Source organism: Sus scrofa, chromosome 2 (assembly GCF_054392235.1).
Source record: "Sus scrofa isolate SSC_HxYL_T2T_F1_AM1 chromosome 2, Sscrofa_HxYL_maternal_Yorkshire_Landrace_v2.0, whole genome shotgun sequence".
Lineage (NCBI taxonomy): Eukaryota > Metazoa > Chordata > Mammalia > Artiodactyla > Suidae > Sus > Sus scrofa.
Window position 1 is genome coordinate 148,215,357 of NC_139384.1, and position 69,602 is coordinate 148,284,958.

At 54.9% G+C, this 69,602-nt stretch overlaps 2 protein-coding genes across 2 annotated transcripts; both read right to left on the bottom strand.

Moving 5' to 3' along the window:
* Positions 1–548: 548 nt before the first annotated feature.
* NEUROG1 (neurogenin 1) lies at positions 549–30,619 on the bottom strand. The gene is made up of 2 exons (XM_085014620.1): positions 26,623–30,619; positions 549–3,242 (listed from the first exon to the last, which is right to left on the bottom strand). Exon 2 carries the CDS (start codon positions 1,334–1,336, stop codon positions 596–598), a length of 741 nt encoding a protein of 246 aa, XP_084870746.1. The 5' UTR covers positions 1,337–3,242; positions 26,623–30,619; the 3' UTR covers positions 549–595.
* Positions 30,620–38,308: 7,689 nt separating this feature from the next.
* CXCL14 (C-X-C motif chemokine ligand 14) lies at positions 38,309–47,459 on the bottom strand. The gene is given in 4 exon segments (NM_001244128.1): positions 38,309–39,520; positions 42,558–42,671; positions 46,876–46,981; positions 47,158–47,459. Coding segments are annotated over 4 exon segments (300 nt in total). The 5' UTR covers positions 47,222–47,459; the 3' UTR covers positions 38,309–39,504.
* Positions 47,460–69,602: the final 22,143 nt, after the last annotated feature.

A 69,602-nucleotide genomic window follows, 5' to 3' on the forward strand; every position in this document is an offset into this window, starting at 1 on the left:
AAAATACATTTTCATATGAATGAAGCATCTTGAATAAATTAAAGTACTCTCCAGCCCGGTGCCTGAATAGCTACGCAAGAGTCTGGGGTTCTTCCTCCAGCAAGCCTGCAGTGGTGGGGGTCGGGATCCATAATGCATGAAGCCCACTCCTTGTCTCTCCTTTTTAAGCCTTTTCATGGTATTGTCAGCCGGCTCAAACCGAATTTTCATGCTCATTTTTCTTCATTAGAGTTCTACAAATTGTAAAATTGACTTTTCACCTCGACTTCAGGGGCTGATCTGTCCCTTTTCTAAATCACACTGAAGTGGTGGCTGGGGTCAGCTCTGAGCCCGCCACAAAGGAGGTTTTGTGGAGTTCCGAAAGTGCAAAAGGATAGGCCGTCTAGGGGCGGGCAGGAGGGGCCCCGGGCGGAGGGCTGGAGAAGCGGACCAAGGGGTAGCCCCTGCGAGGGTGCAGCGACCTGACAAGCGGCTCAGGTATCCCCTGTCCCCTTAAAGCTCCCGTTTCCTCCCTCCGCCTGGACAGGGACCCCGAGGCCACAGCTGGGCCCCCATCTATTGGGGAGCGGGAAAGTAACGGTATTCAAAAGCGGCCCTAGTGGTAATGGATGAAACAGGGCGTCGTGTGGAGCAAGTCTTTGGGCAGGCCTGGAAAGGAGAAAAGGGGGTCGCCGGGGCCATAGGTGAAGTCTTCGGACGCCGCGGGGCTACTGGGGTCAGAGAGTGGCGAGGCGGCAGCGGCGCAGGGGGAGGCGGCGGCGCCGGAGCCCCAGGACTCCGCGTCGCTGGAGGGGCTCGGGGGCCCCGGGAGACAGGGGGCGCACTGAGGCGGCAGGAGGCGCTCCCGGGCACCGCCCCCGCTCAGTCCCTGGTCGGCCAGGCGCAGAGTCTCGGCCAGAGCCCAGATGTAGTTGTAGGCGAAGCGCAGCGTCTCGATCTTGGTGAGCTTGGTGTCGTCTGGGAAGGAGGGGAGCACGCTGCGCAGCGCGTCCAGCGCCGCGTTCAGGTTGTGCATGCGGTTGCGCTCGCGGTCGTTGGCCTTGACGCGCCGGCTCCTGCGCAGCGAGTGCAGCAGCGCCTCTGAGCGCACCCGTGCGCGGCCCCTGCGCCGCCGCCTCTCCTGCTCATCGTCCTGGGCCCGAGGAGTGTCTGATGTGACCGGAATCCCGGGTGCGCCCCTGCGGGCCGGCACAGGCGGCCCCGAGGCGGACGCGGAGGGCTGGAGCCTGGCACCGTCCTCCTCGTCGGTGAGGAAGCCGGACAGGTCGCTGGTGCTGCTGCCGCCGCTGCTGGCACAGTCGAGGTCCGAGATGCAGGTCTCCAGAGGGGCTGGCATCGCGGCGTTGTGCAAGACCGACAGACAGATAAGAGGGCACTTAGGGGGCAGGAGCCAGGGCCGAGGGCAGGGCCGCCGGGGCGCACTTACGTTCCGAACGGCCTGGGCCTACTCTGTGCCCCTGCAGGCGCCGAGGCCTGGAAGGGCTCAGCGGCGCACCGGGAACTTGGCCTCAGCTTCTTTCCGTCAGGGGCCACGCTCCCGCCGGTCTCCCGAGTGATCTCGCCAGCGATCAGATCAGCTCGTGTGAGTACCGAGAGTGGCACACGACCGGCCTCAGGACCCCTTAAGTATTAGGCGCAACAATGGGCGCCCCCCTCCCTAGCCACCTCCGCCCCCGAGGCAGCCCCAGTGAATAGAGCCTGGCGGCAGGTCAGCCCCGTGCGGCGCCCGGGTATTTGCATAATTTATGCTCGCGGGGGGCCACCCCGCCCCTCCCCCCGCCCGGAGCGTGCCCGTAATTACCGCGGGCCAATCGGCGGCGTTGCGCAGCCCGGAGCGGTCTCCGGGCTAAACCTGCCAGGGCATCTCCAGGCTGTGAAACGGGGGCGGGGGCCGCGGGCGATTAGCGGCCCAGGCACGCTCCTCCGGGGCGGGCCGGGTGCCCCTCGCTGGGGTGGGATGCGGAGGCGGAGCACTGGCCGGAAAGTGTGAGCTGGACAGCGAGTCCTGGAAACCTGGAGCCTCCGGGAGCCTGGGTTCCCTCCCTGCTCCAGCTGCTGAGAGGCTGCGCGACTTTGGGCTAGTGGTTTGACTTCAGTTTTCTCATCTGTAGAATGGGGCACAAGTCTACCCTGTAGAGCGTAAGGTGAGATGATGTGCCTGAGACCCTTGACAAGGCACTTTGAGTAACCGAGGGCCTGATGAACCATCGGCAGCCAGATGCAGCGCCCTGGGAACCCAGGAAAAAACCCTCTTTACAAAGATCGGAGAGTAACCAGGTGAGGCCCAAAGGGCAGAGAGCAGAGCTAGGCGTCCCTGACCTGCCCAGATTGGTGAAGAAATGAGGGAATGGGTCTGCGGACCTTCACCTTGGGCCACGAGGGGGGCGTGCGTGGGGAAGCAGAAAGTAAAGGAATAGATTCCCAAGTTGGGTAGAGCTTTGGCCGAAGCCCCCTAACCCTCCGGCCCCCCTCTACCCTCCAGCACTGTCCCAAGACTGTTCAAGTAACAGGGGCAAATGAAATCCCCTCCCTCCCTGAGGCTTTGCCTTTGCTCCCGTTGTACCCCTGTTGGTGCTGCGCCTTTGCCAGCGATGCTTGTAGCCTCCGAGGTCCCCTCAGGTTCCAGAGTCTCCGAAGCTTTCTTGGCCCTGGAGAGAGGGTAGCAAACACGCCTCTGTTGACACTCTCCCCACCCCCTGCTTCCCCTTCGTGATGTAAAGCCCAGTCCCAGTGGAAGGTTCCCACCCACCTGTCAGAGAGGCTTCTTTGGGGTCCCCTAGGCTCACTCTGGAGCAGTAGAGACCCAGACACACCCCACTCTGTGCTCAGGGGAAAACAGCCACTACAGAACAGCACCAGATTATGGGGGTGTGAGGTTAAAAACAAAACCAACACCTTTCAGCATCTTTCAGCCTCCTTCCCATGATGCTTCAGTGGTGGCCTCAGGCCTGGTGCCTGACCTGCTGTCCTCAGAGCCGACTCTGCTTGGGACATTGTCCTCTTCTGCTTGGATGCTGTCTGGAGGCAGAGTCCTTCCTGGCTGGCTGACCAGTGCTTGTCTCCTGGCTCAGTAGATGGGGCTCAGTCCTCCCTTCCTCCTTCTGCTCCCCACATGTACTCCCAGCCCAGGGGGGGGAAGCCTGGATGTGGTCACATACCAGGGCTCCAACTAACAGGTCTGCCAGAAGTCTCGGAAGTGACTTTATTTATTTATTTATTTTTTTGTGGCATTTCTTGGGTTGCTCCCGCAGCATATGGAGGTTCCCAGGCTAGGGGTCGAATCGGAGCCATAGCCGCTGGCCTTCGCCAGAGCCACAGCAACGCAGGATCCAAGCCATGTCTGCAACCTACACCACAGCTCACGGCAATGCTGGATCCTTAACCCACTGAGCAAGGCCAGGGATCAAACCTGCAACCTTATGGTTCCTAGTCGGATTCGTTAACCACTGCGCCATGATGGGAACTCCTCGGAAGTGACTTTAATCAGCTTTGGCAAGACAGGGAAACTGGTAGGTAATACTGGGCATCTCAAGAAGCCCAAGGGCCACTGGCATTTGTTGTGCACCTGCCAGAGCCGGGACCTCACTCTGCTTCTTACCTTGTTTCTCTCTCCCTGCGTCCGCATCCCCATGGCCCCTGCATGTTCCACCAGCCTCCGCTCAATAACACCTCTGGATCCTGGTAGCATTTCCTCCCTCCCTCCATCCCTTTCTTATCCATTTTGGCTGCCCTGCAGCATATGGAGTTCCCTGGCCGGGATCAGATCTGAGCAGCGAGGCCAGATCCTTAACCCGCTGTCCTGGTCTGGGGATTGAACCCTCGTCCCAGCGTTCCCAAGACGCTACCAATCCCGTTGCGCCACAAGGAGAACTCCTGTATCATTTTCTTGAGACTGCTGTAATAAATTCCCGCAAACTAGGGGTCTTAAAAGCACAGATATTCTCTCACAGTTGAGGAGGCCAGAGGTCAGAAATGAAGGCATCAGCAGGGTTGACTCTGTGTGTGTGTGTGTGTGTGTGTGTGTGTTTGGCTCTGAGGGAAAGTCCATTCAATGCCTCTTGTATCTTCTGGGGGTTCTTGGCAACTGGCTGCACAACTTCATTCTCTGCATATTTCTGCTCTGTCTTCCTTTTTGCCTCTTGTAAGCTCACTTGTCATTGGATTGAGGGCTCACCTCTCTCCAGGATGATTTCATCTTGAAATCCTTTCCTTCATCCAGCTTCAAGGACCTTTATGCCAAATAAGTTCACGTTCTTGGGTTCCAGGTGGACATATCTTTTGGGGAGCCAGTCTTCCACATATGACAGCTTCTTTTCCACCTTTCTGGAAGAGAGATTGTTTGGTCAAGGGAACAGAGGCATCGGAGCGTCTACTTGTCATTTCTTGTCTGTCTTGCACCTGAAGAGCCTTCCTTCTGAGGACTTTGAATGTGTGAACAGCCCTCTCTCCCCATTCTTGGCATTTGGTATGTGGCCATGTGACTTAAGTGGTTAAATGCATGTCCACTTGGAACTTAGGCTCTGAGCTGGTGTCAGTTCCGAATACACTTGTGTTGTGGAAGCAACCTGGGAGGCAGTGGCTCCTGGTGGCACTGGTAGCCAGGAGCCAGGGGTATCCTGACCTAGCTCTTCCCTGGGCCTGCCTTCAGCTGTGGTCCTGTGCCATCCTACCCACCCCCTGCCCCCATGTTCTAAGCCTGGTTCTCCAACCTTCCCTTTGCTGGCACTGGCACCCCCCTAGTAGACCTTTTAAATAAGGCACCACATTGAACGCAACGGATGCCGAAGCATAGAGATGGAGGCAACCCATAAAATGTATTGCTTACTGATTCTAGGCCAAGCGCTGTGCTAGACCCTGGGGTAACATGGACGAAGACTTGGTTGGTGGGCACCGTGGGTGCTGAGCCTCGTCAGCCTAGGGTTCAAGGTTGTCAGAACCCTTGGAGTCTGTTCATCATTCCCTGCACCTCATCCGTGGGAAATGGGGGCAGCAGATGCGGAGGTCTTTTCTCCAGCTCTCCAGGACCAGACTCAGGAGTCTTTGCAGCCCCCATTCAGGATTTTGGATCACAATCAATCAGTAAATACACAGTGAGCACCTACTACATGCCACCTGGTGCCAGGTGCTCCGTGGAGAGTCAGGGAGCCCTACAGTCTTGGGGCAGGAAAGATGTGGCCACAGAAAGGTGACCTGCCACTGGTGGAAAGAAGTTCCCCCTAAGGGGACCGATCTGAAGAGCATCGTGTGCCCTCTAACGGGAAAGGGGGTGGTCAGGGAAGGCTTCCTGGCAGAGGGGGACCTGAGACGTCCTTGAGGGGTAGATGCGAAGTAAACGGACAATTTAGGCAGAAGGCAGGGGTAGGGGTGCCTGTGACAGCCAGTCTGGATGGGGCTTCTGTGGGGGCCTAACAGGAAGAGGGTAGCGGCAGTTGTAATGGGCCTTGAATGGCCATGGGGGCTTTTTCTTCTTTCTCTCTGTCTCCTCCTCCTGCTGCTCTTTCTGAGCAGGGTTGTCAAAATTGTTCCAGTGGTTGGCTTCACAAGGGCATCCAGGACAAGTGGGGGCTAAAATCTAGCCTCTCAGAGTTCCCCGGTGGCTCAGCAGGTTAAGAATCTGGCATCACTGCATAGCTCGGATCATTGCTGTGGTACTGGGTTTGAACCCTGGCCTGGGCAAGGCCAAAAAAACAAAAATAAAATCTAGCTCTCTACCACCTGCCAACCCATGCACCCTGATGTGCGACTGCATCTGCCTAAGACGTGTGCTTTGCACACATGTGCCCAGAGGTACCTTAGGAGCTAGCAGTGGCTCTGAGCTCTCTCCTGCCTTCAGCCCCTTCCTCTGCTGGAGCCTTACTGACTGGAGCAGGCAGGCATCTTAGCCTTGCCCTGCCTGCTCCTGGCTGGGGCAGTGCATGTGGCCGCTCCTCTCCGGACATGAGTGCCTGACCCCTGTGCTCTGAATGAAGGCATCTGAGACTCGGGGGCCCTTCCTACAACGGACCCTCTGAGTTGGAGCTGAGCCCTGGGAAAATGAAAATGAGATGGTGGCTTAGGCTCAGACCTGTCGTCTCTGAGGCTCAGAGCTTTTTCTCTTTGAGAGAAAACAGCCAGGCCTCTTCCAGGAGGGCACATATCGTTGTTGTAGGACATAAAAATTTCTCCCACTGCAGCTCCCCACCCCCCGCCGCCCCCGCCCCAATCCCTTGAAGCCTAGTGTAGGATGCATCTGTGGAAGCCCTCTTTCCCAGAACACAATAGGATGTGACGTGGGCATGTAATAGATCCAACCGCAGCAGATGCCGAGGTGGCAAGGGCTGAGCCAGGTGTGCTGGCTGAGTGATGTGTGGTCCATCCAGCTGCCGATGTGTGGGGGGGTAAGGGGCAGAGGTGGGGAGTACAGATGTTCCAAGGGTCTGGATTCAGCCAGAGTTACTGCCATTGTGGTCACCTGAAGTGGCAGTAATGATGCCCCCCCCCCCCCTGCCCGCCAGATGCCAAGAATCAGGATCTCTGGTAATCTGGACCACATCCTAAAGTAGTAGCTGACTGATACCTCGAGCCTCTGTTTGCCCCCCATACCGGAATCCATATCTTGCTTTCGGGTCACCCTCCTCTCCTGTGCTTGCCTAAGCCCTTCAGGCTGATTGCAAGTGCTCCCGTGTCAGCCAGAGGAGCTCCAAGTGCTGCCAAGCCCGGGGCTCCTCCTGTGGCTTTGCCTTCCTGCCTGACAACAGGGGACTGAGGGGAGGGGAGGACCCTGGAAAGGCGTGCAGGGGTACACCAGAAGGGGCACACCTGTTCAGGGAGCCTCTGGAGATCTAACTCAAGATCACTTGTGGAAGCAGCAGAGAGGTGATTTCAGTTACTTATTCAAGGACTTTTCGGAGTCAACATACAGATGAAGGAAAAGCTTTCTGCCGAGATGGGAGAGAGAGGCACTCAGGGTTGAGTGAGTCATCCGATGCTTCCAGAGTCTTTGAGATTCTTGGTATATGTATGTTTTTAGGTGGCGAAAGGCCAGGAGTTCCCGACGCAGATCAGTGGAAACGAATCTGACCAGTATGCATGAAGATGCAGGTTCGATCCCTGGCCCCACTCAATGTGTTAAGGATCCGGTGTGGCCATGAGCTGTGGTGTAGGCCACAGATGTGGCTCGGATCTGGAGTGGCTGTGGCTGTGGCATAGGCCAGAGGCTATAGCTCTGATTTGACCCCTTCCCTGGGAACCTCCATATGCCATGGGTACGGCCCTTAAAAAGACCGAAAGAAAAAAAAAAGAAAGGCCAAAAGAGGAGAAAATAGTGGCAAGTCATAAATGTTTACATGTAATAGATTAATGTGCTCAGTACATAAAAATACAAAGCAGTCCATGCTGTTCCCAAGACAATTTCTGGATTGTAAGTGAACATCAAATTATAGTGCCTCTAGGCGTGAAAATTCAGGCATGGATCAGATTTAAATTAGCCATTGCCCGTCTTCTTCCCCAGCTCATCCGTGCCTCAGTGGCCACATGTACACTTCGCTTGGAGTTAGTACCCACAGCTCTCAGGCCCTTTTGAGGACGTGAGTCGGAGCCACATGGCCCCCTTGCCATCCTCCCTTTGAGTTGTCATAAACACATAAGCCCAGGGGCGAGTAAACTCTCTGTTGCGATGCTGTAACAGGAATCAGGCTGAGGGCGAGTGTCCTGTAGTTACAAGTGCTGGGGTGGTAATCTGCCTTTGCTGGAGGCAGGAAGGACGCCATGACATTTCATGCCCCCCCCCCTTTTCTTTTTAGGGCCACACCCAAGGCATAGGGAGGTTCCCAGGCTAGGGGTCACATTGGAGCTGCAGCCAGCGGCCTACGCCACAGCCACAGCCACACCAGATCCGAGCTGTATCTGCAACCTATACCATAGTTCACGGCAACACCGGATCCTTAACCCGGAGACTGAACCTGTGTCCTCATGGATACTAGTCAGATAAGTCGGACTGGTTTCTGCTAAGCCACAATGGGAACTCCCCCCACCCCCCAACTGTTTTCTCTAAGACGGGTCATTCCCATCCACTGCACTTGGTTAGACAGCATGTTAAGAGCGCTGTGGCACCTACCTGCATCTGAATGTTGCGAGGTTACAGGCAAAGTTCTTTTGTCACAGGGCGCCTGAGCTGGCAGAGCCAGCTTACCACTCGAGAGGTGGATGCTGGCACCTCACTAAACCACCCATCTGTCTGAGTTTGGGCATGGGCCGTGCATGGCCGTGCGTTCCTTAGGCCCCGTGGCAGTGCCCATGTTCACAGGGGCAGCCTTGATGGGAATCTTTCACAAAGTAAAGCTGTGCAGAGGGCCCACCGTTTCTAAACAAAATGGCTCAATTTCCACCATTCTCTGCTTTCTGGAGCTACCTGGGGGGAGGGACGGCATTGGTTTCGTGGGTGGCATTTTGGAATGAAAACGTCCAAGTCTTTTTAGAAAAAAGGAAGAAAAGGTGCAGCTCCTTGAGAGAGGACGGGATGAGGGATGGCGTGGGCCCCAGAGTTGCGCAGTGCCCCTTCCAGGCGGTTAAATACACCCGCAGAGATGCGTTTCCATCTGAGAGAAGCAGGGTGGGGTGGGGGGAGTGGAAAGGAGAAACAATTCCCTATTTTCTTTGCTGATGACCCATGACAGTTGTGGAAGGGGGGGGCGGGAGGGGGGGGACAAGGCAGGAGGGGGGAAACAGAGGGGTCTTTCAGTGACAGAGCAAGGAAAATGGCAAATTATCCATGGTTTCCAGAAATCCGTGGAGGCCCCCTCGGCTCCTGCCCTGCTAAATACAGTGCCGGCTGTATGCGTCTCCCACCTCAGAGATGTCTGCTTGAATAGTCTTGGGCATTGTGCACTGATGTGTTTGGTTGCGTCCAATTTGCCTACATGTGGGGTGAGTCTTGGCCTCCAGGCAAAGTCCTGGTGCAAATCTACTTCATTCTAGTGCCCAGAAGAAATGCCCTCCAAAGATACACTGGGAAGAAACGCCTTCCAAAGATACACTGGCCAACTCTGTAGCCCCGTAAATTCTTTCCACAAGAAGCTTTCCAATTTCAATGGGGTGAGTCCTCCAGCCTGTGTGGGGGTGGGGTGGGGGCAGGGGGACAACACGGGCCTTGGGGTGGCCCCAGGTTTGAAGTGTGTTTTTAGTTAGGGCCAGTCTTGGGTGAAACAATGCCCTTTTTGTGCCCAACCTAGAGTGGGGAAGGCGGAGGGGGTGTGCACCCTTGTGCAGGGAGGGGCCGCAAGGGTTCGGGCCCTGAAATGAAGAGGGACAGGCAGAAGGTGCTCGCCCCCACCACCCCCCCTCAGCTCTGAGGCCTGCGGTCCTTTTCACATCATCTGCTTGGGGCTACCCATCAGCCCAGAACCTCCTTCAAAGCCTCTGGGTTTTGCTTTTGTAGATTTCTTGAAGTCAAATCTTCTGGGCTCAGATAAACAAACACACACACCCCATAGCCCCTGCTGTCCCCATCGCTTGATTTAGCTCCCCAAATCCAGGCTGCACCTGCCACAGGATATTACTAAAGCCAGAGTTAATTTTGCTGAGCAGTTTCATTTTTGTCCGCTTCATGATTTTGAAGAGTAGAGGTGAAAAGCACCCCCCACCCCGCCCCACCAAGACGCTTGGGAGTCAAGTGTGGGAAAACTGTGTGATGTGTTGAGTGTGTTTTCTTCCGAGTGTACAAAAGACATCGCAGTGAAATTCATTCTAATGGAATTTACCCCTCAGTTTTTCAAGAGAGAATTCAGAGATCAGCACAGAGAACGGAGAAGCACTTGGCGTGTTTGCCTTTTGCCTTTCTCTACCTTGACGCTCAGTGACATAAAGTCATGTTGGGTTCGAACACAAATGCATTTTGTTTGTAGTAATTAAAATGTTTTAATGAGACAACCATAAAATCCACCATTAATTATTTTATTTCAAACACTTCTGCCTTCTTTTGAACCAGGTCTATTTAGAAATAGTTTAGAGAGTAGCCTGCCGTTTTATTCTTTCCTCCGCATTATACACAGGAGTGGAGAAGTCATTTATAAATAATTACACAATGTTTTGGGTCTTTGGGCTTGTATAATATATCAAAGCGATTAGTACACTTATTGTTCCATTGTAAATGCTTTTTTTCTCCTTTCAGTTTCACTTGCCTTGTCTTCTAGCTAAACCTTTTTCTGGAAATCTTTTGTCTTCTTCATTCTTTTTGCTTGTTACAGTCCAGGAGCATTCTTCTTATTCAAACACTCGCAGCAGGGGCAAAGAAAGCGACTTCGGCCGCATCTTAAGTTTTACCATAACTTTCTGGCATTTTCTTTTCTTCCCGTTTTCCCAGACTACCTAGGGGCAGTGAAGAATTATAACATACATGAATTATTGGTACTCCCCTCGAGTTAAAGGGGGGAAGAAAGCGCCTCATTTTCAATGCCCCCAAGGGCCGGAGCAAGCGGGCGGCGGCGAACAATGTATCGATCGCTTTGCATCTCTTTGGGACGCCGGCCGCGCCCGCGCCCCCCACCCTCGCCGCCGCCGCCGCCGCCGCCGCCTTCGCGGCCGCCGCGGGTCGGCTGCAGCCCGGGACAGCCGGCCTTCCTCGACGTCTTTCATGGAGCCACAAATAAAGACCCCTTGGTTGGAAGAAGGGGGTCTTCTTCCCCGCGCCCCGCACCTGCAACCCTGGCGCCGCGGCGGCGCGCGGGACTTGGGAGCCGCGCGGGGCGGCGGGGGCGCGCGGGGCTGGCGGGGGCGCGCTCCTCGACGGACGACCTCCCGCTGCCTGCTCGGCCCTCTGAGCGCCGCCCGAGCCGCGTGAGCGGATTAGGGCCTCACGAGAGACAACTGCGCCGCGGCCGCGGGCCACGTGAGGAGAGACGTGGCTTCAAAGGTCCCCATCCAACTAATCCTTGTCATCCGGCAGGCTCGCCGCGCCGCGCCTGGCCCTGGGGCTGGCTCCCGGCCCCAAGGCGACCACCTGTCCCCTCCCTAGCCCGCCCCAGAGCCCCTGGCAAGGTCGGCGCCGCGCCCCCACCTTCCCCCGCCGCCACCACTGCGCCTGCGCAGCTGCGTGAGCCCCCAGATCCGGTGAGGACCCTTCAGACGGTCTCCTGGAGAATTAGGACGACGTCGGCGGAAAGAGATGCTGGCATTAAAATAGGGCCAACCAGAAGGCAGATCATAAAAGATGGGTCCAAGAAGAAAGAGGAGCGGAGAAAACCCGCGGGGGAGGGCCGGCCGTCCCCGCTGGGGCGTCTTCCAGGCGGGAGGGCGTTCTGTTCCTCGGTCCCCCCGCCCCCGGCCGGCCCCCGCCCCCGGCCCGGGGAACACGTCGCAATCTGTCAGGCCCTCGGCCGGGTTTCCATATGAAGGGCGCGCCGGCGCCTTGGGAGCGCTGAATGGCCGCTCGCGGTCGGGCGGGCGCGCACGCCCCCGGCCCGGGCTGGATTTGGCCGCATTTGCATAGCAGGTGCTGATGCTTGTCCATTCTGACTTAAAGAAGTTTTAATGTGGGATAAATTACCAGGAATTAGGAGCAGGCGTGGGCGGGAAGAAAGGGACCGTGTCGCCCGCCTTCTTCCCGCTGCCTGGCGCGAGGAAGGAGAGAAATATGGAGGGAGCGTCGGCTTGAAAAGTCGTCTCCTTAGCAAGCCACAACCCCCCGAAAAGGAGCCGAGAGAAAACAGGAGGGAACTCTCAGCAATTCGGTTTTAGAATCGGTTCTGCGGCGAGTAAAGCAGTAATCCCGGGGATAGTAATACGATTAGCGCGCAGAGATCTTTGAGGCAGAAAGTCTGGTGAGTTTAAAATGTTAATCCTGACCCTAATCCGCCCGCTTGGCGGAGTGGAAGTGCTGTGCCACGAGAGTTTGTTTTCTGCCCCTACTCTTAAAGAAACAGCGGGTGAGGCCCACCTCGGCCCATTCCCTGGCTCTGGACCGCCAGGCGGCAGCCAGGGCTTCCCCTGGGCAGGGGTACTGGCTCCCCCCGCCCTTCCTTGGGGAACCTAGTCCACGCGGCTGTGCTGGCGTCTGGGCTTCGTCCCACCTGTTTGCAATCTTGCAAAAGCTTGGAGTTAAAGTGGAGTTTCAAAGAGATGGGATTTTAAAGAGACAGTGATTGGCAGCGGCTCATCTACATGGCCTTGTCTCTCAGCCTCTTTCGGCCAGACCCAAAGGTCTCCTCTTCAGAGGGACAGCCTGGTTTTCGGGGGTCTCAGGGACTGGGGCAGGGGAATGGCTGGCTCAGACTCCAGCCTGCCAGGTTGAGGGTCTGCTTATCATCATCGAAGGAGAAGCACCAGGAATGTGGGGCCCTTGAGTCTCCACATAGTTGGGGGACTGAGAAGGGGCCTTATCGAAGATACTGCTGCCCCTACACGCTCCATAACAAGGTGCTGTCAGGCTTCACCTGAGATAACGCCGTCACACAGCATCGGGACAATGGGTTGCATGCTCTCTGAAGGGGCCCATGCTACGGCTGTCGACTGCCTTGCCCTCTGGTTAAGGAGCCCTACTTCTTCCTTCTCAGTCCCACACATGGCTCTTTGCAGCCCGCTCTGATCTCTGGTGGTTTTTCTCTCGTGGCCCAGGTTGACCTCGCTTTGGGGCAGCATCGCTCCTAGGATGGCGCAGGCAGGCCTCTGGCTTGCCCCAAGCGCTTCCCGTCGTGGCTGCTTTTCCTGGAAGGCAGTGCGAGATACCCAAATGGACCATATGGTTTGGAGCGAGAGCCTTGGAGCCCACAGACAATGGGGAAGTGAGAGGCCCCGGTCAGTGCGGAGCCCGCGCCCCTGCAAACCTCTCTTTCAGCCTAATGAAGCTGTTGTCTGGGGGTAATGATGCAAATGCCCGGGCCCTATTCTCGCCACGATAGTCTAGAACGTGATTTGTCATACAATCTGAATCTTTGGGAGGACTCGAGACAGAACCTCCCCCAAAGATGGAGATGAGCCATATGTGCACTTTGCATCTGAAGTGGGGGAGGGGGCGGTGGGAGGGAGGATGCCTCCTGCGCTGACGTTCCAGAAGGACAGTGTTCTGACAGCCTGGAGGGAGCCTCTCCAGGTCCCCATGAGCCCCGTGCTGCCCGACCCCGGGTGGCTCGTACGTGGGTGCAGCATGAGTATCTCATGCCAGTAGCCGTGTGTGTTGGGAAAAAGGCAGAGGATCTGGATATTCCGAGTGGAGCGGTCATTGTTTGCCTGATTCCTTTCCCTGTGCTGCATGACGAGGACAGAAGAGGGGCCTTACTGGATGGAATGCTCACTTAATAACAATGGCTTAGATTTTATTTCACTGCGCTGCAGCCGGGGCGGCGTGCTCCAGTGGATGCTAACTGGGGCCAGGATGAAACTTCAAAGAGTATGCCGGAAACAGAAATAGGAAAAGGGAAGCAGGGACCAGGCGTCAGGCATCCTGGGCCTGGGGCAGGTTGGGATAGGTACAAAGCAAAGTGAGAAAGACATGCAGGAAAAGTGTGAAAACCAGCTCCCGCTGTGCATGTGCTGCAGGAGGAAGCAGAGCGTGCTGCTCGCAGGAAGGGAGGTGCCTCCTCATTGCACCTCCAGCTCCGGCACCGTGGGTGCCCCTGGAGTCTGCACACAGAGCTGTGTCACTCGAGCTCGTCCTCAGTGAAGTAGAAGCTGTGGAAAGCGTTGCTCTAATTGCCCTGTTTTGTTGGATCCACTAGAGAAGCACCAGTGGCCCAACGTGACCCTAATAATAGCAGTGACAACGATGGGGGGGTTGGGGGAAGGGTCTTGGGATGGAGTCTGTCCTAGAATGAAGCAGAGCAGGGGAGCAAAGGTGACAGGCACACACACACAGCCCTTCCTCACCTCTAGGGTATGGGGAGTGGGGTTGCACACCCCTCTGGGCTTACTCCACCTTTCGTAACCTGAGCGTTGGTCCACAAGTTGGCACCGCAGCCCCAGGCTCTGCTGGGGGCTCAGCCCCTGCGCTGGCAGAGGGCTTGCTCGGTGGGTGCGTGCTCACTCATTCTGTGGCAGTGTAACCTTAGGAGATAACATGGAGCAGCCTGGGAAATGGAAGTGCCATAATCCGAGGCGGAGAGGTCCCTAATTACCCTGCCGGCTGTGGGGTCAGGACAGGTTGAAAGCCTTGTCACACCTTCGCCGCCTATCACTCTCACGACCGCAAGTGAAGTCACAGGCAAGCTCTGCCAAAGCCCTGGCCACATGATATTCTTTCTGCTCCTTCATCCCCCCCCCCCGCCCCCGCCTCCTCCCCCTCCCTGGACCCTGAGGAGGGGGGGTAGTTACCGCGGTGACAACACCAGCTCTCAAAGCTGCTTTCAAGCCACAAGCTGCTCGCCGCAACACCTGTTACCCCTGAGAGGTGTGTCCTGGAGTCTGGGGTGGGGTGGGGGTGGGGGCGCTGGGAACCCCGTGGGACTGGATTTTCTGCTTATATGAGGGCTATGCAGAAAACCTTGGGCAAATGGGAATCTTTCTAAAACATCCCAATCTCTTTGCTTGTTTTAAGGAACATGTTCCAGATGACATTTGCGTGCGTGCAGGAAACGGCCAAGGTCAAGATGCTCAGTCTCTCTTTACGTCCTAATCCGTCATCATCCATATGGATCTAGATATTTGTGAACGATTTCTGGGAGAGGGACACTGAGCTACACGCTCAGCATTCATGATCTTAGTAGTCACAAGCCTGGGGGATGTGTGTCTTTATCTGCCTTTTCAATATAAAGAGACCGAGGATTCATGGGAAAACGCACATCGTAGGTCATGGGGCCAGCAGGCAGTAGAGCCAGAGACGGAAGCCAGGGCTGCCTGGCTTCAGGGCCCAGGGCCGCTCATCCTCCTCCTTTTGTCCCTTTCTCCCTGGACATGAAAATCCTCTCTGTGGCAGCTCCAACCACAGCCCTCCTCTGCGGGTTGTCGCAGGTGTGGAGGTGTCTGCTGGTTGGTTGCTCTTGTGGGGAAGAGCGGTGACCATGGTGCACAGGGGACCCTTTTGGGTTTCAGGTTGGCCTCTGTTATTGTTTTCATGGCGAAAATTGAGAAGTCTGGGTTCCCTGTGGAACCTTGCGAAAATCCTTCTCCTTTCTGGCCTCACCCTCTGCATCTCAAAAAGGGGTGATAAGGTGGAAGTTGAGGGGTATCAGGTGTCCCCAGGGGCTCATAGACCAGCAAGAGAGCCCCAGCACTGCCCTCACCTGAGGCCTTGGGGAGTCACTTGGCTGTGTGACATCAAACCGTCTCCTCTCCTCGCTGGTCTCGCTGTCTGCACAGTAAAGAGAGCTTAGGAGGGGCCAGAGAGCTGAGCTGTGCTGTGGAGCTGAAGCCAGCAGCCTTTCTGAGAAGCAGAGGGAAATGCTTTGCCTCCTCTTTGGTGCAGAATGCATGGTCCTAGAGCTTATGGGCTGTCCTGGGCTTCTTTGTTTGTGTTTTGTGTGTGTGTGTGTGTGTGTCTGTCTGTCTTTTTTCCTTTTCTAGGGCCGCACCCACAGCATATGGAGGTTGCCAGGCTAGGGGTCTAATCGGAGCTGTAGCCGCTGGCCTGTGCCACAGCCACAGCAACGTGGGATCTGAGCCGCATCTGCGACCTACACCACAGCTCACGGCTACACTTCGGATCCTTAACCCACTGAGCAAGGCCAGGGATCCAACCTCATGGTTCCTAGTCGGATTCGTTAACCCCTGCGCCACGACGGGAACTCCTAACCTGGGCTGCTTTGTCCTCATGTCCTTTAAGAACTCAGTGCGACCCAGGCACCGAGACACCCTAGGTTGCTTGTGTTCCTTTGCTCAGTAGTTGTTCTTTCATTCAGTCATTGCCAGGATGTCAAGACAGCTTTTCCTGTCTACAAGATCCTACAACTTCCCTTCCTAAAACCCTTCAGAGGGTTCCCACTGCCCTTAAATAAACTACCTCTCTCTGTCTTTTCATTTTACCCCTGGTGGACAAGACGCTGCATCTTCTGCCCCCTGCCGGCCTGGAGGGGTTGCAGCCTCACTGCCAGCTCCTCTCCACCTTCTGTGTTCCAGCACCACTCTCTCTAGTGCCTCCAGGGCTTTGCACCCGCTGTTCCGTTGGCCTGGAGCCCTCGCCCCGTGCCAGCTCCTTCTCAGAGGAGGACCTCCTGATGGTCCTGGCCACAGCCAGCCTCCCTGGCCCAGTCGTCGCTCTTCATCTCAACACGCCGTGTCCACCGTCACATCACCCTCTGGCTGGCTGGCATATTTATGTGTTTGCTGTCCCTTGCCCATCTCTCTGACTAAGCTGAAAGTTCCGTGCAGTGCCTGTGCCTAGTGTCTAGCTTTTTAACTTCTGCCTCTCGAGAGCAGTGGGCACCACATAAGAGGTGCTCCATGTCTTTTGTGGTTGAATGTGGACATGGATTAGAATTTTTTTTTTTTTTTTTTTTGGTCTTTTGTTTAGGGCCGCACCTGGGGCATATGGAGGTTCCCAGGCTTGGGGTCAAATCGGAGCAATAAACACTGGCCTACACCACAGCCACGAGGGATGTGAGCCACGTCTGCAACCTACACCAACCACAGCTCACAGCAACGCCGGATGCTTAACCCACTGAGCAAGGCCAGGGATCGAACCTGCATCCTTGTGGATGTTCGTCAGATTCATTTCCGCTGCACCACAACAGGAACTCCAATTAGAATGTATTTTAAGTGGTGAAGTGTGTGTGCCCTGCCGTGGCGTATGTGTCCAGTGTCCCCACTCCAGGGAAGTCTGGGCCGAAGCGAGAACAAATTGGGTGTGAGTGGTTTAGCTTTATGTAGCGCTGAGGGTGTGTGCGTCCTGGGGGAGTGGCACTAAGATGGGTCTCTCCCTAGGCACGGGGACATCTTCTGACTTGGCTGGACAGAGCACATTTCTGACTTGGGCCTGACTCCCATAAGTTGGGTTTGTGTCACGCCCAAACCCGTGGGGCTCTCGGAATCATGCTTTTTGTGGCAGAGGCGACCTCGGCCCCTCCTGGAGTAGAGCTGTCTCTTCCCTTTCTGACTGAGAGCTGTGCAGACGTGCTTCTAGAAGCAGTTAGGACAGGACGCAGCCAGGCTTCCAGTCCTGGACAGAGAGCAGACATCCCCAGAACGCACGCGAGGGACGGGAAGAGGAGGGACTCCTCAGAGCAGAGCGGGGCTGAGGTTTCTGGGGACAAGGAGCCCCTGGTTAGTGACCGTCAGCAGGAGCAGACCTGGGGCTGCTTCCTGGCAAAGCCACTGAGAATAGCAGGGGTCTGAATTGCATCACCATTGGTCCCAGGAAATGACCCACAGCGGGGTGTTTAGGGTGGGAGTGGGAGGGGCCCTGCCCTCCTGTTACACCTTCCAGCCCTCTCAGCTGTCCCCACCCCCTCCTAAGTCCTGACTTTGCCCACTGAGCCCCGGCCTGGGGGCCAGCTGAGAAGACCCTGTTCTGCCCTCAAAGAAGTGGTGGTAGTTTGCCCGGGAATCAGAACAGAAGCATGCAAAGCAGACGGTACTCAGCATTTGCTTGCGACTCGGTCTCTATGCTCTCACCTGCTCAGCCAATCACCCGCCAGTCATTCAACGGAGCGCCTCCTAGGTGTGTGGGGGGTCACGTGTGTAGTGCTCGGAAACCCAGGAAACCCAATGGTGCTGCCCTTCTGTAATGCACTTTCCAATAGGAAAATGAACCACAGGCACAAAAATGCATAAACGTCTAAGATAACAGCAGGTGTAACGAATGCTCAGTAAGCAAGGTGCCACTGTGGGGATAAACAGAAGAAAGCTGCTCTAGCGGAGGTGGCGGAGATCTCGAGGAGGTGACGTGGGAGCTGAGACTTGCAGGATAAGAAGGAGCCAGCCGTGGGGAGAGCGTATTCCAGGCAGTGCCCCAGCCCGTGCTAACGCCAGAGCTGGAAGATGCATGTACTGTGTGAGGCGGCGAGGAGAGACCAGGGTGTGTTAAGAAAGCCTCCAGGAGGGAGGCGCAAACTCTGGGCAGACAACGCAGGTCGGTGTTACAGGAAGAAGAACAGGCCTCTGCCCATCGCTCGCCAGGCGCCTGGCTCTGTGCTCGGTCCACCTGATTTAATCCTCACCGCACGGGGCCCTGTCCCGCTCCTGTCCCGCAGAGGAGGCCTTGGGAGCCGAGACAGGCGAAGTCACCTGCCAGGCAGGGGTTGTGGCACATGTCAGCGGTGGAGTCGAGCTTTGAACCTAAGTCTCATTCGGAAGCCTGAGTTCCTACCCACTGGGTGATTGTGTCTCCCGCTGTGCAGGAACACCACACAAACCACACACACCTGCTATGTGGAAAAGGCCAGAGAAGGGAGAAAGCCGAGAAAATGTTAGTCGTGACCTTGGGCTCTTGGGAGAATCCAGGAGAGAGATGTGTGGATGTATGTGACTCAAAGGCCATGATTAAAGCTGAACCTCAGCCAAAGGAGTTTATTCTCCGAGGAGCAGGGCTTCCAGGAGAGCAGCTTGGGTGTCGAAAGGTGGAAAGCAGCGCCACCTGTTGGGGAAAAGGGGTGATGCTCGTACTGCAACTCGAGGACCCTTGGATCCAGCCCTGATGACATGTTTCTGAGTCACCCCCTGGGTAAGCAGGTGGGCACTGGGCTGGGGGGTAGGGATGTGGGGAGAGGACGGGGCTGGGGGGCTGGAGGGGATGCATGAGACCTCGGAGGCACAGCTCTGCCTTCAGAATAGAGAGGGCTGTGTTGAGAGGTTGGGCTTTCCACTCTGTTTTCCTCCTGGGCCCCAGAGGCTCTCAGAAAATATCGAAAGGGGGTGTGGAGAAAGTGGGAGATCCAGGGTGGCTTGAGAAGCCTGGAGAGGCTCCCCCAAGGAGGCCAACCCTGAGCAAGCATTTTTGCTTAACTGTGACATGATGTAAAACTATTTATTACAGTATCGTTTCAAATATAGACAGTGGAAACGATCCTTGTGTGTTAATAGAGGGTTGGTAAAGAAAGCACGTTGCATCCGGGTAGAAGGATGCGCTGCAGCTGTAAGAAAACAGTGAGCAAACTCTATGTACTGGCCTAGAAAAGTCCCCACCATGTATTAAGGGAACAAAAGAAAACACCAGCAAAGAAAAATGCAGAACAGTATGCATGGTTGGCGATGGTTTATGTGAAAAGAGAGGGGCTATAAAATAAATACTCACCTTGCTAGTCTGAGCCAAAGGAAACGCTGGAACTAGCACAGGAAACTGTGAGCACCGTGGTTGCCTTAGTGAGTGTGTGAGTGTGTGGGGGGCGGGGGCATAGAAATGGGAGGGAGATGGTTGATCTCACATCTTATTATTTTTAAGTATTTTAATTATTTTTTAAAAATTGTCAATGAGGGAGTTCCCATCGTGGCGCAGTGGTTAACGAATCCGACTAGGAACCATGAGGTTGCGGGTTCGGTCCCTGGCCTTGCTCAGTGGGTTCACGATCCGGCGTTGCCGTGAGCTGTGGTGTAGGTCACAGACGTGGCTTGGATCCCACGTTGCTGTGGTTCTGGCGTAGGCCGGTGGCTACAGCTCTGATTGGACCCCTGCCCTGGGAACCTCCATATGCCGTGGGATCGGCCCAAGAAATAGCAAAAAAAGACAAAAAAAAAAAAATTGTCAATGACATGTCTAAATCCCATATTCAAGTTCATGGTTTTAACAAGGAAAACTATAGACAAACAAAAATAAACTTGAACTCTGATCCCACTGCAGCCTGGCCTTGCTTCTCCTCCTCTGGGTCTTTGTTTCCGTGGGTCCAGAGCTGGTAACCTCTGGCCCAGAGTTGGAGAACCTGAGAGCTAGAAGAGGCCTCTTCTGGGGCCATGATCCACCGAACTGGAAACCTGTAAACCTCGGATGTGTGAGAGAGCACGTTCCTCAAAGGACTGGTGTTAGACTTTGTTCACCCTTGTTTTCTGATTCCCGCGAGATGCACAGCATTGCACGCGTGAGGTTTTTTGGGTGCTCAATTGTGGTTCCTCATGAGTCCAGGTGGCTGTTCATTTGGTTGGTCTCAAACATTGACTGAGCTTCTACTAGGTTTGGGTGCTGGCTGAGTCCTCGGGGTGTCTCAGAGGAGCCTTGGCCCCAGGTTCTGCCCTTGGGGGGGCTCACCAACTCATGAAGAGATGTGAGCGGTGCCCTGGTGGGGGAGACCAGGGGGCCAGTGGGTATCCCCCACTCGAGAGAATCCCTCAAGTCTTTGGAGGAGCGCTCAGTGGAGTCTGGGAGTCTGAGTGGTGAGCCAATCAGGAAGAAATGGCCGTGTTTTTCTTAATGTTCAGAATAAGTGTTCTATTTTTCAATTGCTCTATTTTCATTTTGAAAAGGAAAGATATGCTTTCTGTTTCTTTCTTGTAGTTTCCATTGAAATTAGTGTAAGAAACCCTTTTTCTGCACCCGAGCCCCAAGAAGGCAGCTGTCGCTTCCGGTTTTACGGTGGGGAGGGCGCCTCGCAGGCGGATCTACCTGTCTCTGCCCTGCCCTCCAGTGTCCTGGGCCCGGCTCTGTCCACACTGCATGTGGTGTCGAGGGGCCCCTGGGGCATCAGCTTCCTGTTGCTGAATAGGGTGCAGCGGGGCAGCCCCCTCCCTGCTGTCTCCCCACCCCCGCTGAGGCCTCATAACGAGGCTGTGTTCTGTTTGTGACCCCAGTTTGCCTGTCTGTGAAGTAGGAGGAGGGGACACAGGGACCTGCTGGAGGCCTTTCAGACGCAGCCTCTGCTGCCACAGTGCTGGACCCAAGGGGAGGCTCACGTCGTTTCCCAGGGAGCAGGGTCCACCATGGTGAGCGGGCATGGCCTTCTCTTCCTTTCAGTCCACAGTAAAGATGGTCTTTCCCCAAGCCTTCCCCAGAGACAGCGTGGCTCTGGGAAGGAACATTCGAGAAGGGAGCTGGGGACAGGTCTGGGTCTAGGCAGAGGGCCGTCCCCTTTCCGGCCTTCATCTCCTGTCTGGGTCACTAAGAGGCCAGTGGGTGAGGTGCTTCCCAGCTCCAGCTTTACCAGAAGCATCCCTGGTCCCTCAGTGGCAGGTGAGGAACCTGAGTTCCCTAGGCCAGCCTCCTGCACCTGCTTTCACCAACCTCTTGTGGGAGTGCATTGCACAGGTGTGCGTCCCTGTGTGTTGTGCAAGCCCTCTACTCAGTCCGTGCTCCATGGTGGGGGTGGGGAGCGGGGGGAGCTAAGGGACTGGCTGCAGGGCTGGTGCATGGGGGGGCATTTGGCTCCGTTCCCCTCTCGGGGAAGGGGGGACACCATTTAAAACTGAACATTGTCTGCAATGAGTTGATAATGAAAAACCCCAGGCTGGGAGTTCCATGGCAGCACAGTGGAAATGAATCCAACTAGGATCCATGAGGATGCGGGTTCGATCCCTGGCCTTGCTCAATGGGTTGAGGATCTGGCATTGCTGTGAGCTGGGGTGTAGGTTTCAGACGCAGCTTGGATCTGGGGTGGCTGTGGATGTTTTGTAGGCCGACAGCTGTCTTTCCAATTTGACCCCTAGCCTGGGAATTTCCATATGCCATGGCTGAGGCCTTAAATGCAAAAAAGAAACCCACAGGCTGAAGAGAACACAGGTAGCAAACAGCTTTGAATTTGCCTCCATTTCTTGATCATAGAGTACCACACTATGAATTACTGTTATTTATTTATTTGAATTGTTTAGGGCTGCACCTGTGGCATATGGAGATGGCCAGGCTAGGGGCTGAATTGGAGCTGTAGCCACCAGCCTACACCCCAGCCACAGCATGCCAGATCGGAGCCGTGTCTGTGACCTACACCATAGCTCAAGGCAATGCAGGATCCTTAAGCCACTGAGCGAGGCCAGAGATTGAACCTGTGTCCTCGTGGATACTAGTCAGATTCGTTTCTGCTGCGCCATGACAGGAATTCCTCAATTAACGGTTTTAAAAGTCTGCCAAATGAGTTCCCGTCGTGGCTCAGTGGATAACGAATCTGACTAGGAAACATGAGGTTGTGGGTTCGATCCCTGGCCTTGCTCAGTGGGTTAAGGATCTGGCGTTGCTGTGAGCTGCGGTGTAGGTTGCAGACGCAGCTCGGATCTCATGTTGCTGTGGCTCTGGCGGAGGCCGGCGGCTGCAGCTCCAATTGGACCCCTAGCCTGGGAACCTCCATGTGCTGCAGGAGCAGCCCAAGAAATGGCAAAAAGACAAAAAAACAAAACAAAAAAACAAAAAACAAAAAAAAGGCCTGCCAAAAATTTTATGGGTCCTGTGGCAGGATTTCATTAAGTATTTTGGCTGAGGTTCAAAGCATTCATTTATTAAAGGTAGAACAGAGATGCTAGAGTGTCCTGTGTTGGTATTTCTTCCTGCTGAGGCCGCAGCAGGTGGATGCGGCCTTGTCTGAGGGCCTCCCAGGGATCCTCTCCTGACCAGCAGAGGGACTTTGGGTGGGGCCTGGACTCATCTTGCAGGGGTGGCTCTTCCTCTTTAGGGACAAGGGTGAAAGAGGGTGAGGGCAGCAGAGGAGAAGGTGTCAAAGGTTTTGATTGAACTCGTGGGTCCAGTCTTTGCTCCCAGGGTTGCAAGCCCTGCAGCCTTCACTCGGGGATCCTTTGCCACCTCCCAGGAGCTGTGTGAGCGGCCACGAGGTGGAGCTCAGCGCCTGCTTTCCAGAGGCATCTGCTGGCTTAGGCTTGTCCACAGGGCAGGCTGGGAGGTGGGCGCAAAGGACTTGGACAGAAGAGGGCTCAGGGGCAGCTTCCCAGTCCCTTGACGGGGACTGCTGCCTCTGCCTTGAAGGACAGCTCCTCTCCTTGGCACCCAAACCTGCCCCCTTCTGCCCCAACAAGTTGGTGGTGGTTTCATTCCATCATAGTCTCGGGCCCTGCAGCTCAGAGGGATTGCCCGGTTCCCAGAGCCAATCTGGGGCAGAATCGCAATCCCCAGTCCGTGTTTTCCTTCGGTGCAGATCCTACCGCGCATCATGGGGACGGCAGCACTGTCCCCGGTGGGTGTTGCTGCAGTGCCTTATCCTGGGAGGGCCGCTCCCTGAACTCATGCCCCATGACAGCCACTTACCGTCCCACGAGATGGAGAACTCGGCACTTCCTAAGCACCCAGATGTGTAAAGAGAGAAAAGCATTGTTGTTGAAAAAAGAAACTCCCTTCTTTTTAAAAAGATGCTATGTGCGCAGGAATGCAAGTCAGACTTTATAAAAGGGAGCCTCGTGAAAAGGAAGTCTCTTCTTTTGACCCCCGTTGCTCAGCATCCTTCTCCGGAGGTAACCATTGTGACCAGTTCCCTGGGGGCTCTTCTGGAAAGGTACACATGTACTTGTGCATTGAATTTATTTATTTTTTTTCTTTTTAGGGCTGCATCTGCGGCAGATGGAAGTTCCCAGGCTAAAGGTTGAATTGGAGCTGCAGCTGCCAGCCTATGCCACAGCCACAGCAACGCCAGATCTGAGCCACATCTGCAACCTACAACACAGCTCAAGGCAATACCAGATGCTTAACCCACTTAGTGGGGCCGGGGATCGAACCCACGTCCTCATGGATACTAGTCGGGTTCATTGCCACTGAGCCACAGCGGGAACTCCTGAATATATTCTTGCCCTCGTCCTCTGCTTCCAGGTGGGCTCAGTCAGTGGCAGACACGAGCCAGAAGTGGTCCAGTGGGAATAGGGTGAAGTTGGGGTATTTCTTTCCATCTCTTGCACAGCTGGCTGGCCTCTCTCCCCAGCTCTGGGGATGGCCTCCCCCTCTTGGGACGCCGTTGCTCTCACTCCCCAGGGCTCAGTGGCCGACGGCTCCCCACTGTCGTTAAACCTGGGGGACTGCATTATCCCGTCTGACTTTCTTAAGCACGTCCTCTCAGAGGTGTGCTGGTAAATGCATAGGCAGCGCCTCTGGGAAAAACCAAACTGAACCCAAACACGCCCTGATTTGTAGCCTTTCTTGGTTTCTGTGGAGTAAATTCTGCATCATCAAATGACCAACAATTTAATAATCATCTCACAAACACTCTGAGCTGGTTGCAGCCCATCGGCTCTCCTGGGCTGGTAGAGCTGGTCCCAGCACACCCCTGACTTTCCTTTATTAAATGGGTCTTCAGTGGCCCCCTTGGAGTGTGTGCCACCCACCGAGGGAGTGCTGGTCAGATGCCAGAAATGGGCATTTGTGATGATGATAATATTCGGGTCACATGCCTCTCCCAAATGGTTGCGCCACTGCCACCTTTGGATCCTGGGGTCCTTGACAGGGGTGTTGTGTGCGGCGGGTTGGCTGATAGAGGAACAAGGAAGAGAGAGGCTGGCGGATCACGCCGTCTGGGGGAGAGGGGTCCCAGGACGTGTGATCGGGCACAGCCTGTTTGGGTGGCTCAGTGGAAAAGAAGCCCCTTGAAGAGAAGCAGCGCAATCGCCCATGTCAGCAGCACAGTCTGATCAGCAGGTTTGTAGACCTTCTCCTGCGCGGAGCCCAGGTTTGGAGACGGGCAGCGGTGCCAGAGGCGGGGGCCGGAGAACCCAGGCTGCGGTGTCACGGCCTTGGCGGGACTCTGGCTCCGACACTTGCTGACTGCGGGGTTCACGAGCGCCTCCAGGCACCAGGCCCCACACCTGCAGGGGAAGGCGAAGTGTCCCTCTTCCCGGGGGAGCTTGAGGCTTTGCTGGAAGCCTCAGGGGGAGCCCTGCGCCTTCGAGCGGCTCTAGATGGGATGGCCTTGGCAGTGAGGGGCCTGCAGAGGAATCTGGGGCCCCCAAAAGGCAAGAGGTCTTTGCCTTCGGAAGCTGTTTATTCTCTGTGGAGCTGAAAACAGCCCCTTTCGGACCTGGGGGAGCGTATGTGGAGAACCCGGGCACTTAAACTTGCTGGTGGCTTTTCTTTTGGATAAATACGCTATTTCAGGTCAGGCCCATTACACCGAAGCTTCCACGGAGAGGCTTCTTCAGAAGCCCTCCTGACGTCTGATTTTGGAGCCATGCAGTTAAAGCTTGTTTGTGAAACTACAACCTGTGTATTTCTTTGTATTTAGAAAGCTGAACTTGAGTAGGTACGTACATGATATATATGTTTATGTGAGACAGATAGATATTCCTCCCCCCCCCGCCCCGAGTATATTGAGCTTTTTCAGAAATGAAGTTTTCAGGGTTCTGAAACCCAAGCTGATGCTACCAGCATGGGGTAGAAAACGGGGACCGCCCAACTCACAAAAATCTTCCACCGACAGTTTCTAAACTTGCAGGAACAACCTTGCTATGTGGAGGAAAAAAAGGGATCCCACGTTTCTTCCGGGGATTAAAAGTGAGTCCAAAATTGCAAGGCCTCAGGAGAAAAAGGCTCTTGTTGAGTTTCCCTTTGAATGACCGAGCCGCTTTCTCTTTGAGCGCTAAGTGTTGAGAGGCAGCGTCCTGACTGCCTAGAAACCCAACAAAGGCTGTCTTGGTGGCTGCGCTGAGGTTTCTGTTCCATGTAGAATTTTAACCATGAAAAGACACAAAGATTGGTTTCTTCTGAGCCCTTAAGTGAACACCACAAAGGGGGACAATGAGTGGGGAGCTGGGCTCCTGTCTCCTCCCGCTAGCTGCGCTGCGGCCATTTGGAGCCTCGGACCCCCTGCTCCCAGCCATGTGGGGTGCCCCGTCCCCGCCCCCCATCTCCAGCGTTTGGAAATGGGCCACAGCTCTAGCCGTCCAGGTGTGGGGAGGGTTCGGCTCCAGAGAGGCCACGCGCTGTGGTGTGGAGAGAACGAGGGGTTGTTTAGTCGGGTAGCCTGGCTGTGCCGCTTCCTCGCTCTACGTCCTGATCTGTAAAATGGGACAACAACGCCTGGATGGAAGGCCTGCTGTCAGGATGCGGTGAGATAATCAGAGGCAGCGTTAGCGCAGAGAGAGGGCATGATCAGGGTGGCTATTGGCATAACAGGGCTCTTCTCTCCATGCCAGGCATTTTGGCACAGAGACCCTCTGACCCACTTTCAAAGCCCCCAGACCATTCCCAGCTCCGTGTCCTCTGCTTTGAATGAGCAGGTCTCTGTGATGTGCCCTGTTGCTCTCCCTGTTACCCGCATGGGTAAAGGAAGCAAACCTCTGAATCTCTCAGAACTCAGCTTCCCTAGAAATAAAGGACTGTAGCCTCTCCCCCTAGGGCTCACGGTAAGGGCCAGTGCAGGCCGTAGAGACAAAGCCCCCGGCACAGTGCCCGACCCCTGGTGGATGCCTGATAAAGACTGTCCTTCACCTCTGCCTGGAGCATGAGCTAGAAAGGACAGCTAACTGTACAGAGCGGCTCCCACGCAGACTCTGGTACCTGCTATTCAGGTGACCTGCCCAGCATCTCACCTGTGCATGGAGTGTAGCCTCTTCGGCGTGTGTGTGGATTTTGGCTTTGGACTCCGGGGTTTAAAATCCTCATCTGTCACCACTTTCATTACAAAAGTTCCACCTTTTCCAAGTCTTAGATTACTCTCCTTCAAAAAGGTTTGCCGGAGTTCCCGTTGTGGCGCAGCAGAAACGAATCTGACTAGGAACCACAAGGTTGTGGGTTCAATCCCTGGCCTCGCTCAGTGGGTTAAGGATCCAGCGTTGCCGTGAGCTGTGGTGTGGGTTACAGATGCAGCTCAGATCTGGCATTGCTGTGGCTGTGGCGTAGGCCGGTGGCTGTAGCTCCCATTCGACCCCTAGCCTGGGAACCTCCATATGCCGTGGGGGCGGCCCCAAAAAGACAAAAAACACACACACACAAAAGGGTTTGCCAAAAAATACCTAACCTTTAAATTATTTTAGGATGAAGTTTCATGAAGTCTGTATAGTGCATAGCCCGTATTAAGAACCAGATAAGTTATTGTGGGTTTTCCACAAATGTCTGGATAACTATTTCTATAGTTGGCATATGAATAGCTTGTCTAGCTACGTGTATTTAGTGAATCCGCTGTGCCATAACATACTCAGTTGTAACCTAACCTTTTTTGAGTTTCCTTTCATTATTTCTTTATTTTCACCTGTAGTAAATAAAGCTGCAGTGACTGTCTCCATGCAAATATTAATTTCCTTGCTTGGAATTCTTCTCTTAGGATTGAATCCCGAAATGGGGTTATTGGCTTAAAGGATTTATTCCCCAGTTCCAGAGGGTATTTCCATTTTGCCACACAGGCTACAAAGAGATATTTAACAGTACAAAATACTCAAAAGATGCATATTATACTCAACAGTTACGTCTTTTTGAGCTTTTGAAGAACATCTTTCTTCCATGTTAGTTTTTAATTTTAGCTAGGTTGAAAATCCATGGCTTTAGAATTTCGTATATCATTTTTTCAGGGTTTAATTCAGTAGAGCTGTTATTCGTAGTCTTTTTTTCTCTTTATAGCTGCACCGATGGCATATGGACGTTCCTGGGCTAGGGGCTTACACCACAGCTTGTGGCAATGTTGGATGCTTAACCCAGTGAGCAAGGCCAGAGATCGAACCCACCTCCTCATGGATGCTAATGTCAGGTTCTTAACCCACTGAACCCCAGCGGGAACTCCAGTCACTTGTTTTTAAAAGACTTAGCACTTATAAAGTTATCATAAGCATTATTTACTTTATGCAACTGGACCTTGCTTTCCTTCTACCCCGTTTTTGCCTTTATTACTATATTATGGCATTCCTGTTGTGGCTCAGAGGGTTAAGAACCCCACTTAGTGTTTGTGGGGATGTGGGTTTGACCCCTGGCCTTGCTCCACAAGGTGCAGCTAAGGTCACAAATGTGGCTCAGATCCCAAATGGCTATGGGGTAGGCGGTAGCTGCAGCTCCGATTAGACCCCTAGCCCAGGAACTTTAATAGGCTGCAGGTTTGGCCTTAAAAAACAAACAAAAAGAAAAAAAGGTGTATTATATGTCTTGTAGGAGTGACAGAGATTTAACTAGATTGAGTAAAAGCAGAGTAAGTTGGCTCCTGTAACTGGGAAGAGAGGGATGGTACAAGTTCCAGCAAAGCCGGATCCAGGGACTAAGCCGAGTGGTCATCAGCCTGTCCCTCTGTGTCTCTGCTTTTATTGCTTCTGCTTGTGGGCTGTGTTCACAGGCAGGTTTTCTTCAAAGAATCCCAGAGATGAATTCTAGTGCTGAGACCACATCCTTGTGACTTGTGATCAAAGAGAAGAGAAGCGTCCCTTTCAGCTTCAACCCAGTAAATCTTGTGACGTCCCTGATTGACTTTCTTAGGTCACATGTTCACATCTCAACCAATCAATGGGTGGGGTGGGGGTGGGATGCTGGGCTCTGATTGGTCATTCTGGGCCATTGCACCCATTCTCTATTTTGGGGGTCATGTGGGGTGAGTATCATGATTTGCAGCCGCTCAGGCTTTACAGGTTGGTGAAAGGGCTTCCTAAGGAAAGAGCAAGATGCTGGGATGCAGCTAGGGAGGAAGTGCCCAAGTTAAGCAGCCTGCAAGTTGCGAAGTGGCCACCAGATGGCGCTTTCGATCTTTCCCCGTCTCTTGGCTGCTGGGCCTCTCTTGGGTCTTTCAGTCTCTTAACCTGCAGAGATGTGTTTAGTGGAACTCCTGCTCGGCGGTTTTCAGAATTGAGGACTTGCAGCCTCTAAGGAAAGGAACAGGCCTACTAGGGGTTGTGTGCTGTGCGGGGAGATGTGCGTGGAAAAGCAGTGCCGTGTACATGGAACTGGTTCAACACCCCCTCGGTATTTTTACCCCAGTGTTTGGTTACTTTCTCTTAAGCTTCTTGTCTTTAGCCAGACTGCTCAGTATCAAAGTTCTATGAATTTGCTCCAGAATCTGTTTTATGAAAGCGAGGTGGTCAGGAATTTGGCTGTCTGCTCAAGCACGCTTGAGAAAGCTCAGGCCAGAGGCTCCCTGAACCGTCTCCCCTCCCAACACGCAGCGCCCCCTGCAGCCCCGGCCTTGAGGAGGCCAGCTGTGGGGTGGGAGAGTGGGGGGCCTGCTGGGAGGGCCCGCTGCGGGGCTCGGGCGTGGAGTGGGGCGCTGGGCCGTCTTCCCGGTCTGCTTTCTTTGACTTGGGGGGATGGATGGCCTGGCCTTGGGGCCAGCCTGGTCCTGGGGGCTGGGGCCCGCGGACGTCCTGGTCACGTGTGGATGACCGTATAGCCCCCGGTTCCCCAGTGTGGAATTAATGCTCTAAAGAAAGAACCGGAACTTCAGGGTTCCGCTCCACGAACCGTCCTCTCGCGCATGCGCCCACGGCCATCGCTGTGGCTTCCTCCCTCATTTTCCTCCCCTCCTCGTCCTAAAACACCTCCTCTGTGCCAGGCCCTTGCTGAGGGCCGGGGTTCAGAGACGAAACCCGTCCAGTGTTGTTAGAGATCCCTCAGCCCAGTTGGAGAGACCGACGCATCTGCGAGAAGGCCGTGCGGTGTGCACCTGCGGAGGGTGCAGCGGGCGGGCGGCTCAGGCAGGCCTGGGATGGACTCCGGGCTGGGCTCTTTGGTCCGGGGCTGGTGTTAGGCCCACGATGGAGTCTCCATCAGCTTCGTCTTGTTTCTGAAGCTGGGATGATCGCGCATAGATGCCAGAGAGTCCGTGAGAGGGAATGCCCCGAGCTTGGGACAGGGACATGCGCAGGTCTCCTGGATTTTCTCATCCTGTGTGGCCTGTGCACGTGTCTCCGAACTGAGGATGAAGGCACTGGGCCATAGACTGTGAGCCAAGCTCTCGGCTGAGGTGTGGGGTCCCAGGGAGGAAATCGGTGGGACTAGATAATTAACTGGGACAAATGTAAAGCCATGGGCTTGGGGTCAAAAGATCAGTGGCCCAAACCCAAGGATGGAAAGCGGTGTGTGTGTGTCTGTGTGTCTGTGTGGCTTGACCCTCTGCCCTGGGATGATGAGGCCTGGAGGGTCCGTTAAAGGCCTGCTTAGCGGCTGTGAGGAGGGGGCTGAGAACAGTGGCACTGGCTTAGGAGGGGTTAAGAAAAATAAAATGTCTTGCCAGAGGCGCTGAGTCACAGCCACGCAGGAGCTCGCTGGGGGAGGATGGGTGCCCTGGATGTCAGTGGGCCCAAAAGCCATCCCCTGGGTGGGAGAGGGCCAGACCTGTCACAGCGTGGGCCCTGCCTTCCCAAAACATCAAGTGTTGGCACCTGAAAAAGGGACTGTGTTCCCTCTGTGTTGCTCGAGAATGGACCTCGGGAAACCTCTTTTAGAGCCCTGATGGAAGCATGAATTTTAAAACGTTTTAGCATTTGGACTTTTCCAACCACAGAGTGAGTCGCTTTATGAGTTGTGAGGCTCCTGCTATGAGGAGCATTCAAGCAGCCTCTGAGGGCCTAACCAGGATGATCTAAGGCAGAATTACTCACACAAGGTCCCAGGAACCCTTAGGATAACCTCGGAAGGGGTACCAAAATCTCCTGAGATTGTTTGCAGAATAGTCTGTGAGGAAATAGAACATTCATCAGCTTTCCAAGGATACCCAGGGCCCAAAAGCAGTTACAAAATTCACAACTTCAGAGACGTTTAGGGAGTTCCCGTCATGGCTCAGTGGTTAACACATCTGACTAGCATCCATGAGGACGCAGGTTCGATCCCTGGCCTCGCTCAGTGGGTTAAGGATCCAGCGTTGCTGTGGCTGTGGTGTAGGCCGGCGGCTACAGCTCCGATTCAGCTGTTAGCCTGGGAACCTCCATATGCTGCGGGTGCAGCCCTAAAAAGCAAAAAAAAAAAAAAAAAGTTTGGATATAAGGTAAGACTAGATTCTAAGGTGTTTTCCCTCAGGGGTTTAAGAGTGTTTGGGTTGTTCAGAATGTTATTGTCTTTAGCTGTCATTTATGATGTGCTTGGGATGTGCCACACAACGTGTTACCTGTCCTGCTTGCATCATCTCGAGTGTTTTTAGAAAGTTCTTTGAGATGAAGCACTATCATTATTTCTGTTTTCCAAGTGATAACACTGAGGCGTGGCCATTCGCCCACGTTCATAGCAGGTTCCACCTTCCCTGGGTCCGTGTGTGCTCCACGTTGGGCCTTTTTTCCTGCCGAATAGCTGTGATATTAATCCAAGTGGGTCCCCATAGCGTGTACAAAACTGCCGTTTTCCTTTGGCCATTTGAAAGGCGGGATGATAATGGTGAGCGCCTACTGTGTATTTAATGCGTACTTTCTGGGTTGAGACATTGATCTCATTTAAGGCTCACAGCAGCCCCATAAAGTTGGGACTGGGGGAAATTAAAGGGCTGGGAGAAATGCAGTAACTCGTTCACGCTCCCTCAGCTTTTAAGGAGAGGAGCCAGGGTTTGAATGAACCCGCCTGGCTCACAGCCTGCGTTCTTGGCTCGGCAGACCCTGGGGGTGGGACCCTGGCCTCTTCTGTGAATCTGTCCCATGAGGAGCTCTTGGAATAGACGTGGGGAGAAGTGCAGAAAATCCCTGACTATCTGGGCTGGGTGAGCTCGCATAGAGTGGCAGCTGGACGTACCCTGAAAGCTCAGAGCAGGATGCCAGCCCAAGGGCTGCACATGGAGGGGACCACAGAGTCAGAGAGTGGAGAGGGCTCAGGTGCCTCCTGAGCTTCCTGGGGGCCCAGTGAGGCTGAGGCTCCAGCATGGCCTGCATCTTGGGACTCTGGCCTCTCTTCCACTCCAGCTCCTCCCAGGCTCAGGGAAGGGAGCAGCCTGTGGTGGAGACACGCTCCAGACCCGACCAAAGCTGGCACTGGAAGGAGTCATGTGCTTGGGGCTGACGCTGGTGGAGGGACTTGCTCCTTTGGGCTCCAGGCTTTCTTGGAGCTTCCTGGTCCTCCCAGGCTCCCAGCGAATAAGATGTCAGAGGCCCATATCCCCTTCCTTCTCCTCTGCAGTAGCTCATGCCCTGCTTCCAGCCCATGCTTACTGAGTTGTCCAGGAAAGGGGGTTTTTCAGTCCTCTGAGAAGCAGAGCTGCTCAGCTGACTTTTGTCCTGCAGAAGCCAGAATCCGATGCTTTAATTGTCTGTGGAATCTCATGTGGGCACCCAGAGAAGAGGGCGGGGCTTGGGTTTGGGTCTTCATTCAACAGATGGGACTCCAAGGTGTGAGCCCCCAGTCAACAGTCCATGGACGTCCACCCCTGTCTTTGTCTGGCTGGGGAGGGAGGCCCGGCTGGACCCACGAAACCGGAGGACAGCCCAGCCAGAGTCTCCATCCAAGGTGCTCTCTGGGGTCTCAGAGTCACCACTGCTTCCCAAAGACCCCCACTCAGGGGTCTGGGGGAGAAGATGACTATGTCTTAGACCCCACACAGCCCCGCACCCTATGTACTTTCCTACTAGGCCTGTAGGAAGAAGGTTCTGTAATTTATCCATCACACCGGAACTCTTTTAAGCGTGTGAAAAGGAAGCCTTTTCTCCATTGCACTGGGCCAACCACTCGAGACCACAATTGCTCTAGGACATATGGTCATCCTACCTAGGACTTTGCCAACCAAGAGTTCAGCCTACCCAAGGCCACTTGGCCACTCTGTGACTTCGGACACGTCACGCAGCTTCTCTAAGCCTGGGGTTCTTCATCTGGGGACGTATCATAGTTTGTTGAGAAGGTACTCAGTCAGTGTTGGTTCTGGAGTTCCCACTGTGGTGCAGTGGGTTAAGAACCTGACTGCAGCGGCTCAGGTTGCTGCGGAGGTGAGGGTTTGATCCCTGGCCCTGTTCAGTGGGTTAAAGGATCTGGCATGATGTGGGTCTCAGCTGTGGGGTGTATTCAGTGCCAGGCCTGGGAATGTATGTATGCTGCGGGTGTGGCCAAAAAAGAAAAAAAAGCTCCTGGTTCTTGTAGTTGTTTTTATTAAACTTTCTTACCCCTTGAAGTAGGGGCAGTCAGCAGGGTTGGTATTTTAGCGGCTGTACAGGAATCAAAAGATGTCGGGAGTTCCCGTTGTGGCGCAATGGTTAACGAATCCGACTAGGAACCATGAGGTTGCGGGTTCGATCCCTGCCCTTGCTCAGTGGGTTAACGATCCGGCGTTGCCGTGAGCTGTGGTGTAGGTTGCAGACGCGGCTCGGATCCCGCGTTGCTGTGGCTCTGGCGTAGGCCGGTGGCTACAGCTCTGATTCAACCCCTAGCCTGGGAACCTCCATATGCCGCGGGAGCGGCCCAAGAAATAGCAACAATAACAACAACAACAACAAAAAAAAGACAAAAGACAGAAAAAAAAAAAAAAGATGTCTCTCTCATGATTTTCTTGGTTTATAATTGTTTTTGACTGTACGAATGCAAATGCTTAAATCCAATTTGTCTTTGCAGGCCATTATTTCAGGGGAACAAAAGCCTTTGTAATTTAGAAATGATTCCTGTGTGAGGGCTGCTTTCAATGAAACCGTGGGTGGAAAGAACAAGCCTGAGCCTTTATCTTCCCTTGTGCTCTGGGGGAGTGACCTTGAGTGATAGCTGAGCGTCTCACCTGCATCTCATTAGACATCCCACTACCCCTCCCAGAATATCAGCTCTCCTCTTTGTGAACCAGGGCCAATTATTTTAAGTTTGGCTTTGAATTAATATTTTGAGGTCGAGATCTTGATGGTTTCAGCTTGTTTCCAACTAAAAGGTTGAGTTGACGTTGATAGCATCGTCATTTTTCTTACTCAACTTATTTGGTGGTGCCAGGAAACATCGCTGGTTGCCTCTACTCAGGCTGAATATTTTCTTTCTTTCTTTTTTTTTTTTTTTTTTTTTTTTTTGCTTTTATAGGGCTGCACCCATGGCCTATGGAAGTTCCCAGGCTAGGGGTCCAATCGAAGCTACAGCTGCCCACCCACACCACAGCCATAGCACCTCGGGATCTGAGCCGTGTCTGCGACCTACACGCCAGCTCATGGCAATGCCGGATCCCTGATCCACTGAGCGAGGCCAGGGATTGAACCTACATCCTCATGGATACTACTTGGATTCATTTCCGTTACGCCACAACAGGAACTCTTTGTGTGTATGCACTCAGGCTCAATTTGTGTCCGTCAATAGTGGGGCAGAGCAGTGGGGGGGCTCGCTTCGTGGATGGGTGGGAGAGGCCCTAGGGGCCTCATGTGGCTGTAGGCCTCTGCTTCTGAAAGGAGAAACAGGGTACACCCCAAACACACCTGACCGTGCTGGTGGTCCATGTGGCTCAGGTTAACTGGCTGATTCATCTTCACTCAGTAAGCAGTAGGTGGGGCCCGGGCAGGGGCAAGTAGAGTTTCCTGGGGGCCGAGGCCGGCAGGCATTCCCACGTGTCCTTCAGGGAGCAAGAGCCCTGCTCTGGAGGCGGACATGGGGGTTTGAATCCTGTGTCTACCACCTGCCAGCTCTGTGAGTACCAGCAGTATATTCACCTTGTGGAGCCTTGGTATCCTCATCAGGGGAGTGGAGCTAAAGGACAGACTCTCTGCTGTGATTGTCACCAGGACTCCATGGGATAAGGCATGTAAGATTGTCAGCACAGGGCCTGGCTCACAGTCCACGAGGACTGTACCTGCCCCTCTGGTCACGGGTCTCACACTGCCCTTGGCTGGGGGCTGCTGGCTCTTTGCTGCCCTCTGGTGGCACAGATCAGAGTGGCCTGGCTTGGAGGAAGCAAGGGAGACGTTACCTTGAAGGTAAGAAAATCATGTCCTGAGCTGTGCTGTAGGTCGCAGACGTGGCTTGGATCTGTGTTGCTGCGGCTGTGCTGTAGTCTGGCAGCTACAGCTCTGATTTGACCCCTAGCCTGGGAACTTCTATATGCTGGGAGTGCGGCCCAAAGGAGACAGAAAAAAAAAAGAGTAGGAGTTCCCGTGTGGCTCAGTGGTTAACGAATCCGACTAGGAACCATGAGGTTGCAGGTTTGATCCCTGACCTCGCTCAGTGGGTTAAGGATCCGGCGTTGCCATGAGCTGTGGTGTAGGTTGCAGACATGGCTTGGATTTGTGTTGCTGTGGCTCTGGCGGAGGCCGGCGGCTACAGCTCTGATTAGATCCCTAGCCTGGGAACCTCCATGTGCTGTGGGAGTGCCCCAAGAAATGGCAAAACGACAAAAAAAAAAAAAAAAAAGAAAAAATCGCTTTAGGTTTTATTGCTTCCTTAATGACCTCCAAGTATATTTAACATTTCAAAAAGGGGGAGGACAGGAAAAAGCCCTAGGGATCTAGGGGAAGCCTGGTGCCCTCCTCACGTGGGATGGTGAGCAGAAAAGCTGTAGTGGGCTTCCTCTCCCAAGAGGTTGGGGGGCCCCAGCCATGGTTCCCTGGCCGGGCAGTAGGTGAGGAAGAGAGAGAAGAAGAGGGATGAGCCAGGTGCAGAGGTTGGAGCTGTGTCTCATTCCCCGGACGGACGTTCAGCTGGGGCATGACTGGGACTCCCTAGGCCCCTCTGAATTCCCACCTGCTCTCCACTTCCCGCCCTGGCGCTCTGTCTCTGCTGGCCCGCCTGGCGGCACGTGGGCATAGCAGCCACAGGCCACGTCAGGGACACGAGCGAATCAGGACTTCCTGTTGTGGCCTTAGAACAGCTTTCAGTTTGCCATGAGCTCTCTCCAGATGGATAGGTGTTAGTCAGGAGTTACCTGCTCCAGGACTGGGCAAGGCCCCTCTTTGGGGTGACCCCAGAGCCTGCGGGGTGGCCCTCAGGCTTCATGCATAGCTGGAGGCAGTTGCAGGCAGCGTCTTGGTCTCCTTTGTGGCCTGGGAGTTTTGTGGGGGGAATGCATCCCGGGCATCCAGTGGGGTGTGTGACACAGAGCACATGCTTCGTGATGGCACAGTGGCTGGGTCACGATTGAGAGTCTCTGCCCTTGAGGTGAAGGATGGCACCTCACCAAGCCTTCGTTCTCACGGGCTCAGCACAGGGCTCAGTGGTGAGTGTGGGAGGCACGCTCTCGGGGAGCTCCCCAAGCCTAAGATGAGTTCAAGGCAATCGAGTCTGTCCTAAGTGCCATCACGAGTCCTGGGAGGTTTTTGCACGGGAAGGTGTAAGCCATGGCTTCCCCACACATCTTATTCGATGTTCAAGTTAAAATAAAGGTATTAAATTGTAGCACGAGTCATGTAATAACTCAGGGCCCAAATGGGCCATCCGGATGGCAGAAGGGCTGGTGCCAGCGGCATGTGGCATGTGAGTTGCTCAGAGCCCTGTGCTGGGGTTTCATGCTCTGCTCCTGCCACCCTGAAATCCTTCACATTTGAACAGAGGCCTTGCATCTCTGTTTTTCCCCAGGGCTTGCGATTCTGTCACTAGTCCCGACCCCAGGTCCGAGGGGCCCAGGGAAAGCTCCGTGGAGGAGGGTTTGGTTGGTTGGAGGAGAAGAGCTGCAGAGCGGGGCCAGAGCTCTCAAGGAGGAGCGGCCGTCCTGGCGTCAAGCCTGGGGCAGCACCGCATCCCTGCTCAGAACCTGCTTTGGGAAGCGTGGGGGCTCAGGGCCTGTCTCTGAAGGTCAGGCCCACGGGGGCAGCTGGCTGTGCTCCCCGCTCCCCATGCCAGAGAGGCCCGGGGAGCCACTTGGGGTGGCCTGGCTTGGCTTTGCTGCCCCAGAGTTATTCTCCTTTCTGGAATGTCCTGGTGGACACCTCCCAGGGCTGCTGGGAAGCCCAGGAGAGAAGAACAATGGGAAGCAGCTCTGGAAGCAGAAGAAAGGGTGTCTTCGCTGGAGCCAAGCATAGTTCCTGGCCTGGCAGGGCACTCGTCTGGTGTTTGGGGGCATGTTGGGGCTGGCAGCCCATGCTTCGCTGTCCGGCTTACACCTGTCTGTCGGAGGACAGGGGCCAGCTCAACCCACGGAAGCCTGGCCTTTTATCTCGAGGGACGTGCAGTTCCCACAGGGGACATTTACACAAAAGCCCCACCCCTCCTGCTCTCTGGCACAGAGGGGTTTGAAAGCCAGCTCTCCTTCTGCTTACCGTCTGTTCTCCCGTGCATGCTGCGTCCCTTGCCCAGACACCTGCAGCGCAGCCCTGCTGGGAGGGTGGAGGGTGAGCCGCAGAGCGAGTGCCCAGGGCGTGCTGTAAAGGGACATTGCTCTAAGAATCCAGTCTGGGACCTGGGAGGTCTGAGAAGGGAGGAGACTCATGGCCAGCAGGGTGACGGAAGAGGTGCGCGGGCCAGAGGCGGGCCAGAGGAGATCCCTGAGCAGCGGCAGCAGGTGTGTGTGGTGTGTTTAGAGTGGAGGGCGGAGCCTGGAACTCAGGAGCAGCGCAGAATCCCGTGCCCACCGCTGTTGCCACTGCCACGCCAGGCAGGTGGGAGGCCCATGCGTGGCGGGCTGGGCATGAGGAGGGTGGGAGGCTCCTTCAGCCAAGTTCTTTGCAGTAGCCCTGCCTTGGTGAGGCCTCAGTGATGTGCTGATCGGGGGCTAGCCGGGCTCAGGGCTCCCTGCTCTCCCTGCCCTGGTATGTGCCCTCACACTGGGGCTCTCCTACTCTGTCTGTGGCATCTGCACTTCCCTGCCCAGGCTCCCTTCTTTCTCCATAAGGAAGGGAAGGCAGGACCGCTCTGGACATTCACGATTGCCCCAGCCAAGTGTGGCCTCGACTCACCCGGTCCTGCTCCGCTCAGCAAAGAGGCTGCCAGGGATGGGAGGGGTGTGAGGCGTGACCCCGGGCAACTTTCCTAACCTCTCTGGTCCTCACTTTCCTTAGGATCATATCTGGTGGGACCTGGCACTGCCCAGAGATGAGGTTGTGCTGGGAAAGACGCAGTGGCGCCCTGCCGACGATGTGCTGGGGCCGGGTACTTTCTGTGTGTCCCCTAAGTGGTGGCAGAGCCAGGAAACCATCCTTGGAGGTGAAGGGACGGGGGTGCCTGGCTCCTGGTGAGGTGGGAGAAGTACCGATAGGGTAGACGTGTGTTGTCCCCGGGCAGTCCTGCAGGGTGAGGGGCCTGGGTGGGCACAGAGGAGCCTGACGTTGTGGATGATGAAGGAGCTCATGTTCACCAAGTGCCCACCATGCCCTGGTGCCCTGGGCACCTTCCGCGGATGGCCTCCTCCAGTGACCAGGGGTGCCACGCAGGGTGCACCCAGCATCTCCCTCTTGTAGGAGTAGTCACGCGCCTCAGCATCACCCTGGCTGTGGCTCCCAGACAGCCTGACTCTGGAGCCCTAGAGGCTCCAGGTGGGTACTTCCTGCCCTCGCCTGAGCCTCACTGGAGCCCTGGGTCCCTGGACCACCAGGGTCTTGACTGGTCCCCTAGCTACTCCCTTCCCTAAATGGGGACAGCCGTGTGACGCTGCAGTCCTGTACGCACCAACCTGCTTGTTCTGATGAACCTGCCCCTGCTGTGGGAGTCACTTAACCCCGAGGCCTGACTTTCTGTCCGCAGGACAGGTGTTTGGGGAACATCCGTTTTCCTTCTTGTACATTTGTCCCTGTTTATTCTCATGGTGACCCTTTGATTGTCCGCGTGGCTTAATTAAATTGGAAAAAAAAAAAAGTCAGTAGTCTAGAATTTTGGTACATTTCAAATATACTTTATTACTTTTCTTTTTGTCTTAGAAAGAACACGAAACCGGCATGCAATGCTCATGGTGTCTGACATTTACACAGCACGTGACCCAATAGCGCGGCGTATGCTGAAGGCGTGTGTGTGTGTGTGTGTGTGTGTGTGTGTGTGTGTGTGTGTGTGTGTGTGAGAGAGCGGGCCTTCCTAAGAGCGTATTTACAAAGGGAAGGGCGTGTGGTCATCTGAGCTTTTCCAGAGAGGGCTGCACTGTTCAGCACGGACGAATTACGTGGAGGATCGCGGAATGATGCCTTTCGTGCTGCAGGTGCCATCGTTGTGAGGAAAGAAACAGGCTTCGAAGGTTCCCTTGGCAACACCGTGTGTGCCCGTAGCTGTATATCGTGTCTGTGTTGGTACCTTTGCGAGTTTCCCCCCAAGGTTCGTGCTAAGCGCATGGCTCAGCACGTCCCCAGCTTTCAAAGCATTTACTCTCGCAGCAGTGAGCCTTTCCCAAACTCTCAGGTTGGAGAGAAGAGCCACCCCCTGCATTAAGGACCGTTTGCTTTGCCATCCCCAGATCTTGGCCATGTATCCCTAGCGTGTGCCAAAATTAACCAGGGGGACGAAGCGTGTCTCTCTGGTGGCCAAACTCTAGTTCCTCAAAGAACAGATGCGGAAAGATCTGCTCCTGCTTGCCCGGCAGCTGGGGGCCACTGCCGAGCCCCCCTGTAGCGTTGACCAACCATGAGCCCAGGGGAGCAGCTGGGCCGAGGCCCCAGGACCTCCGGGCGGGAAGCTTCCGGTGCTGGGAAGGGAGCCAGGCTGCTGAGCAGTGTCTCACCCAAGCTCCCTGCCCTCCCAGGCGCTTAGAAAGCTCAGATGTATAGTGATATCTGGGTAAGTCCAAAAAACCTTTTTTTTTTTTTTTTTTTTTTTAAACAAAGGAAATGCATGAGTTTTCCCCCTTTTCAGTAAAAAGCAGCTTGTGATGGTGTCTGGAGCGCGAGAGAAGGCTCTCACATCTGGAAGCCTTTTGCTTGCAGCTATAAAACGAACCACCGACCCTCGGTAAAAGTGCTGGGTAACCATGTTTAATTCGTGTCTTATGCCTGTGACAAAGAAAGGGTTTGTTTGTTTAATCGGCAAAGTCCTTTGCTCGTCTCCTGATCGGTGTGACGTTTTCCCTCGGGGGATTTTTCACCCTATTCTTCATAGACCCTGGGAAGAGAACGCAGCCGTGTCAGTGGCTCAGGACACGAGTCAGGCAACAGGCAGGCCGAGTCTAAGCGGCTCGGCTCTTGGTTTGGGGACTGCCTCTCCCGGGCCCGGGGGAGCCCCGGAGAAGCAGGGGGACATCTCAGAGGAGGTCCTCCCATGGGCACAGCTGCCCACCCGAACCTGGCTTTGCCCCTTCCAGACGGCGCCACCTCTGCCGTCTCCTGCCACCCTCCGGGCCCTCGGAAGCAAGCCCTCTTGGTGTATGAGGACACGGATGCGCACGAGACTTAAGGTCTACGCAGCGAACGCTGAATGGCAGTGGTGGGGCTGTAGTCTGTCTCCAGCGAGGGGGGAGGGAGGGTCGGAAGCAAAGCCCCCGACCCCCTCCATTCAGGCGTCTATCTTTCTTTGTATTTCGCTCGAGAATACACGTCCTCCTTGGAGTTCCCGCTGTGGCTCAGCAGTTAGTGAACCCAACTAGCATACATGAGGATGTGGCTTCAATCCCTGGCCTGGCTCAGTGGGTTAAGAATCCGGTGTTGCCATGAGCTGTGGTGTAGGTTCTGATCCCGCGTTGCTGTGGCTGTGGTGTAGACCAGCAGCTACAGCTCGGATTGCACCCCTAGCCTGGGAACCTCTATATGCGGCCCTAAACAAAAAAAAAAGACCAAAAAAAAAAAAAAAGCCAGTTTCAGAAGCTCCTGCCTGAAGACTGAAGGCTGGTTTGCGGGGCTGGGGCTGTCACCGAGGCCCGTGGCCCAGGGTCACTTCCTCTTGTCGTTATGAGGCCCAAGTGCATTCACCAGCCAGCTTCCCCCTCAGCTCCCAAACCGTCTCTCTTTAGGTACTTAAACCCCTTCTCTTCCGCCCCGTGGCTGCTGTGGGGCCACACGTCACCTTCAGCCCTTCCCTCAGTCCCTCCGCCTCCTTCCTGATTTCTGAGCAGAGATACCCTGAAAGCGAGTGCTGCTGCTGCAGGTGGCAGCAGAGGCTCTGGGCTCGGAGCTGCTGGGAGCTCTCTGGTCTCACCCCTCGTCCTGGGCCGGCTGCCTTTGCTGTCCTCCACCCTTCATTCTGTGCTCTCTCTCTCTGCAAAGAGGGCTTCGAGATGGTTCCTTTATCTCCCCAGACACATTCTCAACCTTGACAGAGAGAGCAGAGGTGGCGGTGGGCCGGGGGTGGGGGTGGGGAGGAAATGCCCCCATGCTCTCCCAGGACGCCTCAGATGCCAAAAGGTGGGCTGAACTCATTTTGTAATGAAGTAATGGGAGGCCTGAGAGCAGGGGCAACTTTGCTGCTCTCCTCAGTGGAATTTGCGGGAACGGAAGGAGCAGGGCGGCATGTGCCCAGACCTGCCTCCTCGCCATCAAAGCCATGGCCCAGGTGGAGGGGTGGGGGACCCAGAGCACAGAAGGCCACATCACCCCCAGCAGTCGGATGAACACTTGCCAGCACCGCTGTGACCCGGCCTGCAGCCTCCTTCCGCTTTTGATGCTGCAGGGCCAAGAGGGTGCCTGGCTGAGGCCGGACAGGACCTGCCCTGTGTCCGCCATGTGAGCTGCCTGCCCTGACCAGAAAGAGGGCTTCGTTCCCATCAGATTCATAGAAAATAATCTCTCGCTCTCATCACTTTCTATTTCAAGCAATTGCAGACAAGGCAGTTTCGGAGGCAGCGCCAAAGGCTCAGGTGCTCGGGGTTGGGCCCAAGTGTCGGCTGTGGGAGAGCACGTCATGGGCGGAGCTTAGGATGGAGGGTCTGCTGGGGGGGGCGGGGGGAGGGGCGATGGGGAGGGTGGCATATGCACCTGCTGTGGGGAGGGGGAAGGTGACACTGGGCAACCCAGCTTCCTGCCTGGTGCTCGCAGGCAAGTCACTCCCCACCCCGGCTTAGCTTTGGTTGCCCCCTCTTCAGGACAAGGTGCAGGCACCAATCCTGGGAAACTCACCTGTGCATGTGTGTGTGTGTGTACACACATGTGCACACGCTTCCCTGGTCCTCCGCCTATACGGATGCACACCGGCCGTGAATGTGTGACAAGGGCGTCTGCTGCAGGACGGGCTGGCCTTTTTGTATTATAACAGAGCCAGGACCTCGCCTCCTGCCTGAGGCCAGACGCAGGACCCCAGGAGGTCAGAGCTGGGAAGTCATTTTCTGATAATGGGGAAGCAGCCCTCGGAGGGCAGGGGTCTGGTTCAGGGCTCTGGTCATCTGGCCACCGCTGCCCCCTGAGGTTTAAGAATGGCTCTCATTTTAAAGAGTCCAACCCAAGGTCCCTCCCTGCACCTGCACCTGCACGGGAAGGAGCTGATCAGGTTTCTGGGCAGCAGGGGGCATGGGGCCCCTTGAGGGGAGACTTTATCCTTGGCAAGGAGTTCTCCTCATCACCTTGTGGTTGTACCTACAGTTGTATAGCTAATAAATCCAGTCACTTAAGCACTTGTGTTTCACGCAACCATGTGAGTCACCACGACTGCCATGCCAGGTGCTCGCCAGCCATTTGACAAAGGGAAATCCAGGGACTTAAGTTACTTAAATAAGAAGAATTAAGAATAACATAAAAGTTAGAATGAAACAAACTTTAGTTCATCAAAGGATCAATTTTCGATGCTTACAAGAGAGCATCAGGAGTTCCCGTTGTGGCATGGCTGTAATGAACCTGACTGGATTCATGAGGATGTGGCTTCGGTCCCTGGCCTTGCTCAGTGGACTGAGGATCCGGCGTTGCCATGAGCTGTGGTGTAGGTCACAGACACGGCTCATGGCATAGGCTGGCAGCTGCAGCTCCGATTTGACCCCTAGCCCGGGAACCTCTACATGTTGTGGGTACGGCCCTAAAAAGCCAAAAAAAAAAAAAAAAAAAAAAAAAACCCACTTCCAAAACAAGAGAGCAACAATTTTCCTTAAGCAGTGAGTTCCGCATTCCTAGGAGTATGTAAGCTTGCTGTGACTACTGTGCTGGGTGTCCACACCCGAGAAGGGGTCTCAGGTCTGGATCTGGCAGGACGGTAGGGAGGAAGGGAGGGGCGTTGGGTGTACCTGCGCTTCTCATTCCAGGCGTTGTACCACTTGATGAACCGCTTGGTGCTCTGCAGCTTGGGATGCAGGCAGTGCTCCTGACCTCGGTACCTGGACATGCTCTTGGTGGTGATGCTGAAAAGCAGGGACGGGGCAGAGGATTGAGAAGCCTGAATGACAGCCCCTGGTGTGGCCCGTGGGTGGCCCTGGTCGGCCCCAGTCAGGGCACTGAGAGGCTGTGGGCTCCTCCCTCCTTTCAAGGGACCCTACTCTAAGCTCATTCCCTGGCTCTTTGGCAGGTTCTGCTTGTCCCCTTAATCTCTGGCTCCCCTTTCAGGTCCAACCCTGTACAAAGGGATGGGTTCTCACATTTTCCCCTGAAGCCCGGAGAGCATGGGATGGTCAGTCCCCGACCCCCGTGCAGGGTGCTGTCCACGGCCCTCCTTCCTCCCTTGGGGAACAAGGGTCAGGGGACTCTTCCAGCTCCCTTGAACCTGCAGCTGAGAGGGGACAGAGCCACTGCCCGCAAGGTACGCAGAGGACCTTATGCCTTGGAGCTCCTGCTGTGGTGCAGTGGGTTAAGACTCCAACTGCAGCAGCTCCAGGTGCTGCGGGGGCACAGGTTTGATCCCTGGCCCTGTGCGGTGGGCTAAAGGATCTGGCAAAGTGGTGTAGGTGGCAGCTGCGGCTGGTATTCAGTCCCGGGTCCAGGAACTTCCATGTGCCGTGGGTGTGGCCATTAAAAAACAAACAAGAAACAAGAAAGCTTATCCCTTGGATCTAAAGAGCTCCATGACTGGGCTTCCACATGCTGTGTCTATGCCAGGTCTCTGCCTGATCCTTTCAACCCCAGCTCCCCTTAAGTCCTCTGTAGATGGTTCTGGGGCTGGGCATTTGCTGACCCCAAGCTCAGTCTTGTTGGCTTTGCAGCCCATTTGGATTCCCGAGCAGGAAGGCCGAGTTATCTCACCCTTGAACAGGAAAATAAGGTCACCCTTCAGGCCTCTATCAGCCTGTGTTCCAACACCCACTGGTGGCCTAGCCGTGTGGTGGAGAAGCAGGAGGCATTGCCCAGTGTAGGGCCTGGGTTTGTGTCCCACATCTGTCTGTGGGACCTTGTGTAGCCACTTTGAACCCTGTTTGTTCATCTGTAAAACGGGTATGATAATAGGATCTTCCTCTTCGGGTTATTGGGGTGATTAAAGGTATAGTCTATGCAAAGAGCCTAGCACAAGGATGGTACTGTTATTAGTAGTTGTCATGCAGAATGGGCTGGCCGAGGACAAGCCTTAGTGCGGGGAGGGCCAGGCTGGAGTGGGGGCGGGAGGGGTGGAAAGTGAGACTGCTGTCCGGAATTGCTTGCCCCTCTCAGCCAGGGCTGGGCCAGGGTGGCAGGGCTTAGGAGGAAACTTCTGGATGGGGGAGGAAGGACAGTCTTCAAGAACGAGGGACCGGGGAGTTCCCATTGTGCCTCAGTGGTGATGAACCCAACTCGTGTCCATGAGGATGTGGGTTCCATCCCTAGTGTTGCTCAGTGGCTTAAGGATCCGGCATGACCATGAACTGGTATAGGTCATAGACGTAGCTCAGACCTGGCATGGCTGTGGCTGAGGCATAGGTCAGCAGCTGCAGCTCCAATTTGACCCCTAGCCTGGGAGCGTCCATAAGCTGCAGGTGCAGCCCTAAAAAGCAAAAAAGAGAAAAAGTTGAGGGGCCACCTAGAGAAGATGGGAAAGTGGAAGGTGCGAGGTGAGGATGTCACCTCCCGGGCGGTCACGCAGCAGGAGCAGGGTGTGATGTTGGCCTGGGTGCTGGTGTGTGGGGCAACGAGGGGTGGTTGGAGGCATGGGAGCAGGATGGGAGGGAGAGGTCAGCTAGCCACCCGCAGGTTCCTAACAGTGATGGGTCTGGATGCAGGGACCAAGTTCTGGAAGGGAGCAGGGTTGCTGTGAAGGCTTAGTTTCCGGGTTGTCAGGCACAGAGACTTGAATCTTGCTCCCTGAAAGGGGTGCAGAATATTCTGGGTCACTTGTTCTCTTCCCTTCCCTGTGCTTGAGTTTTCAGGGCCCTCACCATGGCCTGAGCTTCCCAGGGCAAGAACAGGTCTCATGCCCATGCCAGGTGACCGGGCTCTGTCCTTGCTGGCCCTGTCTCCAAGACCTGTGGCTCGCTGGGTCCCTCCTGCCAGGTCTCAAGCATGGGGCCAGGCTTCTGAGTCTGGTTCCCCTCGCCTATAGGACCTAGTCACTCTGCAAGAATCCAGCCCATATGCCTCACTCTGCCTGCAATGCTGCTTCTTGCACTTGGCCCGAAAGGCCATGGCTGAGCCTGATGAGAAGTCCCTCCCACGGTCAGGTCACTTTGTAGGCTGAGGACCTCAAATCCTGAAGGTCTGGGGCCCTCCCACCACAGTGCCCACGTGCTCAGTCATAATTCAGGGACTTTGGAACTTGGTTGCGGGGTGAAGACGGGAGAATTTCTGCCCCCAGCAACTCGGCGGAAATTCTGTCCTGCATCCTGGTCATCAGCAGTTCTGGGATCCCCAGGGTTTAGGCAGGAGCTCAGAGGTCTATGAAGCAAATTTCCCTTTCTAGCATCTTGGCTCTCCTGGATCCTCCTGAGTGCAAGGATTCCCACTTGCAAAGCACGCTGCACTCTGAGCCTCATCAGAGATTTCTGGGTGACTCGGGGTGAGCTGGAAAACTTTAGTTCAGCTTTGGGGCTGAAAGCCTGCTTTGGCAGAAAGCACCGATCCCTCGCGTGATCTGGGGAGTCTTGGGAGTTTGAGGCGGGGAAGACTTCCAGCCCTTCAGGGATGGGGTAGGGTCTGGGTGTGGGGTGGAGTTGAGGGGAGGGTGGCTGCCTGCGGATCCCAGGAGCCCCCTGCAGGTTTTCACGAGGCTGCCTGAAGCCTCTGTATGCCCTTGCCTGGCTGTCAGATTCCTCTCTCTTCTGAAAAGTGCAGCCACGAAAAAGAACAAACCGGTTTACTGAGGGTTCTGTCCTTTGCGGGTATCACTGCACCCCATGCCCTGCTCCTCCCGCCCTGCAAGGACTCAGTTGCTCAGCGGGCTGCGTGGAGCATTTTTTCAGCCCTGAGAGGACTACAAAGTTAACCTGCCATGTTCCTGGTCATCTTCAGCCCCAAGAGCTGAGCGCCCTGAGGGGCTGGTGGCCCTAAACTATGTGACCTCTGGCCCCCACCCAAAAGGCTTTTCTGGCAGTTTTTCTGGGTCTTCAAGGCAAGGGGCAGGGCATAGGGGCAGGGATAGGAGGTTAACTCAGGTGCCCAGGAAGGAAGGCAGAGGGGTTCAGCCCAGGCCCAGGGGCTTTCTGAATTCCCCCAACTTCAGCCCGATTGTGCAGCCCCCAGGTGGCCGTGGGGAGGGTGGGAGCTGGCTTTGCAGACACTGTGTAGAGTCCTTCGGGCCAGCGGGGCCAGTGAATGGAAGGCACTTGCCCAGACTGAGAATAAAGTGTGTCCTGTTTCTGGGGGAGGGGAAGAGGGACCAATGGTCTGTGTCAGATATTTGGTAGCTGCTGTGCCAAGGGCTCCCTTCCTGGCCAAGAGGGTATTGATGGGGAAACAGTGGTGCTGGCCTCAAGTGGTTAATTGGGAAGGCAGAGGCGCAAGGAAACGCAGTGTTCTCTTGCTCTGCCCCACTTTTTAAAATATTCCCCGCATCCCCACCAAGCAGGGCTCCAGCCTCCCGGCCCGTTAACCCCAGCGGAGCCCTTTCCCCAGGATGCTCAGGACTCCCAGGAGGTCTGCTGGTGTTGGAGGAGCGAGGCTCATTCTTAAAATGGGATCACTTGAAGCCAAAACAAAACAAAACAAAACAAAAACAGCCCGCGTGGTCCCCAGATCAAAAAAAGGCTCTGAAAGGAGGTTCTGAGGGACTTGAGACAGTGGTTGCTTTAATCCTCTCTCCAGCTGACAAGAAAGCAGCACACTTTACAGCTGGGGTGCAAGTTTAGCAATCCTGGCTGTACCTTCAATGATTTCAAGCTGGGTGTTCTAAGGTGGGACATGGGAGCCATTTAACCCTTCATCACCCTGGGAGGGTGGGCAGTGCCACACCTAGGCGACCCACTGGAATCCCAGCAAGGGTGAGCTCCTAGGGAGGCTGTTTTGGGTCCACAGGAGGGTGACCCTGTTTCCAACCCGCTTCCATACTGCCGCGCCGGCCTCCTTAAGACCCGCGGGGCAATTACAAAGGCTCCGCCAAAGCCTTGCCAGTGACGGAGAGAAAGGTTTGTTAGCCCGAGCCAACCCCAAGCCGTGCCCCAGCACCGGGTTAAGGGCAGCAGGCACACACAGCGGAGAGCCAGAACTCACATAACCATCTTCTCCTCGCAGTGCGGGTACTTTGGCTTCATTTCCAGCTTCTTCACGTCGCTGTAGCGGATCTTGGGTCCCTTCCGGGAGCACTTGCATTTGGACCCTGCGAGAGAGCGCAGCACGGGGACCGCTCAGTTGCGCGAGGGGTGGCCTTTGCAACGCCTGGAGGGTCCCCAGTGCCCACCCAGCATCCCCGGGAGCCCCGGCAGCTGAGCACTTGGCGCTGGGGGTTCCCCAGGACGGGTCAGGCTGGCGCCAAGGGACGTGCCAGGCACTCACCGTCCACGCGCGCAGCACACAGCGCCAGGAGCAGCAGGAGCAGCGCGGCCGTCAGGAGCCTCATGCTGGCCGGGGCCACGGCGCGGGAGCAGGGACTCGGGGAGGGCGCCCGCGCTTTCGGGCGCCGGCTCGGCGGGCGGCAGGCTCTTTCTGCCCGGAGCGCGCCTCCTGGCTCCACTCGCTGCCGCTGCGCCCGGCCCGGCGGTGGTAGCCTCGCTCGCTGCTGCTGCTGCTGCTGCGCTCCGCTCGCTCTCGGGCTCTCTCCACAGCCTCCCTCCGCCCGCCCAGGCCTCTTTTAAATCCGCTCCTGCCCTCGCCTCAAGCGAGCTCATTAATATGCAGAACCACTCGGTGACTCACTAAGATTTCTCAACGCGGTGGGGGGAGGAGACCTTCCCCGCCTGCCGCCCGCCCCGGGACCGCGATCTGCGATCGCAGCGGCTCACACTCGGAGCCACGCACGCACTCGCACCCTCGGACTCACATCCGCTACCCTCTCGCTCGCACACTCGCTCTCCGTCACATACTTGCACACCCGGGCTCCAGCACGCACGCACAGCCAGTGCCTGGGCACCAGCCGACAGTGGAGAGGCTGCTTCAGGGGCACTGCTTTTCGGGTTCTCCTAGTTCCCTCTGACCTGCTGTCCTCAGCCGCTGGGAGACCCAGTCCGGAGTCTCTGAGGAGACCTGAAAGGGTCTGGGGGCAGGTGCCCAGCGCTGAGTACCAGCCGGCCTGACTCCTGGGGTGTGAGCTCTCTCTGTCGGACCAGCATCCCAGCTGGCCGCAGCACAAGGCCAGGTTTGGAGGGAGGTCCCCATAGGAGGAACAGCAGCAAGGCCATGACCTGTGGTCCCTGGAGCTGGCTCAAAGAGAGTGTGTGGGGAGGTTTGGTGACACTGAGAGGAAGGCTTCTAGATGCACGTGGCCCTGTGACTGTTCCAGCCACCAGGGGTCGGGTGGGGGGACCAAGTGGGAATTCTCACTGTCACATCATTCTCCGAAGTTAGGCAGTGGCTGGGCAGGGAGATGTGGTAGATAACCACCCAAAGTCCATGTTCTAGATACTGTGCCAGACGCAGAGACAGAAGTTCCCTCTGCTTACAGGGCAGGTGACTTCGGCAGCTACACCTTGGGCTCATCATCTAGCGAGTGGGATGGTCCCAGAGCCTGTCCAACGGCAGCTGGGAGAATGCGGTGAGATCATGCTTAGAAAGCATTTGCGTGCCTCACCAGCAATCCATGCCCAGGACATATTACTTACGGCCATTGTTATCTTATCTGTATTTATTATGTAGTATGTATATTTATGTGTCTATTATATGGTGTCTATAGCTATATGTTTATATGTCTATTATATAGTATATACTAATACATCTATTATATAGGATGTATATTTATAAAAACAAAATAGTATATATTTATATATATTATGTAGTATATGTAAATACATATTAGTGTTTTTGGCAAGTCCTTTTCCAAGTTGGTATTTTCATGCTTGATTTGATAGGCATGGGAACAGGCTCAGGGAGAAGACATAGCTTGCCCGAGATCGCATAGTGAGGAAGCAGGTGACTAGGCTGGGGTGGCCCTGGTGGTGTGGCCGCAGAACTGGGCCTCGTGACCCCGAGCCATTTGACCTCCTTCAGGCCTGTGTGCTCTTCACTTCTTGCTCAAGCACTTCCTTGAAAGACCCAGTGACGGGAGATGGAGTGTCTCAGACTCTGAGGGTCCCTGGGCTTGGCTTCCAGGCCAGAGCTGAAGCCAGGGCCGAAGCCGCCAGGCTCTTGCAGCTCACACAGCTCTGTGCTGTCAGCCCAGCATCTCCGTGGGGGCTCAAGTGCCAGAGAGAATCCTGGGGGACAGGCTGGACGGGCTGCTGAGCAGTAAAGGGGGGAGACTCTGTGCTGCCTCTTGCCCTTGGATAGCCTTGGCTGCCTTGAGGGGAAGCTGAGCCATGAAGAGCCAGTGGACCCTGTGAATTGGCTTTGGGCCACGTCCTGAGTCCTGTGCAAATCGTTGTATCTGTACTTAAAGCAAGGCCAATGGCCAGCCACTGGGTTTATGAAGAAGATACGAGCAAGGAAGTGATTTTTGGCATTTGTTAATTTTTAAAAATTCAAAATTTATTTTTTGAAGTTCCCTTTGTGGCTCAGTGGTTAACGAACCTGACTAGGATCCATGAGGATGTGGGTTCGATCCCTGGCCTCACTCAGTGGGTTAAGAATCCAGAGTTGCTCTGAGCTGTGGTGTAGGTTGCAGATGTGGCTCGGATCCTGTGTGGCTATGGCTGTGGTATAGCCTGGCAGCCATAGCTTTTATTCAACCCCTAGCCTGGGGACTTTGATATGCCGCAGGTGTGGCCCTAAAAAGAAAAAAAAAAAAAAAAAAGGAAAGAAAGAAAAGAAAAATTCAATATAAAACTAGCACATCTTCATTATAGGAAAATCAGATGACACAAGCAGGAGAGAACACACAGAATGCACCCGCCATCACGCACTCAGCTGTCTGTACCGAGATGCTACGGTATTACTTGTGCAAACCCTTCTGTCTTTGCTTCCATGCATGTGCCCACATGGGATCCATGTGCGTGCCTTGTTTAGTAACTGGCTCGTTTTGCCTTTCGCTCTATTGTCAACATTGTTCCGTACAACCGATCTTACTTCTGTAACATCTCTTTCAGTGACATCATTTGAGGCCATAGGGTGTAATGGTTAAGAGCTTGGCGTCCGGAGTCAGACAGGCCTCCTGAGCATGAATCCTGGCTACCAGCGCTGTGACCTTGGCTTGTGACCTAACCCTTTTAGGTCTTGATTTTCTCACCTCTGAGTTGGGGATGATAATAGTGAGAGTTAAATGAGATGATGCCTATAAAGCTTTTAATGTGGTCTGTCACTCAAAGTGCTCCGTAAGTGCTCTTAGTAGTAGTTTGGGTCCAGCGTGTTCTCTTGTCCTGTACTTACTTTCAGTGACGGCTCCCTGCTGGACGCTTGGATTCTTTTGAATGCTGTGCCTTTACAAACCGTTCTGTGTGACACATATTCTGATAGCTCAGTTTTACAGTAGCCCTTCAGAGATTGGATAATGTCTCAGTAACAGAACCACAGGGCCATGGGACATGCCCATTTTAAGGCTTTTGGTGCAAACTGTCCTTCAAAAGTATAATAATATATATATATATATTTTTATTCTGCAAAAGGAATGTCTCTAATACCAAACTTTTGCAGAGTATATGAAATATGTACATATATATATATATGTATGTGTGTGTGTGTGTGTGTGTGTGTATTTGCTTTTTAGGGCTGCATCCGTGGCATATGGAGGTTCCCAGGCTTGGTTGAATCAGAGCTGTGGCTGCCGGCCTACACCACAGCCACAGCAACTCAGAATCTGAGCTGTGTCCACAACATCACAGCTCACGGCAACACCAGATCCTTAACCCACTGAGCAATGCCAGGGATTGAACTTGCATCCTCATGAATACTAGTCAGGTTCATAACCTGCCGAGCCACAATGGGAACTCCATGGAATATATATATTTTTAACAAAATACTATTTTTATCACATTTGTTTCAAGAATAATATTGATTAATTAAGCGAGACCTAACAGCACTAGGGGTCATGAGCACTGTGCTGTTATCGAAAGAAGTAGTTGACTTTAAAAATAGGGACCAAAGTTTTCCAGCTTCCTGGGCCAGATCAAGGTCAGACACTCCAGTGTTTTGTCCCCAGTTCAAAGCTCTAGTTTGTGTAGGCTCATCTTTGGTTTGCTAAAGACAGCCATTGTGTCTTTACAACCATGTAAAGCGATTGTTTGTATGAGTGATTTTGAGGCTGAGGGTTCTAGGAGAGGATGGGGAGGCCCTGGTGCCAGAGGGTCTGTGGGTGAAGTTGCTCAACGAGGAAAGGGAAGGGGGGCCTTGACCCCTGACTTCGAGGCACAGACTGTTGACCGAGCTCATGCGGGGCGTCTGCGCAGGTGGAGGTGTGCCTGCGTGAGGGAGTGCGTTGCAGGCATAATGGCATCATGTGATTCAAGGGGACCCCAGAGGTACAGTGGATAAATACACTCATGCCCTGCCCTCTTGAACACAGCCGTGTGTGGGGGGATGGGTATGTGAGAGAGAGAGACATTGATAGTCATGCTGGGTTCTATGGGCGAGGCGGACGCATGAGGCGGGGCCAGGAGAGGGGAGGAAGTAGAAGCAGAAGGCCACTCCTCGAGGGAGTGGAAAAGCAACCGAGACCCTGGGGATTTGCATTTGTGTTCTAGTCACCTTGCTGGAGCACCCACTGCGTGCCAGGCTTGTGCACGGTGCTAGGGATTTGAGAGGAGCAAAGGCAGATGTGTCCCCAAGGAGCCAGAGTCTGGTGGAGAAGACAGACATTATCAAATGACCGAAGGTAGCCCATGCTTACCCCGGAGGCAGGTGCACTGAAGGGGAGGCCGGTGTTATGAGACTAACCAGAGGGTCTGACCAGGGGCCGTGCCCATTGGGTTGGCATCTGAAAGAAAAGAAGGAGTTCACCAGGTGACAGTTCACCAGATGACAAGGGGAGGGAGGCCACCCCTGGCCCTTTGCAGTCCCTGGTCCTCACACAATGATCTGCTGAGGGACAACCCCCTGCCAAGATCCTGGCTGGTACCCGACCTCACCCAGAGTCCAGCCCAGGTCCTCAGCAGGGCTCCCTGCGGGCCTCGGGGCCAGCATCTGCCTCTCTCCATCGGGCTGGGCTGCACCACACTGCCTTGGCTTACCCGTCAGACATGGCCAGCCTGTCCCCTTCTCAGCATCTTCGTGCTTGCCGGCCCCTCTGCCAAACTGCTCTTCACAGCCAGATGCTGGCAGGTGGCCCTCCTCTCCTTACTGAAGCCTCAGCTCCAACAGCCACTCTTCAGACCCCAGCACAGTAGCACCCCGACCACTCCCCCTGCCAGCAGTCACTCTCTGTGCCCCTGACCTATCTGACTGTTTACACTATAACAACAACACCTTCACGTGGGTTGTCCTCTGGCTTGCCGGTTCTGTGAAGGCGGCTACTCTGTCTTGCTTGTCCTTGGTGCTGCAGCCGTGCGTCATGCATAGTAGGGGCTCATCCTATATCTTTGGAGTAAATTTTAAAAAACATGTTTCAGGAAAATGCCTAAGGGAGTGAAAGAGCACTGCTGAATTCAGTCTGCGTAGACTACAAGGTCACAGGTGTGTGTGTGTGTGTGTGTGTGTGTGTGTGTGTGTGTGTGTGTGTGTGTGTGTGTAGGGTGTAGGCTCGTGCAGCCATTGACAAGGCCGTGTTTTCAGGAAAACCAGTCCTTCCCCAGGGAACCGGCTTCAGAAAAGAAGTCCCTGGGGGAGGTGGAGAGGGAGGTGAATGAGCAGGAGTGTGGGCTCCACCTCCTAGGTGTGCTAGAAGGTGCTGGAAGGTGCCTCTTGACTTGCCAAGGCTGGTTTCCTGCCCTGGGAGCTGGGATTCCTTTCTGCCCCGACCGCCAGTTCTTCCCAGGACAGACCTTCTCCAAGGAGGCCTCCGCTTGTACTTTCCTGATGGGCCATCCTAGAACCCAGCATTGGTAGGGCCGATGCCCCAGTTTGCCCTTTGTACGGGTGAGGAAGCTGAGGCCCAGAAAGGGGGCGGCTTCAAATAACCCAGTAGAGCGTGACTGTCGGCTTGTTCCTGCCCCCGACTGCTGAGACCACCGTGAGATCCTGGGCTCCAGAGACCTGTGCCGCCTGTCACCACTCATTCCATGTGGGGAACTTCAGAATGCCTGCTTCCACGGGGTAGTGCAGCCGCCAGCGCAGCGCCCCTTCTTCTCCAGCATCCCGTCTGCTGAGGTCCGCCTGCCTCGCCGAGTGTCCAGCCTGTGGAACCCAGGGCAGCCAAGCCGCCTCCGCTTTGCTGGCTCTTTACCAGAGATCTGCGTACAGATCTCTGTCCCAGGGCCTTGCTCTGAGGTGAGGGGATGTGGGGCTCGGGTTCCCCAAGGACCTCTCCTGGTTTTCTTTGCACTTGGAATGTTTAGGAAGCCTGAACCACTTACGCTCAGAGAAAACGGTGCAAGATGTAGCCAGGCGGTGTTGAAGGAGGCTCCAGGCAGCCTCTTGGCAGCCGAGGGTTAACAGGGTACCAGGGCTGGCCCTAAACATGGAGGAAAAAGCTTACAGCAAACACGACAAACCACCAACTGGCATTTACTCATTCAGCACCACCTCATGGCAGACGGGCAGCTTAACTGTATTAAGAATGCAAGCAAAGGACCTCAAAGGACAGTTCGGGGAGAAGAAAGAAAGAAAAGCAATTATTAACCAACTCATAAAAGAATGGCCATCCTCACCAGCAGTCAAGGAAAGCACGTCAATGCTGAAGTGTCATGGCATTTTTGTTCTGGTCCTGCCCACCCAGGAAATCCTTATTTTCTTTTCTTTTTTTTGTCTTTTTGCCTTTTCTAGGGCCACTCATGCGGCATATGGAGGTTCCCAGGCTAGGGGTCCAATCGGAGCTAGCCACAGCAACGTGGGATCTGAGCCGCATCTGCGACCTACACCACAGCTCACGGCAACGCCAGATCCTTAACCCACAGAGCAAGGCCAGGGATTGAACCCGCAACCTCAGGGTTCCTAGTCAGATTCGTTAACCACTGAGCCACGACGGGAACTCCCAGGAAATCCTTATTTTCAGTAGTAACATCCAAAGCTTACAATGGCAAACTAAGGAAGTCCCCCTTAACCATTACTGGTGGGACAAGATTTGGGGAGCTCATATTAGTAGTATGTATCCAGATTGTTTGAAATAAACCATTTCAGCCTTTTAATCCACTTCAGAAAAGTCTTTTTTTTTTTTTTGTCTCTCATTTTTGGCCACCCCGTGGCCTATGGGGCTCCCAGATCCGAGCTGCAGTTGTGACCTAAGCCTCCGCTGCAGGAACGCTGAATCCTTAACCCGTTGTGCCAGGCTGGGGATCGAACCCATGTTCTGGCACACCCAAGACACCGCCAATCCCATTGTGCCACAGCGGGAACTCCCAGAAAATCTATTTGAAAACTTGATAAGGGAGAAAGGTCACATGCAAAGATCTTCCTTGTTAAAAATGAAGAGTTAACCTCAACGCCCAACAGCGGAGGAGCTGGCTAAGTAAACAATGAAAACTCTAAATGAAATATTACGCTGGTGTGAAGACTCATGATTACAGCATCTGTGGAATGCTGCAGAGTGGATGCTTATGCGGTCGGTAGAGACGACACAAGGTCATGTAAACACGGTGATTGCGAGTATGTGAAACAGCAACACTGTGTAAAGGATGGCAAAGAAAGAGATACAGACATCATTCTCGTTGCATGCCGGGACTCCGGGCATCTTCTCTCCCTGCTTTCCAGCTTATCCAGATAGTCTTATTCTATAAGGAACTCGAGGGGTTCCCTTGTGGCTCAGCAGATTGGGGGTCTGGCGTTGGTTGTCCCCGCCACAGCTCAGGTCGCTGCTGTGGCATGGGTTCGATCCCTGGTCCTGGCACTTCTGCATGTGCAGAAGTGGCCACAAAAAAGGGAACTCAGGAGTGTTCAGTTGTAATGGCGAGGCCTGGGCCAGCCTAAACTCCACACGGCAGACCCTTGTGATGGGTGACAGGCACTGCCGAAGAAGCACGTGGAGTCCGCGGTGCTGCGGGCGCACCCGTGCTGAGGGCCCAGGCCCCGTCTCTGCTTGGCGGAGCTCACTGACCTATCGCAGCAGACCTTACCCTGGCTCATCCTGCCTCACCCTGCCATGTTCTGCCTTGTGTTATCACTGCTTCCTGTTGGCAGTGGGGTCCTAGCTTCTCCTGCAGTGGGGTCCCAGCTTCTCCTCTGGAACGGTCCTGCCAAGCCTCGTCTTGTGATGTGGGTACCAGGCACTGCACCTAGCCTGCGGTGCTGCCTCTCACTTCCTACTGGCCTCCAGCCGGGCCCTCACCCTCTCTTCCTCAGTTCCTCGAAAGCTCGAAGCTGCTCCCCAACTCAAGGCCTTGGCTGGCTGCCTGTTCTGCCTGGAGACTCCTCCCTTTGCCCCTGGGTGAGGCTGGTTGTTGTTTTACCTAAAAGCATCTGCAACGTGGTTATTTCACAGGGCTCCCTTTCCTGACCGGCCTCATCTGCCCCTCCCCTGCCCAACCCTGTTCCAGGCTGGCAGAGTCCATGGCTGTCTGGGTGTCCCCGTTGCCTCTTGGTGCCACTCCTCACACCTGCAGAGTCTCCTTCTGGGGCCTCCTCTCAGTCCCCGAGTCCCAAAGGACAGTAGGGTTTTGTGTCTTCCTTGTTTGCCGCAGCGCCCCAGCACCAGCTCAGGGCCTGGCACACAGCAGGTGCTCCATGAATGAATGAATGATGGATAAATTAACGTGTATCCTGGTTTCCCACAGACGAGCGAGTTGTGGAGTTGGGCTTTCTGGCTTAGAATCCCAGCCTCCCACTCAGTGCTTCTCTGCACCTCTACTTCCTCCTCTGGAAAAAGAGAATCATAATCTTGATAATAACATTACAGATGGGACAGTGGTGAGAATTAAATGCCCCAATACAGGACAGGCACAGAGCACCGTGTCTTGTCACAGCGTAATGGCTCCATTATCATCTGTTCTTTTATTGTTATTATTGCATTTCCTAGCCTCCCCCTCCTGGCCCCCATCTGAGGCTTTGCTTGGATAATTCCTTTTGCTTTATCTTTATAAAATGCTTATATAGCATTGACTCTGTGTCAAGGACTGCCCTAAATGCTATACAAAAATTATAAATGATTTTTATTATTCTTTTTTATTACAGTTGATTTATAGTCTGTCAGTTTCTGCTGTACAGCAAAGTGACCCAGTCGTACCCACACACACACACACACACACACACACACACACACACACACACACACACACACACACATTCTTTTTCTCACATTATCCTCTGTCATGTTCCATCACAAGGGACTAGATATAGTTCCCTGGGCTATACAGCCGTTTAATCATCCTAACAACCACCTCGTGTCGGTTATACCCACTTTACAGACGGGAAAACCGAGGCACAGAGAAAGTAAGAAACTTGCCCAAGATGACTGGCAAGGTGACAGACTGACCCTTGACCCTGCATGGTCTGGCTGTAGAGTCCTGCTCAGAATGCCCATGTGCTGCCTCCCAGCTGCGGGATGCAGAAAAACGTGCCTTCCTCTTTTGCCCATGTCTCCCCAGTGCTTTCCTCTTCCTGTGCTGCTGGCATCTGGTCCTGCACTTTTCTCCTTGGAGGCCGTCCCAGGGTTCGCCTCCAGCTAGGGGTGCCAGGTTGAGCAAACACAAATACAGGTGCCCATGCAATATTTGGGGGCATACTGATACTAAAAAAGTGTTCCCTGTTTGTCCGAAATTCTCATTTACCTGAGGTTCCTGTATTTTAACTGGCCACCCTACATCTAGCACCAGAGGGTGGCGGCGTGGTTTGGGGCCACCCACCTGCATGTGGTGGTCTCAGACACCCACGCGTGGAGTGCCCTGGGGTCTGCCGTGGTCCAGGCGGTAGGCACACTTGTGAACTCTCCTGGAGGGCAGAGCGGCAGTCGGGCTCTCCCAGGGAAGGAGGAGGAAGACTTTGGATAGGCCGCATCGGTCAAGGAGGACCAGTCCATCAGGGTGGAAGCAGCATCTTAAGCAACTGCCGGGGAGGAGAAGTCAGGGGCACAGCAGAATGTCAGCAGGGCACCGAGCGGGAAGGGCAGGGGTCGTGGTGGGGGAGGGTTAGAAGGCTGCATACCTAGGTCATGGCCAAATTGTGCAGGGCCTTGGGTGGCCAAGGAGTCTGGGCTTGTTCACCTGAGTCGCAAGGATCCACGGAGGTCTCCAAGGAAGAGGGCGACGTGATTAGGTGTCACCTCTCAGGAAGGTCTCTGGGGTGAAGAGGTTGGGAGGGGCTGGGGCTGGGAGGCAAGAGAAACCTCGGTCCAGGGAAGTCCTTGCCCAGAGGGCCGGGGATAAGCACGTCGTGTCTCCATTCCTGGAATTCTTTGCTTCATCCTAAAACACCTTATGCAGAGAGGGAAGAAGTAAAAGATGGTTTGTGGTCCCGTTTCTCATCCAGAGGGCAGTTTGGCTGTGTGGGTGTTTTTCGCCCAACCCTCTGTCGGTAGGTCTCTAGCACCCAGAGGAAGGGGTGCAGCAGGAGGAAGGAAGTGCTGGAGTTTGGAGTGAGGGTGGAGGGTGTTCCTGGTTTGCTTCTAAATCAGTGTCTTGGGCAGATGCTGGAGGATTGGGTCAAAGGCGTTGCTGGGAGGATGTGCCTGCCCGGCGAATATTAGCCCTAATCAGTCTTGTATACAGAACACTCTTCAAGCAACTGTCTGAGCTCCATTGCAATTTTCTGTCTTAGCAACTAGTCGTTGCTTCTGAACACATCCAGGTTCTTAACGGTGAGCGATTTAAAGCTGTAAAAGAATTGTCATAAACAGCTCCCCGGAGCCAAGAGCACGGCCCAGATTTTAAGCACATAATGGAATCATATCAAAAGCAAGGAGGGGCAGCAGGAACCATAAATCCTCGACGTGCAAAATCTGTCCATCGTGAAACTTGTGCTGAAGGGAAACCAGATGTGGATGCTGGAGAGTCAGCCGCCGGAGGGAGGCAGACAGGCAGGCGCGGAGGAAAGAGTCCTATTCGCAGGGAGCTGCTGCCCACGGAGAGCTGGCAGAGGCTCAGGCCGGGGAGGGGGGTAGGTTGGTCCAGTTGGCGTGGCCGGCGGGGGGGGGGGGGCGCAGCATCAAAAGGAAAAAGCAGAGGCTGCAGGTGACTGTGCTTGTTGCTGCTGCTTCAGCCGAACCAACGCAAGCATTTTATAGACTTTTCCTGAACTTGTGCCGTTGAAGACACCACATTTGGAGCAGTTCTTTAACCATGGATTTGAAATATTACCAAAAAAGCCAACAGTGTTTATCCTGTAGAGGAAGGGGAACCGAGGTGTGGAAATCCCTCTGGATGGGGTAAAAAGCATGGTTACCCATTGGTCCTCCTTGGCCTGAGACAGGGGGGCGGGGTGTGGATTGATGCACCAAGTCTTTTGAAAACAACAGGGTAAACCCTTGCTGAGCACCCACTCTGTGCCAGACACCATGCCAGGCCTGCAGGGGCTGCAAGAGGCCAGCAGCTCCCCGAGATGCCTGCAGCAAAGGGAGCCAAAGGCAGCAGGTGGGGGGCAGTCCTGGAAGTGGGCTTCTGACAGGAGTTCTTGGATTTCACAGGGATCCCTGGGCAGTCCCATTCAGACAGGGGACAGGAGTGCTGTCGTGGTGCCGCTAGGCTTGAAATGGACACAGACGGGTGCGAGGGATTTCCGTGGGTGCAGAAGGGTAGAGGGTGGGGTGGGCCACAGGGACCGAGTAGCAGCGGTAAGGCCTGGAGGCTAAGGAGGGTGATGGATTGGGGGAGGGAGGTGTCGGGAGAGCCTTGAACCCCGGTATCAGGAACTTGTAATGAAGTCAATTGGAAAATTGAATTTGGTGCTTGAATCTCTTTGAGGTCATTTCAACTCCCATGTTGGGGGGAGGGGAACAAAAAAAAAAAAAAAAAACAAAGAAAGAAAGAGAAATCCTGAAACGAGATAGCGTGCACTACTCTGAAAACAGTACAACGGCGCTGGAAGGAAGACGTGGTACCCTGGAACCTTCCACTCCACCTCCATCATCACAGCCACCCTGTGCAGCCCGTGGCTTTCTGCGGCATGCCTGATGCCATGCCCACCCCCCTGCCCTATTTCACCCCCACTTTAAATGGCCTAGGGAGCCTTACAAGGACTCTGGGGTAGAGTCCAGACTCTCTGAAATATGAACAATTCCCAGCTTGGTGGTTTTCGTTTGGAGTTCTCAGAACGTTTCTCTGGTTCTTATCTGCAGTGGTTTGCAGAGCCCTCGAGGCCCTTCTCTGCCTTTTCACTCAAGCACATACCCCCACAGTCTCAGGAAAAGGGACCTTGTGTCACCGCTTGCCCATGTCCCCAGCAGGTGGCTGGGTTGGGCTGGAAAACACCAGGGAGCAGGACAGGGATTGGCAGCGGGGCTCTGGGAAGACCCCTTCGGGCCGCAGGCCCTGGGCCCAGGCCCGCGGGACCCCCGGTCAGTTCTCCAGCAGCCGGTGTGCCGAAAGGCCAGGGCCCTGAAATAGCCCTCAGAAGTTGGTTCCCGGCTACTTCCGGTGTCCTTTATGGGTGTCGGGCTGGCTGAGGCTGCCTGTATTCAGTGCATTTGGTGGGTGCCGCATCCTTTCAGTCGTTTGAATTTGGGGTGCTCGCTTGTTGCAACAAAGGAAAATTTTACAGATGGGTTTTCAGCCCAGCCTGTGGGCACACCGGACTCTTGAAGTCCCCTGATGTGCTTTGTGAGAGGCAGAAGGACCGCATTTCTGGGGGTGACCGGACAGTAGGGACTGGGGGTGTTCTGGCCCAGGGCTTTCAGATCCATCCCACACCAGGTTTTATCTTGAAACTGCTTTGGGGGAGAGAGATCCTGGGGGCGTAAGGCCCCTCACTCAGAAGAGCCCTATGAGCCTGACTCTCCTCCTCAGGGTGGGGGGACCTCTCCCCCTCCTTTCTCCTCACCCACCGAGGTGGGGGCGCTGCCATGGAGCGGATGAGGAGCAGATGAGGTCCTGCTCTCGGCCCTGGGCTCCAGGCAGCCTGCCGGGCCTGGGAACGCTCTGTGGTCCCTGAAAGCCTTTGCTCCATGTGTCTGGGTCTGTGAAACTGCCTGGAACCCCCAAGAATGCACTGCACTCCCCTCGCAAAGGGAGCCCTTTATTTGTAGATTTTTTTTTTTTTTTTTTTTTTTTTTTTTTTTAATAAAGGCACCTGGTTCCCTTAAGCTCAGGGCTTCTGCGAGGGTTGAGGGCCTGAGCTAGTGGAGGAGAACACAGGCCCGGCTGGGGGGCTGTAAAGCTCGAGCTTTTCCAGGGCTGCTGCTGGCTCCCACCCCGACCCCCGACACCTGGGCTGGGGGCTGCGCTGCTCCCCATCCTGTGCCGGAGCGTGGGAGGCTTTGCAGGGAAGACAATAGCCGGGCTGTGTGGGACCTCAGATTCAGACACTGCATGGCCCTCAGGTGTTGCAGCCCACCAGGGCGTTTGCTGCAGGCCTACTACGTGCCAGGCCTTGCGTAGTGGTGCTTCACACATGTTCTCTCTTTTAGTTCTCAGCTCAGCCCCGGGTACAGCACACTCCACGTGGGCAGAGAGAATCAGTGCCTTTTCTAGAGTCGCTCAGCTTCTGGGCTGAGCTGGGCTGTGAACTCACATCTCCTTGGCTCCGAAGCCCATGTGCTGCCATGGGCATGAGATACCCCCACCCCTAGCCCCCTGTCCTATCTGGCACTCAAGGGGGAGCTTCCAGGGTGTGCAGGTGACAAGGCTGCCTGTCTCGGAAGCTCTCCCCTACCTGCAAGGTGACGGTGATTCCACAAGTAGATCACGCTGCTCTGGGCGGAGGCATGGCCTCCCCTGCTGGTGACACGAGCACAGAGCATTCGGGAGGCATTCAACTCCCTTGCAGCCACTTTGTGCCACCCTGCAGGGCAGGCATTCTGGGGATCCTTTGGGAGATAAAGAAACTGAGGCCCAGAGCAGGGAGGCAGGGGGACTTGCTCCTGTCGCAGGAGCGAAGCAGCTTGTTCTAGCTTGTTGGCCTGATGCCTAGCACAGCACCTGCTGTATCACTTAGATATTCCTGGGATGGTCCTTCTGTGTGATGGTGGGTGACTGAGGCCACACTTGCCTGTCACAGCTACCTGCCTTGGTGCCCCTCTGATTTCAGTGGCAGCTGTGTGGGCCAGTTCCCTGCCACGTTCAACCTCAAGTGTTGCTTGCATCGTGCTGCTCCCCCCCTCCCCCGCCCCTGCCCCGAGCCTTTTCTAAGCCCATGGGAGCTCCCATTGCCCTTAGACCAGCACATCCTGGAAGCCTGGCTGGGCAGGTGTGTAGCCCATTTATACCTCTCCGGGCGAATCCCAGCCAGTGGTCGATAAATGCTTGGCTCTGCCTTTCAAGAGGATGGTTCTGAGGAGGCTCTCTGTGCTTTCAGCTACCCGGGCAAAGCGGAGCCCCCACTGCCTGCATCTGTGACCCGGGTAATATACCTCCCAGGGACCTCTTCTGCTCCAGTCTCACCCTCCCTGCTCCCTGGAATTCTGCTTCCTGAAATTCCTTCCGAATGAGCCCCTTATACCCTAGTCCTGGCCTCGAACTCTGTGAAGGGAGACCCTAAACGAAGAACTCTCCTTGGCTGCCCCTTCCCCCTAAATTTCAGGTCCAGTGGGGAACTCCTGGGACCTGAGAGTGACAGCAGGAGGGACCTTGGGGACTCCCTGGCCCTGCGTGTGAGAGTGGAGGACTGAGGCAAAGCCCTGCACCCCCCGCGGTTGCTGTACTAAGCTGAGGCTGCCGGGAACAGACGCTGTCTGTGGCCGCAGGTGGACCCCTTCTCTCCTGAACCTCTTATTCCTGTCCTGGAAAAGGCCCGCTGTTAGATGCCACACCTCTGGTGTGGGGGTAAGTGCCCGTCAAATGAGGGCTCTGGCATCACAGGCCTGGAATGCGCATGTCACAGATGTCCCCTGCTAAATGCGGGCCGTGCTAAGGAGAGGAGTGTGAGGGGCTTGGGAGCCATGCCAGAGGGGTCTGGACCCGGGAGGGGCAAGGCAAGGTGAGCTGCAGGATGTGAGAACTCTGGGAGACGGAGAAGCAGAGGAAGGCCGGCCCGAAGGGGTGAAGAGAGAGAATGAGAATGTAGGCATGCCTGCCGTGGGCCAGACACGGCTCTGGGAAGCTGGGACTTGCGAAGCAGGAGGCCAGAGGAGGGCTGGCAACTTTTGGGAAGGGCCGATTCCCATGCAGATACTGGAGAGTGGAGAACACACATTCAAAGCTTCTGGAAAACTCTGCGACCAGCCAAGGCACCGGTGCCTATAGGCGGAATTGGCAGAGCCTGGTGGGGTTGGGGCGCGAGGGAGAGAAGCCTGGTGTAAATGCCCTTTCCCCGACGGGAATGTCAGCGATCACCTGGTCCCTCACCTGAGGTCCCGGAGCCCGGGGCAAGCTCCCCACCAGAAGGCGGCAGGACTCCTGGTGAGCTGTCCGGGGCTCAGGTCCGAGGGCCCAGAGTGCTGGCCGGGCACTCGGGGTTGCACTACAAGAAGAGCTGCTCCATCCAGCGCCGCCACCCCTCCTCCCTCCCGTTTTCTGATGGACCTGTTCCCTCCTTTTCTCATTAGCATCCTTCGGTCCATTCCTGCGGCCAAAGCCTGGGCTTCTTGATCTTGGGAAGGCCCTCCGTGAGATGCTGGTTGGCGAATGGGCCCGACGTCCCCGTTCCTGGAGAGGCTCGCGGTCAGCTGGCTCCCTGTGCTCTGACCGTCTGTCACCCTCTGTCACAACCCACGTGTCCTAACCTCAGGTCGACACCCACCCGCTTGGTATTATTTCGAACCTCTGGCAGATCCCATCCAGGATAGAAAATGAAAAAGAGGCTTTGATGGATCTGGGGAAGCAATTTCATTTGATTAAGCCGCCTTTGCCGTTGATTAAGCAGCATCAGCAATTTCCGGCGCCATCGAGTTCCAAGGGTTTCTTTCCCTCAAGAGGCCGGTGGAGGACAGCATCTCGAGGTTCTGACTGAAGAGCTGAAGCTGTGGGGTGGCCCGATTCTCTGGGCTTCGAGGGGTCGTCCTCATTCCAAATATTCTGTCTCTGTACTAAACTTTGGTCAGCCCTGCACCCCACTTTTGGATCTCGGAACTGGGTTCAGCGTACATGTGCAGCCTGATATTAGCTTCAGTTATAATACCTAACAAACGGTGCACAAGTATTCTGCAAATGGGAGGAATAGTCGATGTGGAAGCGGGTGTTCTTTTTGCACTTGGGGCCTGGGAGAAAGGCTGGAGCCCTGGCTCTATAGCCTCTGGGACCAGCCCTCCCTGGGCTTTGTGATGGCAAGGACAGCCTCTGTCTCGTTTCCCTGGCACGCGCTCTGACACACAGGAGGATCAATACATGATTCCTGAGCGAATGAAACCTGCCCTGGTGGAAAGGCCCCAGTGAGAAGCAGGCTCAGTCTAGCATCTTTCAACCACTGGGAGTTCAGCAGGTGAGGAATTTCAGGGGTCGCTACAATGATTTCATATGTGGTTTCAGAGGACCTGAATTTCTTATTTATTCATTTGTTTATTTTGCTTTTTAGGACCACATCTGCATCACATGGAAGCTCCCAGGCTAGGGGTTGAATAGGAGCTGCAGCCGCCAGCCTACACCACAGCCGCCAGCCTACACCACAGCCACGGCAATGCTGTGAGCCTTAACCCACCGAGTGAATCCACGGATCCAACCCGCATCCTCATGGATACCAGTTGGGTTCGTTACTGCTGAGCCAGCATGGGAACTCCCCTGAGGACCTGAATTTTAAAAAGCCAGCCCTTTGTACGCTTTGGTGTTCGCTGGGATCCGCATGTGTTGAGTTGCAGAATTGCTCTTTGTTTAAATTTCCCTCGGGAGAAAGTGGCTTCCGCTGGGGAGACTTGGCTAGAACAGGAGGGTTGGTGAAACCTGACACATCCAGCCCCCACACCCTGTAGTGGTGCAGGGCGTCAAGAGGCCGGGCCACGTGGTGGGGAAGTCTGGGGCTTTGGAGTCAGACAGCACTGGGTTCAAATCCTGCTCTCGCCGTCTAGCTGTGGGACGTGGGGCAGGCCACTGAACTTCTCTGGTCTCCGTTTCCTAATCTGTGAAGCAGAGGCTGTTCAGAAGCCTCCCGGGCCGACTGGGAGGATCATATGAGGCCGTGTTGATGCCGCTCATCCCAGGGCCAGCCACACAGTCGGGGCTAAACCGTGCGAATGGCGAGGTCGTGGTTGAGCCGAACCCCGTGGCTCGTCCTAGAGGCTGTGCCCCCCAGAGGAAGCTTGAAAGCAGAGCAGGTTGGCGGTGAGGATGGCATCGTGGCTGGAGGGAGGAGGGAAGGGAGCGAGCCTGCTGCCACCTCAGCTGGTCTCCTAGTGGCCCCACTGCTCAGAGGGTGTCGATCCCATGTGCGGGGGACACGTCACAGTGTGACGAGTGCATTCCCACGTGGCCTCGGATGGGCCTCTTCGTTCTCCTTTTAGACAGGAGACTGGTGAGTATTGGATCCTTTTCATAGATAAGAAAACTGAGGTGCAAGAGACATGGTAACCGCGCTCAGCCTCATAGGCTCCTGGAGGTTGGAGCCACTGAGGCTCCCGCCCTGGATGGGAAGGCCCCCAGTGGGCAGATACCCTGACCAGGGACAGAGAGATGCCAACCGATAGACCCTTCCTGCCCAGGAGTTGCCGTGGCCAAAGGCTTCTGGTGGCCGGGCTCATCTTCCCATCAGGGTCACCCATCCAGGGAGCTCCCCGCTGGTGATTTAGAAAAGCTGCCATGTCCCTCCCTGGAGAAGTGAATGCAGAGTTTTCCTGGGCGCTCACGACGTCCGTGATGGTGGCCTGTCGTGCGGAGGCAGGAGAGGGGCGGAGGAGAGAGGGGGGGTTTGGGTTCAGATGGGCTTGGCCATAAATTCTGGCTCCCTGTGTGGCTCCTCTGAGCCTGTGTTTCCTCATCTGGAACCTTGGCATAACAATAATTATATGTACCTCCTAGTGATATCGTGAGGACGGTCTGAGGAAATACTTGTAAAATGCATGATTCAGTGACTGGTATGCTTCTGGTATACTTTCCACAAGTGTTAGGTTTCGCCATCAGCACTGTTGCATCTATTCGTACAGGCATCAGCATGAGGCCCCTGGCAGGCACAGTCAATATGCACTAAATGGTTGCTTACCTGAAAGGTCACTCTGAGCATCCCTCTCTCCCACTCTGGTACCCCACCCCTCCGAGTAACTATCCCCAGGTGCTGGTCACTGTTTCCTGGGCATCTCCCATCACTCAGCCAGGCCCTTACCCTCGCCAGACGTGCCTCACTCATTGGAGGCTAGGGCTGGAAAAGCAAGCTGCAACAATCCTTGAATTATTATTTATAGCCAAATGGTTACCCAATTGTATTGATTTTTGTGTGGTGAGATGTTTCATAGAAAAAGTTTCAAAAGGTTCTGATTATCTGATTTCTATGACTGGAGCCCTAGGGGTATTTTTTAAGACTACTTTATGTAGTGGAGACAAGTGGTAACCGTTTATATTCAGCCAGCAACCACAGAGATGAAATTCCACCAGATCAGAGTATGCAGGTAATTAACTCTCTGCAAATTGTAGCTGTTGAACTTCGGCACGAGACGCATGACTTCACTCATAGGCTAAGCAGCCAAGGAAAAATCTCCGAGGGAAGGAAAAGGATTAGCAAAGGCTCATCAGCAGCGCCGTCTCCCCCGTCTCCACCCAGAGGGAGGCCTTGGAGGAGCCCTAGGTGGGGCCAAGGGGTTAGCCTGGGTAGCCCTCAAAGTCAGATCTCTTTTTTTTTTTTTTTGTCTTTTTAGGGCCGCACCCGCGGCGTATGGAGGTTCCCAGGCTAGGGGTCGAATCGGAGCTACAGCTGCTGACCTACACCACAGCCACAGCCATGCGGGTTCTGAGCCTCATCTGCGACCTACAGCACAGCTCATGGTAACGCCGGATCCTTAACCCACCGAGTGAGGCCAGGGATCGAACTCGCCACCTCATGGTTCCTAGTCAGATTTGTTAACCACTGCGCCATGACGGGAACTCCCAGATCTCTTGAATCTCTTCCTTCCCTTCACCATCCAGGGGGTCTCTGTGCTGGCTCACCAGGCCAGAGCTCATGGGCAAGGAAGCGACCCGACACTCCCAGTTGTGGACTTGCCGAGGAGTGAGTGGTCATCAGCTCCCCCTGCCCACTATCTCCAGGTGCCACCCTCCCCATTTTTTAAGGAAGGGGGATTTTCTCATCTGTGTCACTGCTAAGCAGCAGAGCTTCGTGCCCCACTACGAACTAGATTGACCCACCTGAGTGTCCTCGCCGTATCTATTGCTCCATCTTCTTGAAGGAGCACCCATCCTAGCAGGCACCCCCCCCCCCCGCCCCGCCTTCTTATTGGGCTCCTCCAAAGACCACTGAAGCTCTGCAAAGACATGCCTGCATGGCAGCTCCGGGAGACAGTGTAACCATCTGCCCCCCATCCGTGCAGAATAGCATCGTGGTTGGTGGCGCACTTGGCAGTGGGCCGAGATCCAACTGTACCACTTACCAGGTGTGTGACCACCTGTGAATTACTTAGCATCTCTGTGACTCAGTCCTCTTTTGAAAAAAAGAGCTAGGAAGAGGTCTGTTGTGAGGGGATAAGGCATGTAAGAGCTAGAACACAGCACTTAGCACGGCAGAGCACGGCTATTAGGAGCCCAGTTACCGTCGGGGCAACTGGCGCCCACAGACGGTACGTGCCTTGCCCAAGGTCATGCCTATAACCTTGGATCATCGTTTTGAGGATCAAATGAGCTAATGTGTTTAACAGTCTTTGAGGACGTACACTCTCCGTCTGGATTCAGTGCTGCAAACAGAAACCAAGTTACTGGCTTTGAGCAAGAGGTGACTTCGTCCAGGGCATGAGGTCCCAGCATGCTGTTGGGCGGGCTGGAGGACCAGGTCAAGGCGGGCCTCTGGGACGATTCCTGGGACAATTCAGAAGTGACCCTCCAGGGTAGGGACGCCTACTTCCGTCCTGTCTCTGAGACGGGAGTTAAGAAGACAGGACTCATTCTTATAGCTGGGATCCATGTACCAGGAAGCCGGAAGCAGGAAACTACTCCTGCTGCCCCTGTCACCACAGTGGCCTCTCAACAACCAAGAAGCCACAGAATGAATGCTGGAACCGGCGGCAAAGAATCCCCAATTTTCTGGGACCTTGCTTATGGATAGAAGCAGCCAAAAGAGATGGGAGCATGGCCTCTGGTCACTTCTGTTTTCCAAATCTGGTGTGAGTGCATTTAACCGGCAGAACCTAGCGCCCATCCTGAACCTCAGCTGCAAGAGTCTGGGAGACAGCCTAGCTTTCCAGCCTCCCCAGCTAGAAGGAGAGAGGGATGGAGGTTGAGAAAACCAATCCAGAGCGGAGTACAAAGTGCCCATTAGTATTATTGCAAATGCTCAAAATATTTGAGATGAAGAGGATGATAAAGATGATACGAGGGGGAGTTCCCATTGTGGTGCCGTGGAAACCAATCTGACCAGTGTCCATGAGGATGCGGGTTCAATCTCTGGCCTCGCTCAGTGGGTCAGGGATCCGCTGTTGCTCTGAGCTGTGGTGTAGGTCGCAGATGGGGCTCGGATCTGGTGTTGCTGTGGCTGTGGGGTAGGCTGGCAGCGGTAGCTCTGGTTCAGCCCCTAGCCTGGGAACCTCCTTATGCCTTGGGTGCAGCCCTAAAAAGCCAAAAAAAAAAAAAAAAAAGCTATGATAATGATGACGCGCCTGCCTGTCTCAAGCAGTGTGGCTTCAGGCCTCACTAAGTTGATCAGCCCCTGTGAGATCTCGTTAAGGCTTGCCTTTCCCTCTGGGGAGTCTTCCTGGCCCGGTGGTCCTGCCTGAAGCACCAGGTCATGTAACGGTGTCACCAGGTCTCCCTCCGCCACTTTGTCCATAGCAGCAACTCGGATCTCTCTGACTCACTCTTCTCCCTCAGCATGCTCGCCCCGACCAACCACCGAGCCCTGTAGGGTGCCTGCAATGTCCTACCCATCCTTACACCATAGTGCCATGGTCTAGGTCATAGAATCTCTGACCATAGAATCTCTGACTGCCTGCTTCCTGGCCTCCCCGATTCCGAGCTTGCCCCCCAAGCCGCTGTGCACCTGACAGCCTACACATCTTTCTTAAACACACATCTTAGCACTCACTCCCCTGCTTTGAGCTCCCAGGTGGAACCATGCTTGGGGCCTGGCCCTAGGGCCATGTTGCCTGGTGTCTCTCCTCTCTCGGCCTCCTGGCTTCACCTGTCCTGCCACACGCCATTCATCTTCCAGCCCCTGTGGCTCCCCAGACGTGCAGTGCGCTCTCACATGCCAAGCCTCTGGACTTGGTGTCAACCGATCCGGAATACCTTTCCTGCCTCGGCCCCTGGGATCTGCGGGTCATGCCTTAGGACTCACTTGAAGCTGCCTCCCGTTTAAGTCCTCCATGACCTCTTGTGCTCTTCCCCTGATCCGGCCCCTTTGCAGGGCCCCTCTGCCGCTTTAACATCAAACGCGATGGCTCCCCCACCATCAAAGAGGGTTCCTTGGGTGCAAGACCATAACTTTCTCATCCTTAGCCATCATCCCGGTCTCGCTTGGTCAGCTGCTGGCTCAGCCTCTCTGCCACATGAGAAACCTCTTCCCTGACTGTTGCTCCATCAGGGCTTCTTCTCCCACTGTCCCCTGATCGGTTCCGCTGTCCCCCCGCGAGTCCTCCTCCTGGCCAGCGGCCAGCTCCGAGCCCTACCCCTTCCACCCTCCCCAGAACAGTTCTGCCTCCTGGTTTGTCATTTTCCTAATGGCTGTCTTGTCAGCAAAGTTCTCATTTCCCTGAGATACTGATGAAGAGGCTGCTCCTTTGACCTGCCGACCTCGGCTTCCTCCTGGGGAGCCCAGACAGTGGTGGTCTCGTGATTACAGTGATGGCCATTATTATCGCCTGCCGGGAAGCCGTGGGTGCCCCCTTCCAGCTTTCAGCCTAATGGCAATCGGGGGAGGCCTGTTCAAGCGCTGGCCCCGTTCCCCAGGGGAGGATGGTAAAGCGGCAGCTGGCCAGCGGCAGAGGCGAGACGGGCAGCTTGGGATGGCAGATACCACTGTGTACCCTTTTCTCCTGATGCTGCTCCTGCCACAGAGCTGGACGTTCCAGGGCAAGTGGCGTGGAGAGGTCAGAAGGCTGAGGTCAGATGTGGCCACAAGGAGCTGTCAGGAACCTTGATGAGCCATTTCAGGGCAGTGACAGGGGCAGAGCCAGACCGCGGTGGCTGGAGTGGAGGTGGGCAGCGAGGGGTGGTGAGCACTCTGTGAAGAACCCTAGCTCTGATGGGAGGAAAGGGGGCACCAGGCTGGGGGAAGGTGGGAGAATGGGATCCAGGGAGACTTGTGTCCTCTTCTGTTTCTAGGTGAATGAGCAGGACCTGAGCATGTTTTTTTTTTTTTTAATTTAATTTAATTTTTTAAAATTTTGTTTCTTGTTTTTTGTCTTTTTAGGGCCACTCCCATGGCATATGGAGGTTTTCAGGCTAGGGGTCCCATTGGAGCTGCAGCTGCCGTCCTACACCACAGCCACAGCAATGCGGGATCCGAGCTGTGTCTGCGACCTAAACCGCAGCTCACAACAATGCTGGATCCTTAACCCACTGAGCGAGGCCAGGGATCCACCCTGGTCCTCATGGATACTCATTGGGTTTGTTAACCACTGAGCCGTGATGGGAGCTCCCTGGACCTGAGCGTTTTTAAGGGGGGGGGGGACAGGGGGAGGA

Coding starts and splice junctions, on each gene's coding strand:
- NEUROG1 (XM_085014620.1), bottom strand. CDS start 1,336: ATGCCAGCCCCTCTGGAGACCTGCATCTCGGACCTCGACTGTGCCAGC.